Source organism: Cydia fagiglandana, chromosome 25 (assembly GCF_963556715.1).
Source record: "Cydia fagiglandana chromosome 25, ilCydFagi1.1, whole genome shotgun sequence".
Taxonomy (NCBI): Eukaryota; Metazoa; Arthropoda; class Insecta; order Lepidoptera; family Tortricidae; genus Cydia; species Cydia fagiglandana.
In genome coordinates, this window is record NC_085956.1 from 1,323,753 (window position 1) to 1,394,630 (window position 70,878).

General features: G+C 39.9%; 7 protein-coding genes across 10 annotated transcripts in view; 3 read left to right on the forward strand and 4 right to left on the reverse strand.

Annotated features, from left to right (window-relative positions):
* Window positions 1-597: 597 nt before the first annotated feature.
* LOC134676885 (protein CDV3 homolog) lies at window positions 598-9,130 on the reverse strand. The gene is made up of 4 exons (XM_063535268.1): window positions 8,797-9,130; window positions 5,880-6,035; window positions 1,053-1,207; window positions 598-757 (listed from the first exon to the last, which is right to left on the reverse strand). Exons 1-4 carry the CDS (start codon window positions 8,971-8,973, stop codon window positions 598-600), a joined length of 648 nt encoding a protein of 215 aa, XP_063391338.1. The 5' UTR covers window positions 8,974-9,130.
* Window positions 9,131-17,121: 7,991 nt separating this feature from the next.
* Window positions 17,122-21,370, forward strand: LOC134676917 (actin-related protein 6). The gene is made up of 3 exons (XM_063535298.1): window positions 17,122-17,989; window positions 18,731-18,895; window positions 20,010-21,370. The coding sequence occupies exons 1-3, from the start codon at window positions 17,305-17,307 to the stop codon at window positions 20,342-20,344; spliced, it is 1,185 nt and encodes a 394-aa protein (XP_063391368.1). The 5' UTR covers window positions 17,122-17,304; the 3' UTR covers window positions 20,345-21,370.
* Window positions 21,371-21,726: 356 nt separating this feature from the next.
* On the forward strand, window positions 21,727-32,890 carry LOC134677141 (T-complex protein 1 subunit epsilon). Its single transcript, XM_063535600.1, has 11 exons — window positions 21,727-21,947; window positions 23,324-23,558; window positions 24,079-24,311; window positions 25,397-25,555; window positions 26,254-26,400; window positions 27,117-27,324; window positions 27,826-27,980; window positions 28,686-28,840; window positions 30,009-30,100; window positions 31,679-31,831; window positions 31,930-32,890. The coding sequence occupies exons 1-10, from the start codon at window positions 21,840-21,842 to the stop codon at window positions 31,813-31,815; spliced, it is 1,629 nt and encodes a 542-aa protein (XP_063391670.1). The 5' UTR covers window positions 21,727-21,839; the 3' UTR covers window positions 31,816-31,831; window positions 31,930-32,890.
* Window positions 32,891-34,293: 1,403 nt separating this feature from the next.
* Window positions 34,294-38,620, reverse strand: LOC134676998 (uncharacterized). Its single transcript, XM_063535376.1, has 2 exons — window positions 38,449-38,620; window positions 34,294-37,512 (listed from the first exon to the last, which is right to left on the reverse strand). Exons 1-2 carry the CDS (start codon window positions 38,524-38,526, stop codon window positions 34,936-34,938), a joined length of 2,655 nt encoding a protein of 884 aa, XP_063391446.1. The 5' UTR covers window positions 38,527-38,620; the 3' UTR covers window positions 34,294-34,935.
* Window positions 38,621-40,275: 1,655 nt separating this feature from the next.
* LOC134676993 (serine/arginine repetitive matrix protein 2-like) lies at window positions 40,276-45,053 on the reverse strand. Its single transcript, XM_063535367.1, has 2 exons — window positions 40,800-45,053; window positions 40,276-40,720 (listed from the first exon to the last, which is right to left on the reverse strand). The coding sequence occupies exon 1, from the start codon at window positions 44,997-44,999 to the stop codon at window positions 40,830-40,832; it is 4,170 nt and encodes a 1,389-aa protein (XP_063391437.1). The 5' UTR covers window positions 45,000-45,053; the 3' UTR covers window positions 40,276-40,720; window positions 40,800-40,829.
* A 2,804-nt stretch (window positions 45,054-47,857) lies between these two features.
* Window positions 47,858-52,846, reverse strand: LOC134677092 (nascent polypeptide-associated complex subunit alpha). The gene is made up of 6 exons (XM_063535544.1): window positions 52,702-52,846; window positions 51,305-51,460; window positions 50,167-50,288; window positions 49,098-49,316; window positions 48,461-48,787; window positions 47,858-48,011 (listed from the first exon to the last, which is right to left on the reverse strand). Exons 2-5 carry the CDS (start codon window positions 51,420-51,422, stop codon window positions 48,608-48,610), a joined length of 639 nt encoding a protein of 212 aa, XP_063391614.1. The 5' UTR covers window positions 51,423-51,460; window positions 52,702-52,846; the 3' UTR covers window positions 47,858-48,011; window positions 48,461-48,607.
* A 594-nt stretch (window positions 52,847-53,440) lies between these two features.
* The window catches only part of LOC134677070 (acyl-CoA-binding domain-containing protein 5), a 35,370-nt gene continuing 17,932 nt past the window's right edge, over window positions 53,441-70,878 (forward strand). For all 4 annotated transcript variants that reach the window (XM_063535512.1, XM_063535513.1, XM_063535514.1 and 1 more), the window contains exon 1: window positions 53,441-53,761. In XM_063535512.1, coding sequence (XP_063391582.1) covers window positions 53,701-53,761 — 61 coding nt within the window. In that variant the 5' untranslated portion in view covers window positions 53,441-53,700. The remainder of the gene's footprint in view (window positions 53,762-70,878) is intronic.

Below are 70,878 nucleotides of genomic sequence, written 5' to 3' on the forward strand. Positions count from 1 at the left end.
AGCGGCTGCCGCAGGTTAGTGCTGCGCTGCGCCGCGCCGCCGCCCGCCGCCGTGCTCCAGCCGATGTTAGCAGGGGTGTACCTGGCTAGCTGTCGTCCTGCAGCTCGTGGAAGCGGTTCCCCAGCGCGAGCGGCTGCCGCAGGTTAGTGCTGCGCTGCGCCGCGCCGCCGCCCGCCGCCGTGCTCCAGCCGATGTTAGCAGGGGTGTACCTGGCTAGCTGTCGTCCTGCAGCTCGTGGAAGCGGTTCCCCAGCGCGAGCGGCTGCCGCAGGTTAGTGCTGCGCTGCGCCGCGCCGCCGCCCGCCGCCGTGCTCCAGCCGATGTTAGCAGGGGTGTACCTGGCTAGCTGTCGTCCTGCAGCTCGTGGAAGCGGTTCCCCAGCGCGAGCGGCTGCCGCAGGTTAGTGCTGCGCTGCGCCGCGCCGCCGCCCGCCGCCGTGCTCCAGCCGATGTTAGCAGGGGTGTACCTGGCTAGCTGTCGTCCTGCAGCTCGTGGAAGCGGTTCCCCAGCGCGAGCGGCTGCCGCAGGTTAGTGCTGCGCTGCGCCGCGCCGCCGCCCGCCGCCGTGCTCCAGCCGATGTTAGCAGGGGTGTACCTGGCTAGCTGTCGTCCTGCAGCTCGTGGAAGCGGTTCCCCAGCGCGAGCGGCTGCCGCAGGTTAGTGCTGCGCTGCGCCGCGCCGCCGCCCGCCGCCGTGCTCCAGCCGCCCTCGCGTCGGAGCCCTGCGGCCGCGGCTCCGAGTACCGGAAACGAGTCGTCACTGGAAACACGTACAATTTATTAATAAGTGATTTCTCAAAAATGCTTCTTGGTAATAGAGCCCAAGTGGGCGTTTTTGTAATTACTTACAATTAGAGTCATATCTTATAATTAGTGATATCTTTCTTTTGAGATTATACTGAGCACTTTTACTATAGGACCAACCCCGAAATCGCGAAAAAAAAATTTGCCCTCCCATAGAAAATTAACTTCACCTCCTTGGGCTTCTGTCTCTATGGTGGCTCGGTGTGGTAGCTACAGACACAGCGTGCCGGTGTGCTGGTGAGACGAGGTACCTGTGTATGTCGGGCGCGTGTTTGCTGGCGTGCCGCCGCAGCGGCTCGGCGCGCTGCACCTGGCGCGCGACGGGCGGCACGTAGGCCGTCGACGCGGGCTTCACCTCCTTGGGCTTCTCGGGCTCTGGAGGCGGCGCTGCCGGCTCTTGCTGTTGCTGGAAATTTAAAAAAAAGTTTACGACTTGTGCCAAATCTAGCCATTTAATTCACATCATTTCACAAAGAGGAATATCTAGATACCCAAAAGTATTCATTTAATAAGACCTAACATTAGGTAAATATGTTCACGGTGACGTGGCAAAGATAGTTCCTTTCAGTCAAATATTAAAAATATTTGTCCTGTCCGTCTGCCACCAGGCTGTATCTCACGAACCGTGATAGCTAGACAGTTGAAATTTTCACAGATGATGTATTTCTGTTGCCTCTATAACAACAAATACTAAAAACAGAATAAAATAAAGATTTAAATGGGGCTCCCATACAACAAACGTGATTTTTGACCAAAGTTAAGCAACGTCGGGAGGGGTCAGTACTTGGATGGGTGACCGTTTTTTTTTGCTTTTTTTTTGTTTTTTTTTGCATTATGGTACGGAACCCTTCGTGCGCGAGTCCGACTCGCACTTGCCCGGTTTTTTATATAATAACTAATCAAGAAGACTTTTTATCTTGTAACAATACGTTTCTTACGTAATCAATGTTTAATAGTGAGGATGTTAAGTGCAACAACCTTTTTTTGTTTGATTAAAGCATGAAACTTGGCACAGCAGTTCCTTATATCAAAATAAGCCGATTTAGATCGGTAGCCCGAAGGACCCCCCCCCCCTCTGGGGCCAGGGAGGGGGGGTCAAAGAACCGCTCCGCCCGGCTTCATTCTAAAAAATCTAACAGGCCCCGTTTAGCTAATAGGTCATATTTGGTATCAATTTCGGATAAATCAATAACGTAGAATTAATTTCTGTTATTAAAAAATTGCAATTTGTCGAACAAAATTAAAAAAAAATTAAAATAATCTAATTTTTCAAGTGTAATTTTTATGTTTTATTTGGTGTCAAAATTAAACTGCCTGGTTTTTCTACATACAAAAAATATGACAATAAAGCCTATTTAATGCAGATTTTAAAAACATAACTTTTATTTACCTTTATTAAAAGAAAATTGCATAAAAAAACTTATACCGTCTCGCGCCGGTGAATATCATCTTTTTACCGACATCGGCATCGTTATAGACAACATCCGAAGTACACACTCTGGAGACCGATTAAATGTATTGTTTATTGTTGTAGATCCTATTATAAAGATAGAAAAGCGTACATATATTATTATTTATGTATCGTTCAGTGAAAAAAGGGACCTTGGAAAAAATTATCACAGAGCCTCGCGTTTGTATAGAAGCATACTCGTATTTAATTAGTGCCAACCACTCCAAGGACTCCATGGTCGCTGTTCTCAATGAATAAGAAGTAAACTGTAAGTATATATGTCAGTTTCAATCATATTCTGGCCACAGTAGGGTTGTCTGAACAGTTTGGAAACAGTCATTTGCTTTTTGCTTCCATTCCCAAGAAGACAGACTGAGCGTTGAGGGGGCTTTTGACACAGCAACCTTCGAGGCCGTGGAGGAAAGTCTGAAGAGTGAGGGCATCTGACCGGCAATAGCGCAATGGATAGGGAAAATGCTAAAAGGTAGATCCATTACGGCGGAGCTGGGAGGAGTAACAAAGACGATTAGTCCAAGAAGAGGGTTCCCACAAGGGGGATGCCTGTCCCCCCTGATGTGGTGCCCACTTCTAAACTCAATGGTAAAAGAGCTCAACAGAGGAGGCATGTACATGCAGGCTTACTCTGATGATGGAGTGCTGTTAGAGAGAGGAATGGTTCTCACTGCGATAAGAGATATAATGATAAGAAGTCTCAGACAGGTACTGAGATGGTGTAGAGAGAGAGGGTTGGATCTCAATCCATCGAAAAAAAAGCTGGTGCTATTCACTAATAGAAGAATAAAGGAGATGAAACCCATAAAGATACAAGGTATAGAACTAGACATGGTGGAGGAGTTGAAATATCTGGGCGTTACTTTAGACAGTAAACTCAGGTACAAAACTTACATCAAGAAGCAGACGGCTAAAGCTATAAGAACACTGTTTCAATGCAAAAGGGCAATAGGAAAGAACTGGGGACTGAAGCCAGGAATGATCCACTGGATCTACAAGGCGATAATACTACCCAGGGTGCTATATGGAGCCGTGACATGGTGGTATAGAGCACATATTAAAGAAAACCAAAGAGACCACCTAACCAAAGTCCAGAGATTAGCGTGCCTCATGATGACGGGGGCTATGAGAATGACCCCGACACACGCAATGGAGGTAATGCTAGGCTTGAAGCCACTCTGGATTGAGGTAGAGAAAAGAGCCACCGAACAGTAGTACAGAATGAAAGCATGCAACGAATGGAGAGGAAGCTGCGTAGACAAGAGACACGCGCTGATACAAAGAGAGGCACTATCAAAACTTGAAATGTTGATGGCCAATAATGACCTTATAAAGAGGCAGGAGATATTTGACAAGAAATATAGAATACACATAGGAGACAGAGATAACTGGAAGGTGGAAGTCGGACACCCGACGACCATCTGCTTCACGGATGGCTCAAGAAGAAGCTCGATGAAACTAGCAGGAGCGGGCATAGTGATCCTCAAACTGGGAGAGAATCAGTACCACTGGGTAGATATGCTAGCGTGTTCCAAGCCGAGGTATGTGCTATAACGCGCTACGCAAGCATAATCAAGAAGAGCGTAAAACAAGAGGGCGCTGTCGTAATATACACCGACAGCCAGGCAGCACTAAAGGCACTAAAGAAAATATCAGTTACCTCCTCTCTCGTGAGAGAATGTCGAGAGGAGCTCAACTTGATAGGCAAGCAAAGAAGTGTCACGGTGGCATGGGTTCCAGGACACCAGGGAGTAACGGGAAACGAGAAAGCTGACGAGCTGGCGAGGATAAGGGCGGAGACGGAATACATAGGTCCGGAACCGGCTCTGCCTATGTCAGCGGATGTCACGAAGGGAGTCATAGAGAAGGTAAAAGAGATGGAAGCACAGAGAGAATGGGAAGAAGAGACTGGATGCAGACAGTCGAAGATGATGATCAAAGGTATAGACCACAGGAGAACCAGGTATCTTCTGAAACTAGGTAAGAGCAGTCTGAGACTATTGACAGGTATCATTACAGGTCACAATACTCTCAACAGACACCTCAAGATAATGGAAATTAGTAGAGACGCCTCCTATCCACATTGTGGTAAGGAGGAGACTAGCTTACACTTACTAGCAGAATGTACTATGTACGCGGCACCGCGATATAATACATTCGGTAGAGACACACTAAAAGAAAACGAACTAAAGGACGTCGAACTCAAAGATGTTCTTTTATTCTGCAGGAAAACAAAAAGATTTGAGGAGAATAGTGTGGGAATGCCGCCGGGACAGTAACCTGAAGCTCCAACTCCAGGGAACTGGGCTGAATGAACGCGACAAGCGATCGACAGCCCGCCTGCTTCTGACCGGGCGTCCCTACACTACATCTACATCTACATGTATAAGTTAGTCTATGAATTTACTAGAGTCGGTAGTGCTGCACTCTGGCGGCAGAACATTGCAGTAATATCCCATATTGAGAACAGCGACCATGGAGTCCATGGAGTGGTTGGCACTAACTAAATACGAGTATGCTTCTATACAAACGCGAGGCTCTGTGATAATTTGTTCCAAGGTCCCTTTTTTCACTGAACGACACATAAAAAAATATTTGTACACTTTTCTATCTTTATAATAGGATCTACAACAATAAACAATACTTTTAATCGGTCTCCAGAGTGTGTACTTCGGATGTTGTCTATATCGATGCCGATGTCAGTAAAAAGATATTCACCGGCGCGAGACGATAAAAGTTTTTTTTATGCGATTTCCTCTAAATAAAGGTATGTAAAAGTTATGTTTTTAAAATCTGCATTAAATAGGCTTTATCATCATATTTTTTTAATGTAGAAAAACCAGGCAGTTTAATTTTGACAATAAATAAGAAACAAAAATTACACTTGAAAAATTAGACACTATGAGTTTTTTTTTTAATTTTTTCTACAAATTGCTAAATTTTTATACCAGAAATGAATTCTACGTTATTGATTTATCCGAAATTGATACCAAATATGACCTATTAGCTAAACGGGGCCTGTTAGAATTTTAAGAATGAAGCCGGGCGGAGCGGTACTTTGACCCCCCCCCTCTCGGGCCCCAGAGGGGAGGCTCCTTCGGGCTACCGATCGAAATCGGCTTGTTTTGATATAAGGAACAATTGTGCCAAGTTTCATGCTTTAATCAAGAAAAAAAAGGTTCGACCTTTTTTTGTCACTTAGAACCCTAGCTATAATGGCAAATACAAATTATATAATGTTTTTGAACTACCAAACTCTTTGGTTTATACCAAAGAGTTTGGAAGAGTTTGGCCGCTGGTTGCCGACCGCTGGTTTATACCAGCGGCCCACGGGCCACATGCGGCCCGCCAACCTCTCGCTTGCGACCCGCGAGCCTCCTTGGCTATTTTGTATGTAATACTGACGAACAACAATGTCTGCTAAAGTCAAAAATATTATTAAAGTGCGGCCCGCGGCATCTTCGTTAACTACTATGTGGCCCTTGGCTGCTAAAAGGTTGCCGACCGCTGGTGTAAACGTATCGATTACGAAAACTGCTAATTTACGTATTACCTTTTACCTATACAGCTACGTAAATTAGCAGTTTTTGAGCAACTGTATTAAAAATAATCTTACTGGTTTATTCCACGGTCCCTTGGTCTTGCCACCTTCTGGAGCGGACTCCTCCGAGGCAGTCTGGGCCTCCGGAGCCGGCCCGCCCTGCAGCACCTGAATTTTCAGCCCGGTGTAGTCCTTAACTGGCTCCTCGTACTCCTTCCATTCTTCCTCCTCCTGAAAAAGAAACAATTCATCAGTTGCTGGTTTATGGTCTAATGATGTATTGTAGAACAATGATGTAGTAGTAACTCTATCTAGAATAATAGGGTGAATCAACTTTTTCTTGTCACTAGTTGCCATGGTTACGGTCTCCTGGGTCACTCTTAAAATACTAGTTATTTCGTATTTAAATGAACCAAACTTGAATTTTTTGGTAGTTATAAGGCCTTTCCACAATGGGACATCTACTAAGCATGTTTGTAGAACATGGTACATCAGCCCTTCTATGAAACTATGCTACTAATGTCCCCTTGCTGATAGGACAGAATAACGACAAAAATAGTTGATCAACCCAATAAATAAAGTTCCAATGTGATTGATCAGTACTTAATACCCTTAACCTAGCATAATTTAGTTTTAAGAATATTGCTGTGCCCTACCAGGGTCTATGTGAAACTCACTACGTCGGCCTAAATCGCAAACCTCGTAACTCCATTCCAATGAAACTAGTAATTGCTACCTTAGCCAACAATACTTATGGTCGCAAACCTTGTAACTCCTCCCTCGTAACACCCCCGGAGGAGTTACGAGGTTTGCGACTTAGGCAGATGACTATTACTATGTAACACCAATGTAACAACCAAGAATGCTATAAATAAATTATCAAAGTAATGGTTTTCCCTTAGTTTTCATTTTCTCATTGACTGTGGTTATAATACACACAGCTGTAAGTAAAGCCTGACCAGTAATATATGATCACTGTCAAGAGGGCGCTGTTATTCTCACGTATAGGGTGACAGTTCATATAGTATGAAAAAATTAGTTCCAGTGAAATTCCGCAACATGGCGCGTGATAATTCCTGGTCTGGGTTTACATTGTATTAATAACCATAATGAATACATAAGTCTTAACTGTATATTGTATTATTAGGTATAAATAATGTTAAAAATGCTTTATGTTGTTAATGTATTCCAATTTGTGCCGCTTTGGCATTAGGTGTTAGGTGCAATTTGTTATTTGAAATAATAAATAAAATGTAACGTAATGTAAATGTGTGGTGACACAGCAGACATCTGACAGATAAGATAAAGTATACACAAAAGATTTTATTTTCAATATCTCTATTAATACTTACTTCAACTGGCTGAAAAATCAATGAATTGTAATGTAACAGATAACAACATTATTTACCAACTTTACTAAGGGGTCATCCATTAATTACGTCACACGAATTTCTAGGTTTTTTGACCCCTCCCCCCCTCCTTGTCACACTTGGTCACATTTGGCAAACCCCTCCCCCTAGTGTGACGTCACATTTTTTCTACGAAATCGCCAAATCGAATTAAGTAAGTACCTAAGTATTATTAATATTTTATCAAAATATTTTTGACAATATAAATATTAGTAATTTTATAACCCAAAACTGCTTAGGAAAGAAAATAAAATGTTTTAAAAACTTGTTATTTAAATGTACAGCGAATAAAATAATTTAAATAAATTTTCGGTTACGTCACAAAGTTTGTGTGTCCCCCCTCCCCCATGTCACAATATGTCACATTTTCTTGACCCCCTCCCTCCCCTTAAACGTGTGATGTAATTAATGGATGACCCCTAATAAGGAAAAACAATATTCATTTCAATCCACAATTAGTATGAATAAGAATATCATAGTTTAGAATAACATAGTATAATTAATGTAATATAGGTAAACTTTATTGTCCATGTCTCTTGTAATATAGAGATGTAAATTATCAAAATTGTTTGGTTCAAAAAAGTAAGTAGGGGCAGTATGAAATAAATTATTTACCTAAAATGCTTTATTATTTTTCATAGTATTTTTGTGTCACAAGTAATTCAATATAGATATATGACAGTAGGTAGCGGGAGTCCACTGGATGCGGGTGGCGCAAGACCGGTCATTGTGGCACTCTTTGGGGGAGGCCTATGTCCAGCAGTGGACATCCTCTGACTGTTATGATGATATGACAGTAATAAACAACACACTTAACACCACAGGTGTCATTCATAATCAGTGACAAATAAAAAGATTAAGTAATGGCCCCTATTAACTCCATAACATATTGAGGTTACACAAAAAGTAACCTAATCTGCTAACCTCAAAGTTCATTATGCCAAACAACATTTAATATTGACTAAGAGCATTTATTTACAGTGATAAGAGACTCAACAGACCTCAAGTCACTAGATTTATAAGAACTTTTACATGTAGTAAGACATTAAATAAGTAAATACCTTTTCTTCACCAATGTCCGCCAAGCTAATCTGTACAATTGAATGAGTAAAAAAGAAAGTATACGTTAATTGAGCTCAATGAATGAATGATTGTCAAGTTTAACCTCTTGACCTAGAAATTTTGAATGAATGAATGGTTTATTTATTTAAAAAAGGGATCTATTGAGATAGGTAACCCCTCTAAGTAGCAGTTTCAATGCAATATAAAAACAAATAAGCGACGCGAATAACATTAATTACTAAATATGTACGTCGAAAGCATTAGCGCTAGTTATACTAATGACGAAGCAGTATTTTTGCCACATTAACAAAATAATGACAGTTTCACGCCTCGAATTAGCAGAAAATCGGAGATAGTAACAGGTTATTTCCAGTTTGACGTGACTGGAGGATATTGAGTGAGGAAATTAAGGCAGGGCTCCATAAATAATGAGCTGTGTAATCGTAAATTTTGACAACTGACAAAGAGGTCCCAAACTTGACATAGTACACTTGAATTTAGGTGGTTATTCAGACACTCACCCCAGCTCGGCCTCCCTCCTCGCCCTCCTGCGCTGGCCGCTCCTTCTTAGGCCTCACTTCAGATGCTTTCTGTTTGCCATCGTCCAATTTCTTCGCCATCTCTTCGGCGGTTGCAAATTTTTTGACAGACTTTTTTTTGCGGTCTTTTTTCGCAAAGAAATCGTCTAAATCGGCCATGACTTACTATTATTAACACTTGTATGGTAAGAACAGTGAACGTTTAATTACAGTAATATTAGAGTGAAACAATAGGGGGAATTCTGCCCCCAAACGTGAAAATGATTTTTGTGGCAAGCGTGGCCGACTGTTCTTTTTTTTTTAATGGCAGTTTCAAAAGTTGCCAGTGCTTGACAATACTTTTCTACTATGTGGTAGTTTTTTACCTTGTAGATAGTAACACACTGAATAGTGGTAATGCATTAAAAAAATCGATGGCGTAATTTAAAAATATTATGAAGTTATGGATAGTTTTTATTAGAATGTAAGTCTATTCGACAACAAAAATAAATGTATTCGGGCATTAGACGAAACCAATCCATTTTCTTCAGGTGTCTTAATGCAACAAGATCGATATTCATTTAACTTTTAACGAACCATTCGTTAGTTAACTAGTGCCCTTAACGTGACCTTAGTCTTATTGACCGAGCGTTAGCGAAGGTCTACGTTTCAGCTTGGGCGAAAAAGTTTCGTATGTCCGGGTGTTCTCCAAAGAGAATATAATCACTACGTTGTGTTCTCCTCTATCTACACGTGCATTTCTTAACCGATTCTCTTAAAATTTTGTACGCAGGTTCAATACTTAAGTAGTAAACTTAGTTTTAGTTTCCGAACTTATTTTTTAAGCTTATTGCGAGTCTACAAATCACAGAGCCGTTAGTTATAGTAGTAATACCTTTATGTCAATATGATACCAAATTATAATACGGCGAATGAACTAATGAACATGTTATGCTAACAAAGTTAAGATCATGTTACCGTATGCAAGAATTTACGAACGTTTTCCTTCGTTTATTTGTTATTTTTACAAAATTATTCACAGGCTATACAGCCTATAGGCTACACACAGGCTACAGGCTATAGGCTAGTCTATTATATTGTAAGCTTTAAGAAGATGAAATTTGGACGTATACTCATACTCCTTTTAATAATCTTTAATTAAGTATGACTCTAGTCGTTTATTCCCAAAAACGTACATAACTCAAAGATGAAAACAATAGAACCTAATTATGTTGTGTAAAACTTTACATTAAATATTACGACGAAGCCTAAAAATGGTAACTTTATTACCCATTAAATCTTAGGCATCCAAAGAATTGCCTATAAAACCCAGACTTAATAACAAGGCTAACTGACCATTTTTAAAAGCCACCCAGACTTCAACTATAGTACTATAGCACTAACTTTCAGACACCGACGTATTACTATATTCCACGCCGCTACAGCGGACGTGGGCAAAGAAGGCTTATCATCGCTACAAAGTAGTCGTATCGAATCGAACCAATACCCGATTATCTTTTTATCTTATCGCATTTACCTGGACGGTGTAAAAGTTGGCAGTGTACTAAAGGGATTGAAAGTCAAAATGTTGGGACCCCTGGCCAGAATTTCAAACCAGTTGGGGAGGAATGTGATGCTGAAGTCAGTGAGGAATGGATCCCATGGAGGTGTTCCTGGAGAGGTAAGTAGATATATTACGTAACTATCTAAAAGTCACTTAACAGTTTGGTACTTGAAAGTTGTAAGATCTTTATGGCGTCTCACGCACTTAGGAGTTGCGCGACCTCTTGAGTGACCTTTAGGTTTAGGCTCTGCACCTTAGATTGAAATTGTGTAAGTTATACAAAAAAAATAACATGCACAAATGTGTAAGTATATAAGAGTAAAAATGCACAATGTGCTTTTTCAATTGGTTATACATTATCATTCATTTGTTTTACTGCATCGCAGCAATGAGGAAAAGTTGCATAAATAATTAGTTCCACAACTACAAACTTGCCATTATTGAAGTTAATATTCAGTCTTCAGTCTTTTTCCTGTGGGAACGTGACGTCATACAACTGATTTGAATATCTACTTCGTTTTCAGTCGTACATATAAATATGTAAAGTGAATGTAATTGAAGTCTGTATATATATGTATCATATACAATTTGTAACTTATTTATCGTCAGTTATATTTTCATGAGTGACCTTGATTTATAGGACACTACGATCAGACCACCACCGCCAGACCAAACCAACAGACTTTTGACCAGATAAAGTTCAATTCGAGTGGTTCTAATCCAAAAGATAATTTTAATCATGAGTAGGTAGAGAAGTCCATAAACTAAGATCTTAAGTCAGAATTTACTTGGACAAAATTCTAAGGACAAAAATTGCGAGTACTTTCAAGTATATTAATAGACCTTCCATGTTTACGATTTCGTCGAACCTGTTTTCGGTCCACATACATATGTATTTATACGTAATATACATAATGGCGACTGCAGCCTGTGCAAACAAGAACTCCGATATTACCAACAAGGAAAATACGATCATGCCATCTCCTTTTATTAGCATTTTCACGAACAAAGAGTGAAAGGGATAGAGAAAAGGTGTCGATTATTGAGTTAGTAAGTTGATCCCTGGTGCATATATTCATGGCGTCGCCGGTTCGGTGAACAATGTAATCGCTCAGGATCTCTATAAAAACAATTTTTTATTACGGTGTAGCATGCAAGTGCAACGGTTTCATCGTCAGCAACGGGTGAAGTGTGTACTCGTAGTGTTTCTTATAATATGGTTAATATTACTGATATAATGATATTGTCCACATTGTAATAATCATATTTCATTGCATTTTAATACTATAGTTCGTTTTTTTTAGCATTAGAAAGAACTCCACAGAAGCAAGCGTGCAGTTTCTGCCAGGCTCTTTAATTGTTAATAATTATTGAATTATCTAATGTAGCATGGTCAATACAAATAATTTACTTCAAATTATTACTGCTATAAGCGCCGGATTTGGAACCACAAGCTTACTTCTGCGAAGTTCTTTCTAATGCTAAAAAAACGAGCTATAATAGAGCGCCCAACTATGCCACTTTTTGAAGGGCCCCACCATGGGCCCACAGATTACCAGTTAGCCGGACGATATCAGCCTGTCAGTTGATATTGTCCTGACAGGCTGATATCGTCCTACGAACTGGTAATCTGTGGGCCCCTTGAAACATATAGGTAATTTTATGCAAAAACCATACATACTAGCAGATCAAAATAACGTCGATTGAATTTTCTGCAAAGATGTATGACGGATGGATGTCGTAAAATGTGTTAAAATTAGCACTGAGCTGCGCTTCAAAACTAGCTTGTAATCTGTACAAACATTATAATTAAACTATTGTACAGTAACAGTACAATACATATAATGAGCTCATGCACATATTTATTTAGCCAGAACGCTGCATCGTAAAGATAAAATGAATCACTCACATAAATGTGTGAAAAGCAACCGACAACCTCATCGAAATATGCTTCTCGATGCTTTTTCATAGTACATACTCATATTTCCATTTCATAGTCCTTTGCATCGATCGTATACATATAGTGCGTTGAATATGACACGTATTTTTCATAATAAACGAGCAGATGGTTCGCCTGATGGTGGATAAATATCGTCGTACATACATGAACTCCAGTCAGAGGGGTTGCTTTTGATTACCTTGCCGGTCTTTAAAATGGGAGTACGCTCTTCTCTTGAAGGTTGTACGTAAAAAAAGATAGGCGGAATGATTCTTTCATTTCAAGCTAAAGATAGTGAAATAGATTCATACGAATTGACTACTTAAAGATTTTATTCTTTTTACTAGCCTATTTTGGTATCTCACTGCTGGGCAAAGGCTTCTCTCCCGTTCTCTACGACTCCCGATATAGTGCCTCTTCCGACCAGTTGTTGAGGAAGGTGTGCAGGTCATCCCGCCATCTCTATCTGGGCCTACCGCAACCATCCGCACACTTCTTTCTTCAGAGGGGAAACTAGGCTTTATTGGAAGAAGTCCTCACGATGTTTTCCTCCACCGAAAAGGGACTGGTAAATATCAAATGATATTTCGTATATAAGTTCTGAAAAACTCATTGGTACGAGCCGGGGTTTGAACCCGCGACCTACGGACTGCAAGTCTCACGCTCTTATCGCTAGGGCACCTGCGCTTTTTTTAAGTGTTAAAGATTATTCTAATGAAATGTTTCAGAATCTTCCATTCGACATCAACAACAGGGCCCGCCTCACGTTCAACTTCTTCTGGTTCGTGGGCACCGGCATCGGCGCGCCCTTCCTCATCGTGCTGCATCAGCTCAGGAAGAAGTAAATGGTAAGTCATATAACATACATACTAGCGACCCGCCACGTTACACCACGCCACCATAACTAGTGCTTACGTCAAATCATGGGATTAGTTGTCAAGCGGACCCCAGGCTCCCATGAGTCGTGACAAAATGCCGGGATAACGCGAGGAAGAAGAAGACTAGCGACCCGCCCCGGCTTCGCACGCGTAAACCTAAACAAAGTATACACCTAAACCTTCCTCAAGAATTACTCTATTGATAGATGAAAACCGCATGAAAATCCATTCGGTAGTTTTGAATTTATCGCGAACATACATACACTTAGGCAGACGTGGAGGCGGGACTTTGTAAGATGTAGTGATTTATACAAGGTGTAACCAAATAATCGGGATTTTTCTTTCTATGGGACAGGTCATCTAAGTAGGCCAAATTTTCGCGAATTCTTTCTCATACAACTAGAGTAGACACACAGTGAGTGGTAAGGTAATAATTAACGCACATGTAGAAACAAACCCAAGCGTGTACAGCACATATACAGAGACAGCACTTAGCTAATTAAAAGGCGAACGCAGGGTGTGTGCGAACAACAACACTTTTTCCTGACCATTGGTGAACCTTATCTCTTTGAATTAAGGTTATCAATTTAATGTACAATTCTATAACCGCGAAAATCGAAGTTCGCAAATTGCGAGCATCTTTCTCTATCACTCTAACTACGCCTTCATTGGAGTAAAAGAAAAAGATCACCGTTATTCACGAATTTCGGTTTTGTACTACGCCCTTCTACGCCCTTGTTCGTCCTTCAGACATTGTAACCTTCTGGCTTAGCTATTTTATTTGGGATGAGCTTATGTCACATTACGAATAGTAAATCAATATTCTAGCCGTTCCAGTGTTTTAGGGTCCGGCAATAAACGCGCAATGGCTGATTGTTACAAAGTAATGGCGCCAATAACGCGTGGAAACCGTTATTTTTGAGAGTTATACTTAATTTCTATACCTTTAAAAGCATATATATATGTAATAGAAAAATAGGTAAACAGCCTAAATTAAGGTAAGCGTAAATTAAGCGCAGAGGTGCTACCGCGAAAATCGAAATTCGTAAATTGCGGGGATCTTTCTCTTTTACTCCAATGAAGGCGTAATAAGACTAATATGAGTGCAGAGAAAGATGCCCGCAATTCGCGAAATTTGTTTTTCGTGGTTATAGCCCAGTCCTTAACAAATTTCAAATTAGGACCGGCAGCACCGCTACGAGAATGCGGAAATCGAAAGTTCATTGTAGGGATACCATGTTCACATTATAAATACCGTAACAAATAATTATGAAGGTTTTATTCGTGGAATAACTTATAAGTGTTAAAAGTCAATGTATTAAACATATTCATAATAATTTTAATTCAAAGTCAATACATATTACTTTTTTTCTCTTTCAGGTAATTAAACGAAACACCATGTATTAATTAACACAATGTAGATTATTATTTAAGTAATTCTCAATAAATTAATAGAAACATTTTAAAATTAAATGGTTTTATTTAAAAAAAATACTTTGTAATCTAAAAATCTACCAAATTTTGTGAACGCAATGGTAGTTTTCTAATTAAAAAAAAGTTACACTCCATTGAGTTCCTTGTTTTTCGTGAAGGGGAAATCAAAGAAAAATCATCAAAATGCTGGGACCTTTGGCTCGCGCGTCCAACAAGTTGGGAAGGAATGTGATGACCAACATCGTGAGGAACCACTCCCACGGCGGAGTTCCTGGCGAGGTGAGTTCGAATTTCAAAAATTTTGACATTACATAATCACGTATTTACCTTTAAAAATCGATTCATTTGTTTTGTTTTAATTAAATTACTAGTTAATATAATATTCATTTTCAACACTTAATTTGTGCATATTTAGTTTCGGTTAGCCGAAATATTTGTATAGTATTTTTTATAGGTTAAGCCTGTCATATTGAATTGAAAGATTCATTACCACATCTATTTTTCGTGATAAGTTTTAAATTATGATATTGAAGTTTTATGATTTATATACATTCAATTGTTAAATATGTGAGAATATGCCAGCAGTATGCATGTTAATGTACATGCAGCTACAATAATATGTTACACTTCGAAGGCCGCAAAAATATGTGACACTCTTATGGCTCTACCAATAAGATTGTGTCATATATTTTTGTGGCATTTAATGTGTAACGTATTATTGCAGGTGACTGTACCATCGCCCACACTGTTAACTATACACCGGTGGACCTTATGCCTTTTGTAATAAGGTCCACTGTTGTACAGTTAGGAGTGTTGCTATTTGTACTTCATCATCATCATCATCATCATCTCAGCCATAAGACGTCCACTGCTGAACATAGGCCTCCCCCTTGGACCTCCATACGTGCCGGTTGGAAGCGACCCGCATCCAGCGTCTTCCGGCGACCTTAACAAGATCGTCTGTCCATCTTGTGGGTGGACGTCCTACTTAAAATATGAATAATGTTCGTTCATTTGTACTTAAAATATGAGTAATGTTCATATTCATATTATTTATTCACAATATTTATAATATTCCATGTCATTTTTATATAATAGATCATGTAATTATTTGAAGCAAGTACTATATAAGTGTACATTTGTAAAAATCAATAACAATTAAAATATAATTCATATATTACGGGGGTGACATTGTCACTGCGTGACAAAACCCTTTAAAAAAAATAAAGATTTAAAAAAAAAAAAAAAAAATTCATATTTGGGTAACTTAACTAAAGGTCAACACTCAAATATTTGTCATAGGTGTAGAATGTGTGTTCGAGAAGCCAAGCCTTCAGTCTAGCTTTAAAACATTGCAGCGACAGTAATAAAAACTAAAATAAACAATTCCAGAACCTGCCATTCGACATCAGCAACCGCTACAAGCTGACGGCATTCTTCATCGTCTACGCTGGATCCGGCCTCTCCGCACCCTACCTGATCTGCCGCCACCAGCTGCTTAAGAAGTAAACAGGTAAAAAATCTATTGAACATTGTGTGAACTCTTCTTCCTCGTTCCCTCGTTGCTGAGGATCGCAACCACATGTGATTTGTCTCCATTTTGTGCGGGTCATAACTCTCGGGAGCACTCGGGTCCGTGTTATTATTATTATTATTTGTGAAGCAGGCAGGCAGTTGAAATAACTGATAATGCCTGTATCTAGAGCCATCAACCGAGTTTTCAGTGTTGAGTAGAGTTTGCATTGTGCTTGTCTAGTATTATTGGAAAAAAAATCAAAAAGATGTCTAACTTAGTCAGGACTCAGGATCCTTATATATGCAGAGAAATAGACAGCAGGTGCAAGCTATGCTGGCGCCATCTGCTAAATACTTCGACCGGCCACCCCATTAAGGTAAGCACAGGACTATAACCGCGAAAATCGAAGTTCGCAAATTGCGGGCATTTTTCTCTGTCACTCTAATTACGCCTTCATTGGAGTAAAAGAGAAAGATCCCCGCAATTTGCGAATTTCGGTTTTCGCGGTAGCCCTCCGGCCTCAGAAATTGTTAGGTTCCAGTTAGCAAAATGTTGGATGGAGATTATCATTTCTTTTTCTGTTGCAGGTAGAGCAATGAGCATCATGTGATTCCGGAGGGCGAACATCCTAGGTTAAGTTAGCAAGCTGTAATTAAATCAATAAAGAACTTAATGAGTTACTGAGCAATTTTATTATACCCACAAAATGATTGCCGCCATGTTTATTTATTTATTCTACATATAGGGCTCAGTGTTATACTAAGCACAAGGACATGAATTAGTTATAGTTTTATGTATTAACTAATAATAACATAAGACGAACCATGTGATGGTTCTTTACAATAAACAACGCAAACGCATCAGAAAAAAATAAAAATAAAAAAAGTAGACGCGACTTTTTGGGTTTGTTTAAGTTAAATTTTAAAACGTTCAGATTTTAATATTTTTCACGTATGGCAACACAGTTACTAGCTGTCATTGTCATAGTTTTCTCGTTCTCGGCTTCATCCGCTTGGCTGCGAGCTTTATTTTTAAGCAAAATTAATTAAAAAATAGCAGTAAAACAACGTCTAATCAAGTGAAACTTACTATTGGACCACCTTCATTTTTGTGCAATGATATTGTCGTTATAAATACCAGTTTTCCGTGATAATTTACGTTTTCCCTGCACTTCTGCATCATGTCGGACTCTTCGTGTTATATATTGGATAATGGAGCTTATACAGCCAAAGTGGGCTTCTCCACGCTCGAGCCAAAGATCGTTCCTAACTGCATCATGAAAGCGAAGTCCGAAAGGCGTCGCCCGTTCATAGGATCTCAGATAGACGATTGCCGGGACGCGTCAGGACTCTTTTACATTTTACCATTCCAAAAAGGGTTTCTAATTAACTGGGACACGCAGAAAACTGTCTGGGACTACATTTTCAGTAAAGAATGCTGTCCAGTAAACTTCAACGAAGTCCCATTAATAATAACTGAGCCTTTATTCAATTTCTCCTCAATACAAGAGGCGATGACCGAAATTTTCTTTGAAGAATACGAATGTCAGACGCTTTTAAGGATAAACGGGACAGATTTAGCTGAATATAAGTATAGAAAGACACATAACAATGACTGTACAGTTATTGTAGACTCGGGTTACAGTTTTACATATATAGTTCCTTATATAAAAGGGAAGAAGTATAAAGAAGGGATAATTAGAATAGATATTGGTGGTAAAGTGTTGACGAATCATTTGAAGGAGATTGTGTCGTATCGGCAGTTGAATGTGCTGGACGAGACGTATGTTATCAATCAGGTGAAGGAGGACTCGTGTTTTGTGTCGGAGGATTTTATGAGGGACATGGCTATTGCTAAAGACAAAGGTATAGTTCTAGCTAACATAGTTATTCACATATTAACTCATCATCATCAGTTGTTCCCTCAATGCTGAGGATCGTGACATCATGTCCTAATGTTGCTGACAAGTCTCTTCCATAGGCTTCTGTCACCCGCCATATGTACGGCTTCCTGCAGATGTAGATGCAATGGTGTAGTAACTTGTGCGCTCCATCTAGCGGGTGGTCTGCCACGAGTCCACACATTAACTACAATTAATAATATTTACAAGCATTTTTTGTTATTTTCCAATATTTCCAAGCATATCCCATCACTCAATTGATTTTGTGCATTACATATGGGCATCTTCACTTAAAAGTGTACCATTTACTTTTTTTCGTAAATCCATCAACTTTTGACTTATTTCTACTCAGCATCACGAGATTCACGAGGACTATTGATTTAAAAAGATAAAAATAGGTCCCCAAAAAAAATGATTGTCTTGTAACGCATTTTCAAATACATTTTGTATGGACTGGTACGAAACTGACACCAAAATCTTGTATGAAAAAATGGGGACACTTTTTTTCTTTATCTCTTTCAATAGTTCTCGTGATTCTGAGTCTATGTCTGCTTATTATTGTCTTCATCTACAGTAATAGTTTTGATGATGATGATGATGATATCCTGTTATCCCTCATCAGGAACATAGGGCTCTCAGAAGGGTTCTCCACTGTTATCGAGATAATAGTTTTACATGAAATAAAATAATTCGCAATTAATTACAGGCTCAAAGAACACAATAATAAAAGACTATGTGCTCCCGGACTACACGAGCATCCGGCGCGGCTACCTGCGCGACGTGGTGAAGCCGGACGAGGAGCTGGAGCAGCAGACCCTGAGGCTCAACAACGAGAGGTTCACCATCCCTGAGCTACTGTTCCACCCGTCAGGTAAAACTTGTTTATACTAGAGATGCACCGGATATCCGGTTGGTATCCGGCCTATCCGGCCATTATTTTACTATCCGGCCGGATACCGGATGGTAACATTGCTTGATTTCGAAGTAAACAAATTAGAATTAAGAAACAGACACTGTCAATTCGTACCTGTTTATTATTTTAAAACAATTTAATCATTCCACTGACTTGCACGCGCACTCATTTCGTAACTAGAAATGAGTCCGCGCGAACGTTAGGAAACAGGTCAGACCTGCAGAATGCGCACCTGAAAAACCGAAATGTAGGTATAGTTCCGCTGGCCGAATATTCGGCGGCCGGTTACCGGATATCCGGCCGATGTTTAGGCCGAATATCCGGTATCCGGCCAAACAACTATCCGTTGCATCTCTAGTTTATACTCTGTACCTTTAGGACTTTAGGTACTTAAATAAAAGTAAACTAATAATTTGTACATTTTCGGGTAGTTATAACATTTATTGATTAACCAACCAAATACAAAACCACCTGGATCTGTCACTGAACGACCTAACTTTAACCTACATTATATTTGATTATGTAATGTTTTCATCTACCCTCAACTGGCTTAAGAAGTCATTTGAGGGTAGATTTTGTATACTCTTTTTTAAATTTTCCGACTAAAGAAACTAGAGCGAGAAACGACCAATGGGTCACGAGAGAATATTGAAAGTCCTGAAACCAGCCCTGAAACTACTACCTTTTGAAGACTGCCAAGAGGTGGGTCCCGAATTTGGCAGTTGTTAGGTGGGTCGGGGTTCAGTCAACTTTGGGAACCACTGAACTAGAGATGGTTTTGGTAAAAAACCCAGTTTCGGCATTTCATCCGCAACCTGAGTTATGCGAAAACCGACATTACGGAAAAGTCAATATCGGCGTGGCCAATGGTTCGATATATTTTTGGCCGACACCGATATGTACCAAATGTATGCATGCGAAATCTGCGTGTATAATCACAGTTTCAAGTTAATAATAAATATCCATTTATTTTAAGATTAGTAAGTAGTTAAGTTTGTATAAACAGATTAAATTAGAAATTTATTTTTTAAATGTCGATTCCGATTCATGTGTCCATGTTTAATCTTTCCAGATGTCGGCATCCCCCAAATGGGCATACCTGAAGCAATCATGCACTCAATCGACTTGTGCCCCGAAGAACACAAGGAAAGTCTCCTTGCCAACATTCTGCTCTACGGAGGCAACACTCTTTTCCCCGGCTTTAGAGACAGAGTCTACAACGACGTCCGCTCATTCGCTTTAGATCACTTCGATGTCAATGTAACACTAGCTCCTAACCCGTTGACTTACGCGTGGGAAGGAGGCAAGGAGATATTCAGAGATACGGAGTTTTATTCCTTCTGTGTTACGAAAGAGGAGTATGACGAGGAGGGGAAAGCGCTCGCGTTTGAGCGGTTCGATATATAGCGGTCGAAGCGAGCGCGGCGGGAGACCGCTGCCTCGTGAAAAACAAGAAGTTATAGAAAACTAGGACCCTGAGGCCGCGAAAACCATAAATATTTGGCGTTTGCGTCCGTACCAACTGATTTGATCGGACAATTTAATCAGATTGGCGAAAAACTTTTCTCGTTTGGACAGGCCTTGTCTTTCTATCATTCGAATATACAAGGGCGAGGCGATAGGCAGATAACTAAATTTCGATATTCCTTATTCACGGTTTTATTGGCGTAAATTGGCAACATCGTTGCAATTGACATTTGCTTGACCAATGAGGGGCCGCCTTAGGACCAGTGTTTCCAGTTTAGAATTTTAAGATCCCATAACAAAATTGGGCAAAGGCAGTAGCTAAAAATAGTAGCATGTTGAAAAAAAAATCCTTAACTTATGAAAGAATTGGACTATGAGTAAGTTGGACAAACGCATCTAGAGCTCCGTACTGTAGCGTAATTCTTTTTACATCTTACAAAGCCAAATTTCAATGAAATATGAGATTTGTAAAATGTATTATTCTAGAACAAGCGTTGTTAAAATTAAATGCCTTTCCAGACCAAAAAAAAATGTCTGCAGCGGATTTGGTAGCCCACGCAGTGCAAGTGTCATTCATACGTCATTATTTCATAGAAGTTTGACGTTTAAAATAACACTTTCGCTGCGTGGGTTATCAAATCCGCTGCAGACTATTCTTAGTCTGACTCTAAAAGGCCACTACTCTCTCTGTTCTCTTGTGGCCAAAATGTAGTATAAATATAGTTAAAAGTTTAGATATAACAGGAAAACCAACTTAGTAGAAAAAGGTGCAAAAATATTTATTTAATGGAGTTCGAATTTTTACGTTCACGTTTTCAAATTTGCCGCTTTTTTCTACTGATAAAGATTTATCACTGAATTCCTAGTGTTGTAAGACTGATGTGTAATGGTAATGGCAAAATGATATTAGTATTACAAGTTGTAAATCATGTTTCGGTATTAAATATCCATTGCAAATATATTTAATAAAAGTACTTCCTGAGTAAGTGTTTCATTCGTATATAAAAAAAAATATTCCATGAAATTTTATTAAAACTACCTACAGAAATACATAAACGGGTATCCTCAAAAAAGGATTGGTATTCTAGTAGTGATTATTATATTCTTTGATTGGTAGCTCGTATGATACCTCTAGTTGCAGGCGTCCGTTGGCTACGGCTACAAACGGACCGTATGCTTTTTGCCAACGACGTGAAAAAAAAACAAATGGATTTTTTTTTACTGACAACCATCACCATAAATAATGCAACGAAAGACGCTTTATTCAATACCTTGAACATACTTATTTTACACCTTGCAACACATCTGCTAAATGTCAAACTGTAGCTGTCAAACGTCATTTGTTTTCTTTCAGAATTATTTTGGATGAAAAACATTCGTTTCCGATCTAAATCTGTTTTCATCTTGAATTTGTGAAGTGATATTTACGTGAAAAATGGCTCTGTTCCCCGGAGCCGTCGCGTTCGACGAATATGGACGCCCATTTATCATATTGCGGGACCAGGATAAACAAAAACGGCTTACCGGTCTTGATGCTTTGAGGGTAAGTTTTATCTAAATTTTCCGTATATACTACTAGGTAACCTATGAAAAGCCTAATATAGACCACCTTTTATTTGTCTCGGACCTGTATACCACTAAAAAAAACAATATACTTTTCATAACCTAGCTATAAAAAACCGAACTCGAATTTACGTTAAAATTATGATAAAACCTAATTTGATCGCTAATTATTCACTTACTGTACTTAGTTGGTCTACATTAGGGTCTAATTAAGTTAAAAACTAGGTCTAACAACTCAAAATACACGATTTATGAACTATAATGTGACCAGGTGTTTTTGACAATGAGTCACATGATATAGGTAGATGTTCTTATATAGACGAGAAAGTATATTGCTTCCCAATGAAAATACTATGGACAAACAACCTTTTATCTGAGAACATACAAAAAACTAATAGACTTGAATGATAAGTGGTTCCTTGACAAAATCATAGTAAAGTTTTGTGGAAGTCATAAATATGTATTCATATATTAATTTATCATACAATCCCACTCAAGTGTAGAAAACTAGCTACTTTTAAGCCAGAGTACAGTATATTATACTCCTCCCTATTTAAGGAAAAATAAAGGCTTAAATAAATAAATAAATAAAAACAGTATATTATACACCCTAGAATAGTAGTAGCATATCAGACAGGGTCATACTCCTTTGTGAGCAACTGTACAAAATAGGTTATTATGTTATGTACTTAAAAATGTATTTAATTTTAATTTATTTTAATGGTTGATATAATAACCAAATGGGAGCCAGACAACTTTGAAAAGTGCATTATGGTTGGCATGGAGGACAGGGTAGTGGACATCCACCACCTATTATTAGGAAGGCGGAAAAACGTGCAGAATCGAGAGCTTTGGTGCACAAAATAACAACCTCATGTGGCCGCAACCCTCAATCATGAGGAATCGAGGAAGAAGAAGTAATAACTAAAATTCACTAATTACTATTACAACTTGTGTTATGCATTTACTTTTGTGATTCCCGCTCTTGACCTGTCTCCCACTAGTTCCTATCAAAGGCAGTTCCTAGTCAAGGTCATCTTGCCAATGCCGTCGATATTTGCTGTGACTCCAGGTCAGGCCAGGTTATGTGGGACCCACCAATAGTTTGCTGCTTTATCCCAGAACCAGTGGCGGATTTGCAGTCTTTGCTGCCCTAGGCCCCAGGCCCTGTAGCTGCCCCTTTTCAGGACCCATCATATTGACTACATTTTGAGTTATTTCTTGTTATCATTAGCAAATCATTTGCTGCCCCCAAAAAACTTGCCGCCCTAGGTCCAGACCTACTTGGCCTTAGGGCAAATGCCACTGCCCACAAGTCAGAAATTGATCAGATTACATACCCTTTACCACTTCCAGTCACACATCTCAGCGGCGCGGCAGATCGCTGGCATCCTCCGCACATCCCTCGGCCCCCGCGGCCTGGACAAGATGATGGTGTCCCCCGACGGCGAGGTCACCGTCACCAACGACGGCGCCACCATCTTGAAGCTGATGGATGTGGAGCACCAGATCGGCAAGCTCATGGTGCAACTGGCTCAGAGTCAGGATGATGAGATTGGAGACGGGACTACTGGTGTTGTGGTTCTTGCTGGTAAATATTTTCTCTAAACATCTTCCTTTAGTTATAGTTGTTGTGCGAGAACATTTCCCATACAAAAAGGAGAACATTCTAGAGAATGGCACAACTCTACTCTCAGTAGGATTAGTGCTTGTAAATGGAAACCTAGGCTGTCTGATATCATGCGCGGGTGACGTATATTAAGTTTAATATTAGCTCAAATAAGCAAAGAACACAGAAATTTCCCAATTGCAAATTGCAATTTATCAATTACTTTTAATAATGTAGGTGAGACGATGAATCATTTTGATTCTCTATATGTATTTATAAAAAAAGTGATTGATGTAGGACATGCATAAAAGCCCTTTGAAAAAAAGTGATAGTGTGCTATTTATGTATAAAATACTGGCAGAATCCCATTCGGACGTCCAACATTTACATTTGTTTAAGCCTTTATATTTTCTATTCTATTCTGCCTAAAGGGCGCGTTAGAGCATCCTCTTAGTTTGCAGACCAACAGTCAGACACTAACAAAATTTTCAATTTCTCCTAGGCGCCCTCCTCGAGCAGGCCTCCAACCTCCTCGACAAGGGCATCCACCCGATCCGCATCGCCGACGGCTTCGAAATGGCGGCCGCCGCAGCCCTGGCCCACCTGGACTCCATCAGCGAGGCCTTCCCAGTCAATAAGGACACCAGGGATCACCTCATCAAAGTGGCCATGACTACACTCGGCAGCAAAGTTGTTGTTAAGTGTCATAAGTTGATGGCGGAGATCGCTGTGGATGTAAGTACAGTTTTTAGGGTTCCGTACCTCAAAAGGAAAAAACGGTACCCTTATAGGATCACTCGTGTTTCTGTCTGTCTGTCCGTCTGTCACAGCCTATTTTCTCGGAAACTACTGAATCAATTAGGTTGAAATTTGGAACACATGTAAATTAGTGACCCCAAGACGGACATGTAACGTAAATAAATGAATTTTAAACACGGAGGCCACTTTTGGGGGGCTGAGAAAATAAAAAACCGGGCAAGTGCGAGTCAGACTCGCGCACGAAGGGTTCCGTACCATAATGAAAAAAAACAAAAACAAAAAAAAACGGTCACCCATCCAAGTACTGACCCCTCCCGACGTTGCTTAACTTTGGTCAAAAATCACGTTTGTTGTATGGGAGCCCCATTTAAATCTTTATTTTATTCTGTTTTTAGTATTTGTTGTTATAGTGGCAACAGAAATACATCATCTGTGAAAATTTCAACTGTCTAGCTATCACGGTTCGTGAGATACAGCCTGGTGACAGACGGACGGACGGACGGACGGACGGACAGCGAAGTCTTAGTAATAGGGTCCCGTTTTACCCTTTGGGTATGGAACCCTAAAAATGAAGTTTTTCAAACTATATCGTGTTACATATCAAATGAAAGAGCTCATTGTGAAAATGTCGAATATATTTTTTTTATAATTTTATGATAAACAGTTTAGGAGTAATTTAAGCAAATAGGCAAAAAATTACCATTCTCCCCCTTTATCTCCTAAAATTTTGAAAAAATAAACAAAATAGTTCTTTACCTATAGATGACAGGAAAACCTATTAGAAATGTGCAGTCAAGCGTGAGTCGGACTTAATAAACGGAACTCTTGGAACGCGAGTCCGACTCGCACTTGCCCGGTTTTTTTAATGGCTTTCCCCTTTTGTGTGTTTTGGCAGGAGGAATTTTGCCAATGACGATGTTTTAAGACGTACCACGCACAATAAGAATGTTCGGTGAATAATTTTGATTTGGTAATAGGAAAAATAGATGACGTAATTTATGAATAGCCCCTTAGACGCATTTATCAATTTTAAAATTTACCATTTCCAACATTTTTACCAGGCCGTGCTATCAGTGGCGGACCTGGAGAAGCGCGACGTGAATTTCGAGCTGATCAAAGTGGAAGGCAAGGTTGGGGGTCGCATGGAGGATTCCCTGCTGGTCAAGGGAGTGGTCATAGACAAGACCATGAGCCACCCGCAGATGCCTAAAGTTCTTAAGGTCAGTAACACCTTGTACATACATATTATCACGCCTATTTCCCGGAGGGGTAGGCAGAGACCACGGATTTCCACTTGCTACGATTCTGACATACCTCTTTCGCTTTCTTCACATTCATAACATTCCTCATACACGCTCGCCGGTTAAGGGTGCTCTTGACCTGGCTTTTCTTCAGGATTTCCCCGATCTGATCAGAGAAAGTCCGCCGAGGTCTACCCCTTCCAACTTCCACTTCTCCCTCATACACTCTCTTTGTCAGCCTTCTTTCACTCATTCTTTCCACATGTCCAAACCATCTCAACACCTTGTACCTGGTGTTAAATAATATAATTTAACATAAGATAATTTTATCAATACATAGTTTATATAGGGAAAAAGTATGTCTCAAACTGGCCACATTTTTTATTTAGTTTTAATGTGACAACCCTAAAACAACTGTATTTCCATAACAATGATGAAATGACCACCATGTAAATTTTACTTGAAGCTAATATAAGTTCCGCATCCTTAAAAGCTGTGTTTTATTATACGTACCTACGTAGGTCGCTGCTTCATATCCGGCTCGAAGGACCACAAATATTTACATGGTGGTTACTGGTTAGTTAATCGCCTGCGTTTAATGCAAATTAATTATCTTTATCTTTTCCCCTAGCGACATCTATCGCAGAACTATCTTACTAACCTTACTTGTTTGACAGGACGCGAAACTCGCCATCCTCACCTGCCCGTTCGAGCCCCCGAAGCCCAAGACCAAGCATAAGCTGCAAGTCGGCTCAGCGGACCAGTACCGCGAGCTCCGCGCCTACGAACACGACAAGTTCCTCGAGATGGTCCGACGTGTCAAGGTAACATATCACTTTAAACCAATTGTGTCTAAGATTAATTTCGTTTAGACTAGATCTCAAGACCAGTCATTGGTAAAATTGTGAATAAAACAAATTTTGAAGGGGGGTATATTACATTTTGGTGCCGTGACCAGGATCTAGACCTGTCCGTTCTAGAGTCTTATCTAGACAAGACTAAGCTGGCTGCAAGTCAGCTCAGCGGACCAGTACCGTGAGCTCCGTGCTACGAACAGTTCCTCGAGAGAACAGAATAAGTTCCTCGAGATGGACAGACTTGCAAGGTAACATAACCTCACTCATACCAGGTGTAATTCTCTGATTATAAGGTTCATTTCCAGATTCCTACCTTTAGAATTATAATTTAGATTTTAGATGGTCAAGTTCGGAGTGAATGACTTCTTAAGGGGGGTATATTACATTTTGGTGCCGTGACCAGGATCCAGACTTGTCTTGTCCGTTCTAAGACAAGACAATGCGGTTCAGTGGAACAGTACTTCGAGCAGTTAATTACAATACAATACTAGATCATCATAAGGTCAATCATCAAAAAAGTTCAAAATACGGATTGAGTTTAGTTCTGTTACATTTTGGTGCCGTAAGTGGGAAAAGAGAGAAACGCGTGAACAAGCTTAAAGTATCTATAATCCGAATTTCGACGCTATGTTTTAAAATTTTGGTTTTCATTGTATTGAACTAAAACCAACACATTTCCCCAGGATACCGGAGCGACATTGGCCATCTGCCAATGGGGCTTCGACGACGAGGCCAACCACCTTCTCCTTGCCGAGGGTCTGCCCGCCGTCCGCTGGGTCGGAGGACCAGAGATGGAGCTGATAGCCATCGCTACTGGAGGCAGGATTGTGCCTCGCTTCGAAGAACTTACTCCGGAGAAGCTTGGAAAGTGTGGCCTGGTTCGCGAACTAGGTAAGTTAAATTTAATGTTTTAATTAGCTTTATTGGCTGTACCAGGGAGGCGAAACTGATCCTTTCGGACACTCTCGGCTCCGTTCTGCTCAGCATTGCCATAGAATAAGTAATAGTATTATCATACAGAACGGCCACGCACCGCCCCGCCCCGACTCGCATTACCTCGCCCCGCGACTGGCCGCGACATGAATCTGGCGGACTTCTGGCGTCCTCTCAGTAAAGCGACTTACCCACACATAGACAATGACACGTGTACAGACGTGCCGCGCACACATAAAAACGCAAATGATTTTTGATGTATGGCGTGTCCGCCCAATGCCACATAATTCCGAGCAATTATTAGGGTTGACGCAACTTGACGTCCCTCTGCGTGTACGACCACAATAAGATAACGACTTGAATTTTGACAACCCTAAATGCTAAGCTGAAAGGGCTATCCATAAAGATAGTTTATTATTCGCGCTTGTATCGTAAATAACTATTTCATGTTGATTCCAGCCTTCGGCACATCCAAAGAGGAGATGTTAGTGATCGAGGAATGCAGCAACTCCCGCGCAGTCACCGTGCTCATGCGCGGGGGCAACCGAATGATCGTTGAAGAAGCAAAACGTTCAGTACATGATGCGCTCTGCATTGTGCGCAGCTTAGTGCAGGTGAGTGACAAGGACAGATGCTAGTGATGGAGGAGTGCAGCGTCTCCCGCGCAGTCACCGTGCTCATGCGCGGGGGCAACCGAATGATCGTTGAAGAAGCGAAACGTTCAGTACATGATGCGCTCTGCATTGTGCGCAGCTTAGTGCAGGTGAGTGATAAAATAACACTCTTTACAGTACATATGGTGCTACTTTACCGCACTAGTGCGAGAATTAGCACAATTCGTAACTATGTCGAAAAGTTAAAGGGCCATATGTACTGTAAAACGACGACATACGCGTGAATAGGTAATTCTCAACTCTTGTCGATTTGACATACTCTTCGGTCGTGTTTTATTTTATCACCACTTGTTGCGAATTTCCATTTTTCGCACTTGTATCGTAAGGTACTATTATAAGATACCTTGATAAAAATTGTACATAAAAAGGACATATAAGGTCGTGTGTAGATATTTGTGGCATTTTAACCGTGTCACAAAAAATGATCATAAAATTGTCTGTGATAATAAAATTGTGCAAATGTGTCGGGTTCGTAAAGGCGAGTTTCCACTAGTGTGCAGCACAATCATTTATATGTTCCACACATTGGAGGAATGCCGCCTTTAGAATTTTTTCGATGAGTATTTAGTTGCCTGTTGAAAGGAAAGTACAGTCGGCGATAAAAGCTTGTATCAAAAATTTGACAAGAAATGTATTATGTTTCAGGACTCTCGCGTTGTATACGGTGGAGGTGCGGCCGAGATCTCATGCTCTCTGGCCGTCGCACGCGCAGCTGAGAGCATCTCGTCTTTAGATCAGTACTCGTACCGCGGCTTCGCTGATGCACTTGAAGCCATCCCGCTCGCTCTCGCAGAGAACAGGTGAGACAATTATATCAGTATCGTGTATAGATCTCATGCTCTCTGGCCGTCGCACGCGCAGCTGAGAGCATCTCGTCTTTAGATCAGTACCGTAAAACGGGGTGAGTAGGTTTCGCGGGGAGAGTTGGGTTATGAATCGGGAGAGAAGGTTTGAGAGAGGGGTGAGAAGGGATTTTAAGGCTACTGCTACAAAAATAATGTATTCCAATTTAAAATGGGGCTATAGTAATACGCATAATAAAAAAAAATCGATCCAACAATCTTCCAAAATCACCTTTGTATGAAAAACCCTCTCACCCCAAATACGAGGCACTACGGGTGGAGGTGGGTTTTCCTCTTTATCGTCAAAGTTATGAAATGGAGCTACCCAAAATAAAATACAAACGTCCAAACCACTTATTATATACACCATTCAGTTTTCACATGTAAAAATAAAATTTTATCGAGGTTTGAAAGTCAAATTTCAGCCAACTCACCCCATTTTACGGTACTCGTACCGCGGCTTCGCTGATGCACTTGAAGCTATCTCTCTCGCTCTCGCAGAGAACAGGTGAGACATATCGAATTCATATTTATAATCATCTAAAAGAGTGAAATATTTCAGTGTATGTCAACAACACAGGGCAGATGCGTACCTGCTTATCTCCAATACAGACAATCATGACCAAAGCACAGAATAAATAATAGTATTACCGTACAGAAAGGAAATTTCCTACAAAACCGAAGTTTGACAGCGGTTCAGGGTTGAATCATGCTGTCCATTTCTAATATGCGGCACTATACCTTTCGGCTATTTAGGGTTGTCAAAATTCAAGCCATTATCTGTGGTGCACGCAAAGGGACGTCAAGTTGTGTCAACCATAATGAATGCTCGGACCAATGCCGAGCCGAACGGAGCCGAGTTTGCCCGAAGGCGGAAGTTTCGCACCCCTGGCCAAAGCCAAAAGTTTTAACGAGTTATTAAGCAATAAGATGTACCTAAGTTAATAATTAAGTAATTACTGTAATTAGGCAATTAGCTAAGTCTACCCATCTATGTTTAAGGGAGTTCCCTCTGCCAACAAACTGCCCTGCAGTTTGGCAGAAGAAAAAGTCTTGTAAAATAGGGTTTATTTCACCTGAATAAATGATTTATTTATTTATTTTTGATTGATATTTGTTTCCACAGCGGGCTGTCGCCCATCGACGCGTTGTCGGAGGTGAAGGCGCGGCAGGTGGCCGACAAGAACGCCAACCTCGGCATCGACTGCATGGGCAAGGGTATGTAGTATTTATTTATCGTGTGCCCAGTGGCGTAGCTAGCATGGGTGGCACAAGAGTATGGTGTCACCCCAAAATTCAATCAAAATTGTAAAATATATTTAAAAAGAGTAATTGTAATTTAATAAGCAGTGGTGGCCGAGTGGATATGACGTCTGACTTTCAATCCGGAGGTCGCGGTTTCAAATCCTGGCTCGTACCAATGAGTTTTTCGGAACTTATGTACGAAATATCATTTGATATTTACCACTAGCTTTTCGGTGAAGGAAAACATCGTGAGGAAACCTGCATACATCTGCGAAGAAATTCAAAGGTGTATGTGAAGTCCCCAATCCGCATTGGGCTAGCGTAGGGACTATAGCCCAAGCCCTCTCGCGCATGAGAGGAGGCCTGTGCTCAGCAGTGGGACATATATAGGCTGAAATGATGAAAAATGATGAATTGTAATTTATGTTAAATAGCTCAGGATTTACTCCATCGCATTCATTTTACGAATTTTTATAGGTGGCACTACTGATATTCACGGTCGGGTGTCACCCCTAAATGGCCACCCCCCCCTAGCTACGCCACTGCGTGTGCCATATGTACATGTCACTGGATTACCACAGAATAAATAATAGTACTAGGTACAGAAGACTCACTCTCTAACAAAGCGCGTCTGTTACGATCACGACAGATATGTCCGCTAGGTGGCGATAGCGCCACGCGCGGCTAATGGCTATCCACCAAAATTGGTGTGGAACCGATGTACTTTTAACTACCTGTAGCAAAGCGACGAAATCGCAGGGTGAGCCACGCCTGGGATTACACATAAAAACTATATAAAGAGAAACTTGTATTATATTATAAATTAAACTGCAAAACGTAATTCAAGACCAAAAAAATAAAAGAAATGTTGCCACTTTTTTACTAGCGAGTCTTGTATTTATGTACAAATAAGTAAATAAAAGTACTTTTTTAAATAGTAGGAGTAAAATTACTAATGTATAAATTATCTTAGCGTGTTTATTTATCAAAAGGAATTTACTATTTTACATACAAATTATTACAGTGGCAACATCGTCTTACTTTTTTTGGTCTTGAATTACGTTTTGCAGTATATAACATCAGAGCATAGTGACTTCTTGAGCTATTTAGGGTCCTAGCCAAATTGGATGTTTAATAATTACGCCATCTTCTTCTTCCTCGGTCCCTCATTGCTGAGGATCGCGACCATGTATGCTACGTCTCCACAGTGTACGACCATAGGCCATATGGGTCACGCACTGCATGTTGCCGCCAACCACCCTCTTCTCAACATCAGACCATCTCGTGGGGGCTTTTCCTCGCGCTCGCTTGCCCTCTATTTGGCCCAAGATAATCTGCCGTCATACTTTTTAGACCGCATGATATGACTAAAGAAGCTGAACATATGTTTTAAATAGACTTACGGTATAGAATTTCCAATTTAGCAAGAACCCTAAATGGCATAACAACCCCTTGCGGTGACTGTTACTTACAATCCTTGTTCACTTGTTCTTTGGTATAACATCTATTTCAGTTCTTAACTTCCTAGTACTAACATTATCCTTCTTTCAGGTACAAACGACATGAAGGCAACGAACGTGATCGAATCCCTTCACTCTAAGAAGCAGCAGATAGCGCTCGCCACCCAGCTTGTCAAGATGATCCTCAAGATTGACGACGTTAGGTCACCGGCTGACTCCATCCAGTAATCCCACTTCTGAACCACTAGGATTACAAGTCAATCCCACTTCAGAACTACTAGGATTGCAAGCAGATGCCACACGGAACAACTAGGATTACAAGCCAATCCCACTCTGAACCACTAGGATTACAAGCCAATCCCACTTCTGAACCATGAGCATAACAAGCCAATTCCACTCACAACTAGAATTACAAGCCAACAATCGCACTTCTACAAGCCTTAGATTTCCTAGAAGGCTAATTCCATTCTTCCCGTATTCTAGCCCTTTTTGTGCAAACAACAACACTCCTAACTGTCCATCGGTGGACCTTATGCCTTTTGTGATAAGGTTTACGACCTGTCAGTTAACAGTGTGGGCGATGGTATATTCTACAATTAAAATTGTATCCATAAATACGTCCAGCTCAACGCAATATAAGGTCAGTTCAGAAGTAAAACTATGAGTGGGGCATTTAATTATTGTTACTAACTAGTTGCAGTGGTTCTATGTGATGAGATGTTGAGTAAATATCGGTATATTTTGGACAGTCAGCAGCAGAAGTTGCTAAGCGGGCGGGGTGTTCAAAATTACCTTGACACGCTCTTATTTCAAGGTCATTTTGAACACCTAGCCCGCTTGGCAAGTTCTGCTGCCGAATGTACGATCAAGAGATACCTTCTGTTTTATACAATTTTAAACCATTCAGAACGCTAGAATCATCTTGTAATGTTGCCTTTCTGTATTAATATTTTTATATTGGTAATACATATATTTATGCTGGTCAATTATTTTAAATTTTCATGAGTTTTAGAGTTGTAAAAATATATGTTCATAATAATACCTTCTACAGTTGTCTAATGATGTGAGGACTTCAAGGTTTTCTCGAGACATATAATAGCGGTGTTAAAATGGCTCATTATACAACTCTAGGTTTTAATGAATGTATTTGTTGTGTCATCACACTATTACCACACATGTCTCAATTCACTAATTCGTATTTTAGGTTATTCGAGTTCAGTATGCTAGTTTAAGTTATGCATTTTATTGAACGAGGTACGTGCGTATCTCAAGCCTTATTGCACTAATAAAAGTAATAAAATTATTTCAATTGTTTTTATTACAGTCGGCGCCACCTATGGTCACAATTTGACAGTTATGAATCCACCCCAGTAGATCTTAGCTTCATATAAACAAGGGTCAGTTCATAACTGTCAAATGTGTAGTCTCCTTTTTACAGGTACAGTTGTAAAGGTGACTAAAATCAGATACACTGTATCAGAAAGTCCAGAATTAAATCCTTACAAAATAATTAACAACAAAATAAGAACACTCATTTCTTAATATTCTACCTAATCAGCTTAGCTTGCTTAGAATCAGTAGCGTATAGCGAACATGTATAGTCTCTAGGGAAAAGGGATTCTTATAGCGTATTACAAAGGAATATGAGTGACTATTTAACCCTTTACCAGGCCAAGGGAAATATTCCACCCACATCTTATATCGGTTACCGTAGTCAGGTTTTAACTCCAAACCACCTACAAAATATTTTGTCAATCCCTGAAAATATTATTTTATGATCTTCATTCACAACACGCTTCTAAATTGCGTAATATATCTTTGGCAGCCATTTCAATTCACTTGAACGCTAATTTCAGCAAACTACGGAGAAATTCGAACACTTTCCATAATTTCTATGAAACAGAAGTACATAGATCGAACAATTTTTTGATATTTTGTAGATTTTGAGTGTTGAAAGCAAATGTAATCGTAAACATTGCTAAATATTCATGCATTATTGTGTATGACCAGAATTAGGATGTGGGTTGACATTATCCCATGGCCTTATTAGAGTTTAACTGTGTGGGAGCTATTTTTCCCATGGCCCGGTAAATTGTCTTGTCATGTCATAAAAACTCACGTAAGTAATAAAACAGTTTTTGTGTTCAACCTAGAGCGAATTCATGTACCTAGCTATAAAATCTCCTTTTAAAGGCTTTCCCTGAAGAATTTCTTCTTGTAGATAGTATCATAAAATTGAATAATTGTGTTGCTTGTTACAAAAAATAAATACGTACCGAGAATGCCCTTAAACGAATTAGGTACCTACTCGTATTTTTGATACAGCCTGTATACTTAAAAATAAATAACAAAAACCAAAGAGCCCCAAAATCTAATCGGGTCATGGGAAGAATAGTTCCCACACAGGCAAATTCTAGCCAGGCAATGGGATAGAGTCATCCCACATCCTAATTCTGGTCATATCACAAGGACGCAGGAGTATTTAGCAAAATATATGATTATATTACCTTACAATCATTAAAATCATGAAAATAACAAAAAATGGTTCTATATATCTGCTTGTGTTTTTCTTAAATTCAGTAAAGTGTTCGAATTTGTAAACAAACCACTAACATCACTGGTCAAGTGGATTTAAATGGCTGCTAAAGATATATTATTGGATTTTGAAGCGTGCCATGAATGAAGATCATAAAATAATGTTTTCAGTGATTGATATAATGGTTCGTAGGAGATTTGGAGTTAAACCTTGACTATTATAACCGATATAAGATGTGGGTGGAATATATCCCTTGGCCTGATCAAGAATATAATAAGACAAAATCTAGTATGACAGTTCATTACTTAGACAGGCGATGGGATAACCGTAACCCACATTTTTATTTCTGGTTTAGAGGAAGATCTCCGACTTTCATAAATACATTTTTTACAAGGCGTTCAATACGGTTGCAACAGCATATAAAATACGTATTAAGACACGCTGGTTCTTCGGGGCCTGGTAAAGGGTTAATGATTTTTCGGGATTATCCGATTTCCGAAATTACCCAAATACACCTTACATTAAATTTGGAGATGTAAAAGGTCCCCACAGACCACAGTCAAGAGAAAATACTCAAAATACTACAAAAACTGCCGCAATCAAAAATCTGACCCGTCGGTCACTGCTGAGTGCTGACGTTTGAACTTGTTTCCACAACCATAGCCCATTAACGTGCACACTAGTGCTACTGCTAAATAATCGTGGTTAGCGTTAGACCAAGAAAAGTCTGCAGTGATTTTGATAGCCCACGCATTGCAAGTGTTATTTATGCGTCATAATTGTGTGCACGTTGATGGGTTCTAAAGTCTTTCCTAATAATAGTAATATTCATCTATACATCTTGGATGTCCCATAGTTGAGTATTCCCAATAATCCCAACTGTTTGCTATATCTCTCCTGCCACTATCCTGACTGTACACAGGTCTATCATATCTTTCCGAATCTTGACTAACTCTTCGAGGTGATACTATATTTGGTGAAAGTCTATCTCGAGCTGTTCTTTTTTTCTTCCTACTATTCTTGCCAGGCAATCTATAACTTTTAGGTAATCGGTCATCTAAATCCTCTGAAGGCGATAATCTCTTATCTGATCTTAGAGCGCTACCAGAATCTCCATCAGCCCCAGTTGCATCTTGAATCCCAGGTTCATCGCCTGAAACTTGAGGAGGTCCTCCCGAGTTCAAAAAGCTTAGTCCAGGTACTATTCCTGCTGAAAAGCTGTTGGGTTCCTGAATTATCCAGGAGCTATACCCGCCCTCTTCAGGGCTTGGAGTTCTATCCAGGTTTACAGTCAAATGTGCTCCGTTCTTGTCCTGGGAAGATTGGGAGCCCCTGACTGTTTGATTTACTTCCTTACTGCTTTGTCCAAGCCTCACATCACCTGGTCTTAAGTTCTGAATAGTTGGCCTACTTCCAAATTTTTGTTGAGCTCTTGATCTGATCTTACCAGATCCTTCATTATTATTATCTTCTGTCAAGTCTATTACTTTAGCTCCTAATCTGTTCTTACCAGATACTACATTTTTATCATTTTCTGTCAAGTCTATAACTCCTTTATTCTGGCTAAACCTTGTTCCAAACCTATTCTTAGCTTGAGGTCTATCCATCAATCCAGCTAGATCCGGGGCAGTTAAGTCTACTATACCACTTCTCTCGTTCCCTTTAGCTTGTACCGAAGATTGTTGATCCCGATCGGTTTCAACATTATTCTTGGCATAAGTCAGGCCCAGATCTGAGTTTTCAAGTATAGTACTGCTATCGGGACTAACAGGATCGTGATTAGAAGCAGGTTGACGGATAAGTTGCGATCCACCGTCCTTGATTCTAAAAGTTACGATCTTAAAGCCAAGGGCCGCTTGAAGCTTCTGGGCTTTCAGGGTCTCAAATGATTTTTCATCAATTATGAAGGTTACTGTCCTGCTTTTATCCTTTTCCACTCTCTCATGGAGCAAGTGCCAGTGCCCAGTATTGAGATCTTTGTTTTGTGCTTTAAGTAGATCTAAGGCTTCTTTCACCGACCCTGCCTCTGATTCTGGGATCATAGTGACAACCTTGGGTGGATTTGGTAATTGCTCTTCTGGTATGACAGAAAGTAGGGCCCCGGGCCAAGGCTCTAGATATTGTACTTCTTCCACAAGCCAATCCTTACTACGCTGGTCAACACATGTAACTTGGATCCAGCCTTGCTTTCGTGTGAAACTCAGGAACTCAGGTCCACCGCCGCCTGTGAACTGCTTAGTTATAGCTATGAGTAGATGACGGTGGACCATTTTCATTTGATCAAAGTTCATGGGTTCTTTGTTTCGAATTCCAACGCGTAAAGGACCTGTATTCTGGTTAAGAGACTGCTGTCCACTGATTGCAGAGACCGGTACCAAATATATCTCAGCGGATCCCTGACCATCCTTCTTACTAAGGGAATCTTGTGCGTTTTCAGTTACCCTAGTCCGTTTAGGAATTTTCATAGTTATGTGAAGATTGTCAGGTGCTAACTGTTTTCTTCGTTTTTCAGGTACTAATTCAAATATTGATGGATACTTTTTGAGTATATCTGGCCAGGACATTAAGCACAGATTGCTGGCTTCCTCTTGAGGAACACCATGAGCTATAAGCTTTCGGTATTTCCTTTTTGGGTTCCTTTGTGTTATGTTAACAGTTCCAGAAACACTAGACTGAGCCTTAGACTTTCTGGGTTTCGAAGGGAACTGTGAGAATATTACTCTATTACTACCAGTAAAAGTGTATTTATTAGTCTCAGTACTGTTGGATCCATTTTTTTCTCCAAAACCTTTGGCTTGTTTGATTGAATTGGTTGCCCTTGCAGAACTCGGTACTGGAGTTCCAGAAGCGTTTCCCTGTTTGGAACAAGAAATTGTGGGGGTTGAAAGTGTAGATGTAGAATTTTGCTCTGAACTCTCTACTTGGCCAGTGTTATTATGTCTCAAAGCCTCAATGTTAGATCCATTTTTCTCACCAAAACCTTTTACTTGTGCGAATGGATTGGTTACCCTTGTAGAGCTTGGTACAGAAGTTCCAGAAACATTTCCATATTCGGAACAAGAAATTGGATTCTCTACTCTGTCAGAGTTATTATATCTCCATGCCTCAGTGCTATTAGATCCATTTTTCACCCCAAAACCTAGATTTGATTGGTCCGTTGCCCGTGTAGAAGTTGTTGTGGTTTCTGAGACATTTTTTTGTGTCAAACAAGAAATTGTAAAAGTTGAATGTGCAGTATGTACTGTATGTGTAGACCAATTTCGCTGTGGAGTAGAGAATACTCGGCCAGTGTCTTCAAGCAGTTTGTCGTTGGGGTTGATTACATTATTCATTCCTTGTACTTGTCCCATTATTGTTTGTGACTGGTTGCTTGATGTACTTGAAGTGACCTGGGAATAAATACTTATTTTTATAAAAGACTAATAAACAAAATTTAAAACATAGTTCATACAAATCCCAAAGAGTATTGAAAAAACCGGAAAAGTGCAAGTCAAACTCGCCCACCGAGGGTTCCGTACTTTATAGTATTTGTTGTTATAGTGGCAACAGAGACACATAATATGTGAAATTTTCAACTCTCTAGCTATAACGGTTCATGAGATACAGCAGGCAGAAGGAGAGTGATCTTCGTAATAGGGTCCCGTTTTTACCCTTTGGGTATGGAACCCTAAAAAAAGATAGTAGAAAGTTATGTATATACAAATATACAGCTTGTATTTTCAATACATCTGTAAAATTAAACAAGATGTTGGTGCTAGAAAATGTTTTCAAGTTTTTTCTATATATAAAATATATTTCATACTTGTAGCCCATTATAAAAATTACACTTTAATATGTCTCCCTGATTTTTTATGTCGCGTTTAAATACTTTGAAACAACCTCATTCAAACACTATTGTTATACATTAAATAACATATAAAAAGCTATGCAGTCATACAAATCATACCTACAAGACACTTTGAACATGAAATAGTCTGTGCGGAAAGAAAAGAGTTGTAGAATGTATTGGATCCCATACCACAGAATAAATAATAGTACTAAGTACAGAAGACTCACTCTCTAACAAAACGCGTCTGTTACGATCTGCACAGATATGGCCGCTAGGTGGCGACAGCGCCACGCGCGGCTTATGGCAAATCCCAAAATTGGGGCCGAACGGATGTACTTTTAACTACCTGTAGCAAAGCGACGAAATCGCGGAGTGAGACACGCGTGCCCATACTACTATTGGACTACATAGACCACTAAATTATTTGGGCATAGGTTTAATGATCAAAGAGTGTAGGTAGTTATAAATATTTATAAAATAAACAAGACTAACATACCTCAAAATTATCAACGCGTTTGTCGTGATTCTTTAACTCCGGAGTGCAGCGGCTGTATGGGAGAGGTACCCGAGCCATGTTACCGTAGCGTTGCTATTATAAATTTCAAGCATTTAGCTGATTCAGCTAATTTATTAATAAAAATTAATTATTGCTCTCTCCTCGCAAAACAAACTTGACTCATTGTATTCATGACATTGACAGGTGAAAACTGTTTGAGATAGATATAGAACAAAACGATGCGATTGAATGAACAATGATAATCATCATTCAACAGTAAAATGTATGCATGCAGTAAATAAATCAGAATTCCATGAATTCAGTTTGTACGGCTTTAGCTAAAGAGAATAACAATTTTTTTTCTAGAAACTTCTCTTTTATAGTTTTATTGACTTTCCTCTAGTTTATTGTACTCAGTACTCAGTGCTATATTTGTCTACCGTTCTTCATCAATTCTCATCTACTTGATCTACTCAAAGGTTAACTGGAAGAAATCCCTTAAAGGGATAAGTTCGTCTTTATACTGCCTATCCTGTCCCATAAATTTGTTTTGTACAATAAAGAGTTTATACATACATAATAATAAGTAAGGCAGGGAGACGTTATCTCTCCGAAACTGTTTACTGCCGTAATGGAAGACGCCTTCAAGCTCCTGGAATGGGAAGGACTTGGCATCAACATCAACGGCGAATACATCACTCACCTTCGGTTTGCCGACGATATCGTAGTCATGGCAAAGTCGATGGAGGAACTCAGCATGATGCTCGATGACCTCAACCGAGTTTCACAACGGGTGGGCTTGAAAATGAACATGGACAAGACGAAACTTATGTCAAATGCCAATGTTGTGCCCATCCCAGTCTCTGTTGGGAACTCGGTACTCGAAGTTGTTGACTCGTACATCTACCTAGGACAAGTAGTCCAATTAGGTAGGTCCAACTTCGAGAAAGAGGTCAACCGCCGAATCCAACTCGGTTGGGCAGCGTTCGGGAAACTACGTAATGTCTTTTCGTCCGACATACCTCAGTGCCTCAAGACGAAAGTCTTTAATCAATGTGTGTTACCAGTGATGACTTACGGCTCCGAAACGTGGTCTTTCACTATCGGCCTCATCTCAAAACTCAAAGTCGCTCAACGAGCTATGGAGAGGGCTATGCTCGGAGTTTCTCTACGTGATCGAATCAGAAATGAGGAGATCCGTAGACGAACTAAAGTCACCGACATAGCCCACCGGATTAGCAAGCTGAAGTGGCAATGGGCAGGCCACATTGCACGCAGAGAAGATGGCCGATGGGGTCGAAAAGTGCTCGAGTGGAGACCACGGACTAGCAAGCGAAGCGTAGGACGTCCACCCACAAGATGGACAGACGATCTTGTTAAGGTCGCCGGAAGACGCTGGATGCGGGTCGCTTCCAACCGCCACGTATGGAGCTCCAAGGGGGAGGCCTATGTTCAGCAGTGGACGTCTTATGGCTGAGATGATGATGAATATATACTTACATATACCACTACTTTCCACTTGGAAAATGCTTCCGCCTGCCAAGCCTGCGTGTGCGTGGAATACAACAAAAGCGAATGCTACAAACTCCACATTCAAGATCAGATCACGTTATTTATTATGATTTTGAGCTATAAAGTCACTTTTCTACGTTTCATTGCAAAGCTGAGTCTATTCGACTTAGACTTAAAACATGTTGGACTGACCGCGAGAGCCACAGGGCTTGGGCTCAGGTTATAATAAGCCCGCGGCGCTCGGTCCTGTGATACAAGTACCCGAGTAGAGAAAAAGGTGGGAGAGGAGAATTTATCACATATAAAATAATAAAATTAAAGTTTTAGATATATTTTAATCTTCGCGTCGCGTATTATAATAAAAAGCTTTAGTAATCGCTGTTTGCCTCTCTTTCTAACGAATATAATTATAAACAAAGGAATACATACAGTGATTAACTAGGCATCTGAGGGCGCTATCGCTACCGCTGGAAAGTCTGCTCGGCGGTCAAGCACTATACTTTCAGCATCCTGTTCTCACCTTTCCAAGGCAACAGATGAGCTGAGCTAGTGTATATGCCACGTGACAGACTAAGATTCAGTCAATTTCAGTCGGACGGCTTTTAACAAACCTCTACTTCCTCTGACTTAAAAAAAATACACGAAGAAGAATACTGGAAGCTGGAAGGCCATCTCGGAGATCTGTCCCTGGAGGTTGAATGTGCACGACTAGCAACTCAGTCGTGCTCTCCAAACTCCAATACAACTTTTCAGGTTAACACTGAAACAAAGGTGTCTGCTAAAATTGAATTAGCAAAAAATGTAATGAAAGGTAACTACATATAAACTTATTAACTTACATGAGCACGCTGCCGATGCTGAGTGTGTGTCTACCGCCGCGGCCGCATATCGGGCCTCCGGATTTCTCGCGGTCTTGCTGTTGATCTTGACGTGACTGGAGACCTGTCTCGAACATGTCCATCCCTCTCTCTCGGCCTCGGAATTCCTTTGTTCCAAGTTCCTGGGCCTTCTCGCCGCCTATCTTGGAACCTAGCGCGAGAGTCCTGAATATTCTCGCGTCTAAAACCGCTTCTTACTGGAGGTGGTATATTTAACCTTGGTCTGTTCCGATCGATTAACCTTTCCCTTCTAATTCGAGTTGTTTCATAGCTTTCGATAATCCGGGGTCTGTTATCTCTCCTTGGTTGAGGCGATCTTCTATGTCGTCTTGGGGATCTGTCCCGAACATCCTCTTCCTTGCGAGGCCTAAAGCCTCTCCTTGGTTGTGGTGATTTTCTATCGGGTCTCAGGAATTTGTCCAAAACATCTCTTTCCTCTCTATTTCTCTGGCTTATTTGATTGATTTCAGACCCCTCGATATTTCGGGGCCTATTATCTATCCTTGGATGCGGGGATTTTCTGTCAGGTCTGTCCAGATCTCTTTCCTCCCTACTCCTCTGTTCATTGATTTCAGATTCCTCGATATTCCGGGGTCTATCTTCTAACCTCAGTTGCGGTGATTGTCTATTGGGTCTCACGGATTTGTCCAAAACATCACTTTCCTCCCTATTAATCTGGCTCGTTTGATTGGTTTCAGAGGCCTCGATGTTACGGGGTAAATAATCTCTCCTTGGTTGTGGTGATTTTCTATCGGGTCTCAGGGATTTATCCAAAACATCTCTTTCCTCCCTATTAATCTGGCTCATTTGATTGGTTTTAGAACTCTCGATATTGCGGGGTGTATAATCTCTCCTTGGTTGTGGTGATTGTCTATTGGGTCTCAGGGATTTGTCCAAAACATCTCTTTCCTCCCTATTAGTCTGGCTCATTTGATTGATTTCAGAGCCTTCGATATTTTGGGGTCTATAATCTTTCATTGGTTGCGGGGATTTCCTACCTGGTATTAAGGATCTTTCCTCCCTACTACTCCGGTTCCTTTCATTAGTTTCCGAGTTTTCAATATGCCGGAGTCTATAATCTTTCATTGGTTGTGGTGATCTTCTTGAGGATTTTAAGGATCTGTTCAAATCATCTGTTTCTTCTCTATTACACCGGCTCCTTTCATTGTTTTCAGAACCCTCGATATTCCGGGGTGTATAATCTTTCATTGGTTGTGGTGATCTTCTTTCGGGTCTTAAAGATCCGTCCAAATCATCTCTTTTCTCTCTACTACTCCGGGTCCTTTCATCGGATTCAGATTCAGAGTCCTCGATATTCCGGGGTCTATAATCTATCCTTGGTTGCGGCGATCTTCTGTCTGATCTTTCACTCCTTTCCATTAGACTCCATATAGCCTCCATAATTTCTCTGTCTTCATAATCTCTCCTTGATTGCGGCGATGCCCTATTTGGTCTTGAAGGTACGTCCCGATCGCTCTTCTCCGTACTACGCCAGCTACTTTCATAGCTTTCCGAGTCCTCGGTATTTTGGGGTCTACAACCACTTCGTCTCTCCGGCGACCTTAACTCATGTGGGGGACTGACCTGTTCCTCTTTTATTTCTCTAATTGTCTGGCTTCTTTTGTAACTTTCATAATCCTCGATATCCGAGTCTCTATCGCTCTTAGCTTGAGGCGACTGTCGGGTATCGAATCTTGAAATGCTATCTCGATCATACGAGCGCCTTCTATAATTAGGAGAGTGTCTATCACTAGCTTGAGGAGATAGCCGTTCCATATATGATCTTGAATGCATGTCTTGGTATGATCCCCTACTATCCTGATCAAATGGAGACCCGCGATCAGGATCTTGGTCCATTGGGCTACCATAATTGCCTATAATTGGTGGCGGTGGTGGTGATGGCGTTGGCGGCAGTGGTCGTGATGGTGTTGGTGACAATGCTCTTTTAGACGCCAAAGAACTGTGATCTTCCAAATTTGATGCAAATCTTTTGGTTTCCTCTATGATCCAGGATCTATATCCCTCTTCAGAAAGTTCTTCAGTTGGACTAGAGTCCTTGCTCCTTTCAGATCCATTATTGTTCCTCGATAATTGAGCGACTGGGCCTTGCTGACCACTATCCTGATTAAGCATTGACATCGCAGCTTGGGAATCTTGGTAACAATTCATATAGTACTGTGGATTTGAGTATGGGTACATCGTTGCAAGGGCCATGTTCTGTGGATAAGCTGCATCGCCACTCATGTTTTGGCCTAATGGCACGCCACCATAGTCGACAGGGTTTTGACTCATCATTTGATTCTGAACAAACTGAGAGCCTCCACCAGGGCCGAGAAAGTAGTCCATATCTTGCGTTTGGCTAGCTGGAGCGGAAAAGACATTTTGTTGTGTTATGCCGCCTATCCCGCTTCCTCCCATAGTAGCTGCATTGGGGACACCAAAGCCTGGAATTACCGTATTAGGAGGCATCATAGTTAGACTTCTTCCAGTTACCTGGGTAGATAATGCATTTAGATTAGTTCCTATTTCGCTTCCTGCAGTAAAGCCATTTTGCTGTGGTATTCTGACACTTCCTGTCCCAGTTCCACTCAGGGTAGTCACATTGGGCACACCAAAGCCTGGAATTTCCATACTATGAGGTACCATATTTGGATTTCTTCCAGTTACCTGGGCAGAAAATGCGCCGAGATTAGTTTCTACTTCGCTTCCTGCAGTAAAGCTATTTTGCTGTGGTACTGTAACTGTGACACCTGTCCCAATTCGACCGAGAGGAGTCGCATTGGGGACACCAAAGCCAGGAATTTCCATACTATGAGACACCATATGTGGATTAGTTCCAGTTGTGTGAGCAGAAAATCCACCGAGATTAGCTGGAGTTGGTAAAACAGGAAAGTTTTGTTGTATTACTGTGATGCCTCCTGTTGCATTTCTGTCCAGGGCAACCGCAGTAGGGGCACTAAAGGCTTGAGCTGTAGCTGACGTCGAAGTCTCTTCCCTCCGGCGTAAGTCCTCGGTGATCGGCTGAGCAGTATTCCTGTTCTTAGCTTCTAACATCTTCTGTCGTGCGGTTGGCGGCTCATCCCATCTGCCCCATCTAGATCTTCTATCGGAAATTCTCTTTTGTTTAATTTCTTCAATCCTGTCTTTGGCATCTTGAAGCATATGTTTTATATAACCTATCGGGGGCATGCCCGTATCAGCTCCTTGGCTATTATTCTGGGTAATTAGAGTGGTTATAGAATTTGAATTCTGGACAACCGATCGGGAACCGCAATTAGCGCGAAGTATTGGGGTAACTGTTGCTGTCAGGGTTGAAGGTTCTTTGGATATTTGTTTATTGCCCTGGCGTGGAGGTACTGATGAAACTGATTCTGCTACATTAGCCGTAGTTGCTGAGGACGAGGGTGCTTCCTGACTGGTTTCAGATCTCTCGGATTTAATAAGGATGTCAGCTACGGGAATGATTTGAAAATTCATTGTCGTGAAGCCTATAGCAGCTCGACACTCCTGGGCTTCCAGTGACTTAAGCGATGCCTCGTCAATAATGAATGTTACAGTCCAACTCTTCCCACTTTCTAACTTCTCATCAACTAGCGTCCATTGCTCAGTGTTGAGACCCTTATTCTGTGCTTTGAGAAGTTCTAGAGCTTCTTGGACAGAAGTTGCCTCTGACTCGGGGATGAAAGCCACAATTTTTCCTATATTTAGTTTTGGCAATTTTCGCTCTGGCATAAGCGAGAGTTGCGATTCCGGCCAGGGCTCTAGATACTGTAATTCGTCTAAAAGCCAAGCCTTACTACGACGATCTACGCAAGTTACCATGATCCAGCCTTCCATGTGCTTAAATTCCAAAAATTCCGGCCCACCGCCGTCTTTCCACTGCTCAGCGATAGCTAAAATCAGATGACGATGGACCTTTGTCATTTCTTCTTTATTCATGGGTTCACAGTTCTGAATTCCTACGCGCAAAGATGCAGTATCGATGGGATTAGGTTTGCCTGTGCTGATTTGCGTCTTCGGAGTATTTACTGCAGTGGTCTGCAATACCTGTCCAGGTATAATTGGGTACTCCGCTTTTAATGAAGGTACCCTCTCAAGAAGATCATCCAAGGCCAATACACATAGGTCAGTAGCTATCTGTTCAGGCAGCCCATGAGCCATTAGCTTGGCTTTCTTCTTCCTTGATGCTACAGTTAACCTGGGTGTGCTGGGGAAATAAGCTTGTTTCCATATTTCATGAGATTGTTTGGGAGTTAGAACATTCTTCTTTGCCGGTGTATATTGCTTAGAATTATTTAATGAACTAACAGCCTTTGAAATCCCAGAGGCTTTTTTCTTCTTCTTCTTCTTTGTTTTTTTGTTTGCGGAGGAGGAAGAGACTGTACTCTGTGCTACTGTCGCTTTTTGTGATGTTACTTCATTGGTTTCATTTGTGAAAGATCCAGAGGGAATCTCTATTCCGGAGCTACAGTGGTCGCTTTTCTTTATCAAGTAGGCTGAAATATTTTCCTGTTTGCACAAAACTATTTTAGAAGTTGAAGGGACTGTGGACCAATCTTGATCTGCAAACTCTACTTTAATACCGAGTGTGTCAATGACATTATTTGGGAGAGAATTCATGGTGGCTAAGAGGAATTTAAAGCACTCTTCTCCAGAAAACTCTTTTCTAATACCAGATGAGCCAAGGCCTTCAAGCTTATGAGGAAGAGAAGTTATAAGTGAATGAACTGTAGAGTAATCTTGTTCAGAAAACTCCACTATAACATCAAGTGTGCTAGTGTTTTCTACTTGTTTCCATGTTTTAACGCAGTTTATTTTGTTGTTTTACAGACATTGTAATTGCGTTGTGCTTGTTGGTTTCCAAATCATTTCAGAAAAAAACCCTCCCCAAGAAGTTTTTTGTGATTTAAATGGACTGTAGATTATGTTGCTGCGCGCGGCAGCAAATTATCTAGAATTTGACTTCAGTAAAGTTCATGAATCCAAACCTGATGCTTATAAGCAATATTAATGGGCTTTATGACCTACCCATGGCTTGGCTTTGGTATGGTTTCCACTACCTGAAAAGACAACACTTATTATTAAACACACCTAGCAGTAAATAATGTTAAAAAGTAAACAAATAATTTGTGTATTAAATACTATTCTGACCATTTATGGCAATTATAAAATATTAAATTTTTGGATTATCTTACTGGTATCATAAAATCCAATACAAAGTTAAACTCTTAAGAAAAAAAATCATAACAAAACAATGTGATATTTGATATGAACATCAACTAAAACAACTAAACTTACTTCCCATACAAGACATACTTATGTATGTAAAACCTCTATTTTCACTGTATTACAATTTATAGCAACAAAAACTAAAACCATACAGAGTTGTAAACATGGTACCTAAATGTTAATATTTATTATATTTAATTACACAAACGGGTCTACCGTGATATAATTTCATAGTTTTTACCTTAAATTCCAATATTTCCGCTGAGTTGCACCAGCTGTGGTCACGGAAAAGCTGTGGTTAAGGTAAAAACAATGAAATTATATTGCGGTAGACCCGTTTATGTAATTAAATATGTGTACAAAATGCGAGTGTTTTAAGTGCTAAATGATAATGCCAAGTTTCATGTATTAAAATTAAGCATGTCATTTTAAAATAAGATTGTTGTTATATTTATTATTTTTCTTTACACTAAATATCACCGGTATAACACAAAACTAATTGATTTGATTGAATTTCTTAGGTTTGTTTTCGCCAGAACCAGTATTAAAGAAATTCCTATTTATTTTGCTTACTTAAGACTACTTTACAACTGGCCGGAGGTCACTTAAAATCAAAGTACCACTTTCAAAATATGCCGCTCTGGGAAGCAGCTACACATTTGCGGCGTTTGGTGTCGAAACTTTGGGGCCGTGGGGGCCAAGTGCGCGTCGACTGTACAAAGACTTGTCGGCGCGCCTAATAGAGGCTTCTGGTGACCAGAGGGCTGGCCACTATTTCGCCCGGCATATTAGCATCGCTATACAGCGGGGAAATACGGCCAGCCTTCTGGGACCTTGCCCGTTGACGGCGATGTGGGGCAAATTTTTTATCTATAGATTTTTAAGTTTTATTATGTTTGGTAATTTCTTTATTTGTTTTTATCAATAAAGTATAATCACATTGTTTTTAGTAATTTGTACTACTACTATAAACGGTGAAGGTAAAGAACCACTACAAAACTTATGACTTATGTATAAGAATGAAAATAAGCACAATATTAAAACAATAACAAAATATGTATACCATAACTTGTAGCAAGTTAATCCTAATTTGCCGTCCTGTGACACTGTGACTGTGGCGCAGTGTTCGTGCAATATGTACGTAAGTTTCTTGCGACTATCTCTTTAAAAGCACGTAGTAAACAGATTCAGTGTGCAAACTTGCAAAGGCATTGTTTATTTCTAAAAATTTGCTACGAGCTCAAATTTTATAATCGAGGTTTTGACATTGACAAGCTTTACGTCAGTGTTGCCAGAAAACTAAAACACTGTTTGAGATATAGTACAAAACGCAGTGAATAGGAAGATGCCTTGTTGAAACAGTGCAAATTGAATCCTAAACGAAGAGGATTCTAAAATAGAGCCCTGAGAGTAGTGAGGGATTTAAGTGTTACGACCAAGATGGAAATTATTTTGCTACTATGTGACACATACTGCTTTTTACCTATGAGGAAATTATGTTCAAAAATATTTAAGCCCAAAAAAATATAAAAATAGTGTCACTTTGATCTCTATTAGCAGGGGAGAAGTGCCACTTTGCATCCTATGCAGGGAAAAATCCCTTTTCCGAATTGGTGACGTGAAAAGTAATTTTGTTCGTTACCTCTTCACACTTGAACCGATACACATACGAGTAGATGAAATTTGGTATGGAGATAATAATATGAAGCTTGAAGAATGATAATAGTTTTTATCAATCATCATCATCATTTGCGGGTAAACGCTAGTAATAATGTAATAAATAAACAGCATTAGATGTAATGTTAGTTTATTTCAGTAAATAGCCTATATACAATCCCGTGTATCAATACCGTCGCTTTGGATTTCATAACAATGCGGCTGGACCGCCGCCGACCGGACTTACAGCTAGAGTTTAATTATATTGTGACTCTACATTGTCAGCTCCTGTAACACAAAAAAAATAATATATTAGTATTATGTATAAAATGTAAAAATTCGAACAATCTTAATTAGAAGCATGAAACTTTATCTAGACCTCCAAGTTGTCGGTTGCACCAAATTGTCTGTCACCGTTAAAGCGTTCGCTAAATCTTTTTGTATGGGAAATGTCATACTTCACTGTTGTTTGACGTTAATCAGTCGGTTAAATGTGGTGGATATGTGGTGGTGCAACTGGGCCTAAGTGTGACCACATTAACCTTTTCGACGCAGTGTCAAATACAAAAGCTGTCACTCGTACGCAACGTCACCGAAGTGTCAAAACTGAAATTGGACTTTATGCATATGCACGTACCTACCGTCTATGTTGCTCTGTGGTCTGTGACCGATTAATCGGTCTTTGGCGTTGAACCTGCGGTCCGGATATATCGGTCATTGGCGTCCAAAAGCTAAACCATGATGGCGTTCACGATGTCAGATTGGTTGTTCCGCAGCGCCCGCACCGCTCTGGCCCGACTGACGTTGGCCTGAGACATCACTATCTCTCCGTCCTCGTCTCCCTCGGCGACTGATACTACGTTTAATCAGTCTGCTAAATGTGGTTATATTATTAAACTCACCATGATGGCGTTCACGATGTCAGATTGGTTGTTCCGCAGCGCCCGCACCGCTCTGGCCCGACTGACGTTGGCCTGAGACATCACTATCTCTACGTCCTTCTCGTCCACTCCGGACTCGTCAATGCCTTCCTCGTCTTCTTCCTCGGCTATCGGTGCTACTGTCTGCAATGGCATAGAAGAAACAATATTATAAATAGAAATCATTGGAGTAGGCATAGAGAAATAAGTAAGCATAGCCTCGTAAGACCCAGCATATAGTTTTCCTATTTTTAATTTGAACCTTGTTGTATATGTCCCACAATGGGCCTTATGAGGTTATAGAGTCTGAGGGGAAAGAGGTCTTATGAGGTTATAGAGTCTGAGGGGAATGAGGCCTTATGAGGTTATAGTCTGGTCTGAGCGGAAAAAGAAGTTTTGTAGAATTACGTGAATTAGTGGGTACGGAACCCTAAAAAAGGGAACTGCAACTCACCGTGCCCGCGCTAGCGCTGTCATTGCCAGCAGCAGCGCTCTCTGGTGCCTTGAATCTCTCCGCGGCAGCCATGGTGGCCTGCTGGCTCAGATCCTCAATCTTGGCCTCTCCGAACACGATGTAAGTGTCCGAGTGGGGGTTCTTGTACACGTCCGGGGAGTTGATCACGAAGAGGATGTTCTTGGATTTGCGGATGGTCACCCTGTTTACTCCGGATACCTGTGGATATGGAATGGATCATACAGACATAGAAAAAAAGTTGTCTTAAAGGAATTAGATCATTTAAAATTAATAAGGCAAAGACGCGCTAGATACCAAAGGTACAGTCAGCAGCAGAAGTTGCTAAGCGGGCGAGGTGTTCAAAATTAACTCGGACACGCTCTTATTCTCTTAAGAATAAAGTCGCGTCAAAACCATTTTGAACACCTGGTTTCTAAGATAATTCTCATATCTTAGAAACCTTTACAGTGAATAATCCTTCCCTATCGTGTTTTGTCGGAAATGTACGAACGTGTCATGTTACAGATGTAGTGCATGATAGTTTTCCATCGTATTTTCTCGGAAACGTTCGTATTTGTCATGCTAGTTCAGCCAACCTTAGTACTTTTTGTACTTAGACTTGACTGAAATAGCAAAACACGTTCGTAAGTTTCCGTGAAAATACGATGGAAAATAATTATGCACTGTCTGTATTTTAGTACATTTTGTACTATGTAGCATTACAAGTACGAACGTTTCCGAGAAAATGCGATGGGTAAGGACTATTGACTACATGGCACAAAGACGAGACTTTGTGCCATCAATTTTGGTATGGTTAAATTAACTCACATTATAGACGGGTCTAACGCGAATTTTACTGTGTGTCGGTGTCTGTGTGTGTGTGTGTGTGTGTCTGTGTCGAAACGTCGGTAAATAATTGAATAAAATTCGCGTTAGACCCGTTATTAATGTGAGTTAATATGTGTTCAAAACGCGAAAGTTTAAAATATTATATGGTTAAATTAGTTACGGCAAGTTATGTTGCCCCAGAAATCATGAAAAATAGCCAATATTAAACAAACCAACTTACAGGCTTAAGACCAAGTTTGCTCATGATTTTGCGGGCCTTCTTCTCTCCGCGGGACTGCTTGGCCTTGGAGATGATGTCGATGCCAGCGATCGGGTTTGAGATACCACCGGTGCCGGGCGCTCCTGAAAAATTAACGTTTTTCTTAAAAGGCTTGCTACACGGTCGCCGACAAGCCTTCTAACCGTCTGACCTTGGTCTGTCCTTGGTCAGTTTTGGTCAAATTTTGTTGGTAACAACTGTCTACACGGTCCGGGACCGACCAAGGCCACGCGGTCTGGGGGCTTGTCGGCGACCGTGTAGCAAGCCTTTAAGAGGCAAACGAGCCAGACGGATCATCTGATGATAAGCTATAACGCCGCCCATGGACACCCGCAACACCAGAAGGGTTGTAAGTGCGTTGACGGCCTTTAAGATGGGAGTACGCTCTTTTTTGACGGTAATGTATTTTTTTTGTAATTTTGGCCGGGTTTGTGTCCCTTCTCTCCTCTCTTTGTGTATGCTTTTTATCCAATGCAATGTCAACCTTAATGTCAAATTTATACGGAAATAAGATGTTTATAATGCGACCCCTAGATGCAAATTTAGCTTAGGGTGATACTCCACCTGTCCAATCTTGGTCCGTCTCTCATTAACCAAAACGCCCGCGGGCCGCATGCGGCTCGTGAACCTGTCACTTGCGGCCCGAGTGCCGCCTTGGCTATTTTGTATGTAATAGTGACAAACGACAATGTCTCATAAAGTCATAAGTATTAACAAAGTACGGCCCGCGTCACCTCTGTTAACTACTATGTGGCCTTTGGCTGCTAAAAGGTTGCCGACCGCTGCCTTAAAGCATTTAATAACTGGAGTCGCATTTAAGAGCTTACCCTTCTGCTGAAAACCTTACACTATTGTGCAAACTTTTTTATAGGCTGACATGGCTATTTGTATGTTACATAGAAATCATTTAGAAATAGCAATACAATTGATATCCCCCGCAAAAATCGGCAGACTGTTTTGTACAGAAAATGACAGCCATGAGGTCTCCAGTCAAAACAAGATCAAGAAATTGGACAGTTTTTTTTTCTGCGTGGACTTGAGAATATGATAGTTGGAATACGATCCTTAGATGAACTACCGCACATCATCAGTTTCTTACCAGCATCCTCCAGCTCTGGGATGGTGTCATCAGAATCGGAGTCTGATGAAGCGGTCTCCTCCTTCCTCTTCTCAGTCATGGAGGCGGTGGCCTTGTCCAACTCGGTGAGTTCCGGCATTGTGTTCTGTTTGGCGGTTATCTTTGCCTCGGTAATTCCTGAAAAAATAATGGCAATTTTTGGTTATGGTCATAGTGCAAAATTAAAAAAAAGTAACCCATGCTTTTTAAAATTTATGGAGATGTGCTTAGCAGATATATTATCCTGTGGGCCAGAAATCACAAGAGCATAAAATTTACAACTTCAATTCTCAATTCTTTATTTCATGAACAATACAGTATTGTGTTTATTTTTTACTTTTAATATCCTCCTAAGAACCAGAGTCCTTTTTGCATATAAGAAATTGGAACCTTCTTTTATTCCACTGTAGTTCAAAATTCAAAAAATAAATTGTACTCAAAACAGGGAAAGTTGTGAGCTCAACCTCCTTGGTGCTCAGGTTTTGTAATGATTCCAGTTTCTTTGAGGAAGGTTATGTCCAGTATTTTGGATGTATTCCAATTATCCAAGGGTTAAGTGTTATGTTAGTTAGGGTTAGCTACTTCTTTTAAGTCTCGCCGTCATGTACATTTTATCTTAGTTTGACTACCATTTCATATGTATCTCTCAGTTACTTAAAGGTTAGCTGGAAGAGATCCCTTAACGGGATAAGTTCGCCTTTGTACACATTTATTGTATTCTCTCTGTGTTATGTACTTGTGCAATAAAGTGTTTACTACTACTACTACTACTTAAGTGATTTGGCTAGCCTGAGAGTTATTAAATTTTAAAAAAAAGACATGTTTTTTTTTTATCCACTTAAATTACGTTCGAAAGATCACGTCCGTGGTTATTTTTAACCTTTGATACTTGATATATGAGATGTATGATATTCATCCATCAAAATACTTTTGACCGGAATGATTTAAATGTTCAACAATAAGAATGCATATCAACAGATACTAAACAATGATGCAAAATGACGTAAATACATGGAAAAAATCTTAATTTTCATGCAAATTTAGCCGAAATTCCATGCCAGTTTAAAACTGCTGTAATTTTACAAGTTTTTTGGTGGAGAGTAAGATGGAAACACGCAGTTACTTTGATTGTCGGATATAAAGCGATTTAAAATATAGTGATTGCGCAGCAGCTGAAAGTATATTTATCACAAACAATGAAAAGTATCGATTTTGTTGAGGTCCCAATGCCGCCTTTGTAAAAGCCCTGGGTGGTGCACCGAAAACACTTATCACTAAAATAACACAGTTTCTCGAGCCTTTATAACACTTTCATACACTCAGCATTATCATTTCACATCTTCCATGAAGGATTTCTTCAGAAATTTTGGATTATTTACCTTTCTACAAGGAAATTTTCGTTTCACAGGCGATATCTACCCGTCGTGACAAATGACAAGAGGCACAAGAGTGTGTGACAGAACGAGATAGCGTTTAAAATAGAAGCAAATAGAAAGGTCGTTGTCTTGTTCTAACCTGAATTAAATGTAGCAACACCAATTTAAAAAAAATCAGCTAATCAAAAAATACAACTGAAAATCTCTTCTGAACATTGTAACAATGTCCATTGGTATAAAAATAATTGAATTGATTGCTTTTTACATTGAGTCTTAAAGATATCTCAATAAAAATTAATAATATTATAAATTAATTTCTACTGGCATCACTAAAATCCCGTTACAAGCATGTAGCGTTTGCATAATACTATAAGATAAATAACTTCATGATAAAACTTTTGTGTAACACCATCAACTAAAGAATACAATACAACCAAACAAGACCATTTAAATTATGCGAAATCTTGAAATGTATATAAATTATAATATTTTAAGTTTTTCTGCTTATATCATTATCGGAAAGGAACTTGTATTTTGGTCTTTGTGGTCGTTGTCCATTGAAGTATATTTTCTCTTTCTAACAACACTGTCCACCGATTGCAAGAGTGAGACAAAAGAGGTTAACTTTTGAGTTTTTTTTTAACAATTATGGCCTGGATGCGAACTTTTGGGCATGGTTTGGACATGGTTTGGAAATTTCCCTGTCACTGTCAGTCACGTCATTCACGTCAAATATCTTGTCAATCGAATCTTCCTCTCTACGGAGGAGAGACGTACGGTCACTTTTACTCGCGTTAATTTTCGCCCTATTGTTTTCATTGTCCAACTTTATTACACAATCACCAGCACGATAGAGCGGCGTGTTGTTGTGAATAATAATTGTCTGCGATCTTATTGAAAACATGATCAGTGGTTTGTGATTCGTTCGATAATTTAGTACCCAGTGATTTGAGGTCCAAAGTGCGTGTAATTTTATAGTTTGTGGCTTGTTTTGTGCTAATAATGTCGCTCGAGGAGAAGTTTAATGCTGCCGTCAATGTTATAAGGAGTCTGCCGAAAAGTGGTGAGTGGAAAATTTTCGGTGAAACCTGTTTTGCGAAAACAAACATAGTAATGCAGCGACAAGGACGTCGAGACGTTTTGTCGTGTTTATACGTCATAATGGTTATTTTTTATTATTTTTTTTATTTTTTTTTCTAATGGCTCTAGTGTGTATTGTTTTGCCAATGACCACGTTATAAGACGTACCACGCACGATGAATGTTCGGTGAATATAATGGTTTTTTAAATTGTTTAAATAAGTTGCATGTCATATGCAGGAGTCATTAGGTCATTACCGTTACTATAAAACTAGATTAGGACATGGAAAAACAATGTTTTAATGGTTTGTGTATGTATATGTTTACAACCACAACATACTTTATTAACTGTTATGTTGTTAACACATATACTACACATATACTTTATTAACTGTTATTTTAAAGGAATGGTAATAAAATCTTAATAATTACTTTTTTATTTATCCTATTGCAATGAGTTTTAGTTTGTATTAATTACTTCAAAAGACTGCATATGCACGCAAAAATATGCACGCAGGTTTGATGATTACTGTTTTTATATATTTTTTTATACCACATCGGTGGCAAACAAGCATACGGCCCGCCTGATGGTAAGTAGTCACCGTGGCCTATGGACGCCTGCAACTCCAGAGGTGATACATGCACTTTGCTGACCTTTTAAAAACCTGTACACTCCTCCCCACACCCCATGGAAGGGAGCTCATTCCACAGCCGGAGCGTCCGCATGAGGAAAATCCTCTTAAATCGCACAGTACGCGGCCATTTAGGTTCTAGGGTGTGAGGATGAACACCCTGCCGTTGGCGAGCGGTGCGGTGATAGAAAGCGGCCGTTGGCATGATGTCAAATAATTCCTCAGAGCACAGCCCATTGTACAAGCGGTAGAACACACACAAGGAGGCAAAGTCTCTCCTTAGACTTAAAGGTTCTCCGATTGTGTGACTCCATATAACGTCACTCAATATAATTTTTGCTCTAGTCACTACTTTTATATTAATTTCTCTTTATTTAACGAAAACTCTCTATAACATCAAAATGTAGTCGGCCCCTTGAGTGTTGCTATTATTTATTACACGGTGTAACATGAGGAAACCGAATAATTTTAACCACATATTTCTGAGGTCAAAACAAAAGATGGAAAAAATGTATATGAGTTTAGGTCAATTTCGCCAAAAAAAAAATTATTTTTTGGTTTTGAGTTTTCAATTTTTTGAATGTATTTGTACATAGAAAAATAAACGTTGGTAAACTTGTCACTTAAAATTAATTTTTACATTTATTTTCGTAAAACCTACTTTTTGCAAAGTGTTACTTGTCACTTTTTGACATCTATCAATAAGGATATTTAGACTACGTCCCATAGCAGCAACATCGCCATCAAAAAGGGCCTTTTACACTATATAACAATAAAAACTTGTTTTTATTTAAATTAATATTATCTCTGAAGCTAGGCGAATTTCAAAAAAGTTTATAGGACATTTTTGTCTCTAAATATGATCAGGAATATGCTTTTAAAATTATTCGGTTTCCTCATGTTACACCGTGTATAGACTTTACAGTGTAAATAGATTAGATAGATTTTTCTCAATTCAGTACTTGGATTTTTTTTAAAATGGTGATGTCATATCTCATATATTAATTGAGTTTTAAGGTATGCTCGTGAGGTTTACAGTTCACAGAGCCACTAGTGATTGTATTTCCAGTATAGATATGTAGTTAGTAGTAATTTAAAAATAGTAAGTCACTTATATAGTACCATATCCACTGTTAACTGAAAATCAACCTTACTGCAAATATATAAGATCCACCTATGTTAAGAGTGGTGTTAATACATTATGGAAATGGGTAGTTTTGAGGTGAAGGTTAATGTTCTAATGGCGATACATACAAATACATTCATCAATATACATGACACTGTCTGCTTATTTAAAATTTTACGTTTAGGTTGGCTACATCATGAAAAACCGGCCTGTCTGTCACCAGGTTGTATCTCATGAACCGTGATAGCTAGACAGTTGAAATTGTCACAGATGATGTATTTTTGTTTCCGTTAGAACAACAAATACTAAAAACAGAATATAATAAATATTTTAGTAGGGCTCCCATACAACAAACGTGATTTCTTGTGCCGTTTTTCGCGTAATGGTACGCAACCCCTCGTGCGCGAGTCCGACTCGCACTTGGCCGGTTTTTATAGAAATACTTCTTCTTCCGCGCGTTATCCCGGCATTTTTTGCCACGGCTCGCATAGGAGCCTGGGCTCCGCTTGACAACTAATCCCATGACTTGACGTAGGCACTAGTTTTTACGAAAGCGACTGCCATCTGACCTTCCAACCCAGAGGGGAAACTAGGCTTTATTGGGATTAGTCCGGTTTCCTCACGATGTTTTCCCTTCACCGAAAAGCGACTAGTAAATATCAAATGATATTTCGTACATAAGTTCCGAGAAACTAATTTGTACGAGCCGGGGTTTGAACCCGCGACCTCCGGATTGCAAGTCGCGCGCTCTTACCGCTAGGCCACCAGCGCTTACTTTTTATAGAAATACTAACGTTTTTAAAACAGATGACAGTTGTTTTTGATCGTTAACCACCGGTTCACCTTGGCAGTCCATGCAATATTGCAGTCAGAGTAATTTGGATATGAATATTGCAAGGTTAACCGCTAAAGTTGCCTTTTACTGCAGCTTATCTAGGCTTTTAAGGCCTGTGCACACCGAGTCACAGAATAAGGGTCTCCCCTGATATATCGACGCGCATTCGGCAAAAGCCGATAGGAAAAAGCTTTATGTCCACGCAATAAGAGCGAAAAAGCCGTCGACGCGTCGGCAGGCGCCGGCCGATGCGAGCCGAGCCGAACGACGACTGACGAATCATGGTGTTAGCATAATGTTTTTAGGGTACTGTACCTCAAAAGGAAAATACGGAACCCTTATAGTAAAAAATTACCATTCCCACTCCTCTCCGAAACTACTGGGTCTAAAATTTTGAAAAAAATACACAAAATAGTTCTTTACCTATACCAGTAGATGACAGGAAAACCTATTAGAAATGTGCAGTCAAGCGTGAGTCGGACTTATGTACGGAACCTTAGAAACGCGAGTCCGCCTCGCACTTGGCCGGTTTTTTTTTACTATACAAATTTAAAAATAAATATTAGGTAATTAGGGTCAAGTGGGGTTAAAATCACACGTGGCTAAAAATAAGACAAGATATACAGGGTGTTTGGTACATCGTTTGCCAAATTAAAACGGAAGATAGGTTGAGTCATTTGCTATCTTCTCAGGCCTAGAAATTTATAATTTGGCGCACATTTTTTTTTTTCAATTCTATGCCAGTTTTTCGTAAATTTCAAATTTTTACTTGCGTAGTAGAAAAAAACCATGGCCAATTTTGTTTTTCCTGAGCATTAAAAAAAACAAACTTTAAAAAAACTTAATGTACTGTCTGTACGTATAGGCCCTCTGTATCACGTGGCGTAACTATTGCATAGCACCATAACGCGGTATAATGCTCCCGTCACGCTCTTGATTCATAACCGCGTACGTAACAGCGTAATCTTGCGGATTGTATCATTCTGTGGTCGGCTCGTCTGTTCTGAATGGACGAATGAACCCTACGGAGTTTCTAATAGCTAACTATTGAAATTGAAAACTGATAAAAGGTCATTTAGGTTAAAAAAAAAACATTTTTCACAATTCATAATGGTCGATACATGTTAGGTAAGTGCCTACTTTATTTTGAGGTGATTTTAAGCAACTAACTTAATGGATTTCAGGAAATATGTACAGTCAACAGTAACAAAATGCAACTGCAAATGCAAATGCTACATGCGTCCCTGTCCCTTTAACTTTTTTACTACTCTTTCGAAAAACCGAACAAGTGCGAGTCGGATTCGCGCACCGAGAGTTCTTACTTTTTTAGTAGGTACGAGTACCTACCTATGTGCCGCGACCGACTGACTGACCCCTAGCTATATTTTGAAAAACCGGACAAGTCGGACTCGACCACCGAGGGTTACGTATTTGTTGTTATAGCAGCAACAGAAATACATCGTTTGTGAAAACTTCAACTGTCTAGCTATCACGGTTCATGAGATACAGCCTGGTGACAGACGGGCAGTGGAGTCTTAGTAATAGGGTACCCGTTTTACCCTTTGGGTACGGAACCCTAAAAATGGTAAACATTATAAGCGTCCGTAACGCCACAAAAGTGAAACTCCGAACTTACTTTCGTTACTTGCAAGCATTAGAAAGGCTCACACGGATTTATTCCGTTTTGCTTTAAACTGCTCGCTCAAATTTCGTCGTACCTAATTATTAAGACGAAAGCAGGCGTGGCTCACTCCGCGGCGATTCCGTCGCTTTGCAACAGGTAGCTACAAGTACATCCGTCCCACACCAATTTTGGTGGCTAGCCATATGTCGCGCGTAGCGCTGTCGCCACCTAGCGGTCATATCTGTCCAAATCATAACATGCAGACGCGTTTTGTTATAGAGTGAATCTTCAGTACCTAGACTACCTAGTACTATTATTTATTCTGTGACAAAAGCGGAGGACCCGCGTGAAATCGCCTTTTCATTTCATTAGATGAAATAGTTTTGATTAAATCATAAACATAGTATGCTTTTTACATTCCATTAAAACTCTCTTATTCAACTCTCTTCTACAAGACGGACGGACAGCGGAGTCTTAGTAGGTAATTAGTGCCCCGTTTTTAGGGTTCCGTACCCAAAGGGTAAAACGGGACCCTATTACTAAGACTCCGCTGTCCGTCCGCCTGTCACCAGGCTGTATCTCACGAACCGTGATAGCAAGACAGTTGCAATTTTCACAGATGATGTATTTCTGTTGCCGCTATAACAACAAATACTAAAAAGTACGGAACCCTCGGTGGGCGAGTCCGATTCGCACTTGTCTGGTTTTTACCCTTTATGTACAGAACCCTAAAACTGGCTCATGACGTAACCATGGCAACGAGCAAAGTTCATTGCCCGAACTAGAAACTAGATTTCATCATCGTAGGGAAGCCGGCATTTTGCTTGATTGATGTGAACCATACTTCCGAAGTTTCCGAACGCACCCGTCCTGTCAGCGACTCCTGCAAAGTATAAGAAGGCCTACCGGGAACCACGTTCGACGTGTTGTCTCTCTATCGCACTATTCGCACTTGTGGATTTGTACGTAAGTGTGACAGGGAAGCAATACTTCGAATTTGGACGTGGTTCGCGGTAAGCCCTAAGGACGCTAAGGACTAAGAATTTCGTACATTAACTCGCTTTTTAGGGTTCCGTAACCAAAGGGTAAAAACCTGCCAAGTGCTAGTCGGACTCGCCCACCGAGGGTTCCGTACTTTTTAGTATTTGTTATAGCGGCAACAGAAATACGTCATTCTGTGAAAATTTCAACTGTCTAGCTATGACGGTTCGTGAGATACAGCCTGGTGACAGACAGACAGACACGAAATGGACCCAACTCAGCATAATGTTAGCCATAAAGCCTGCGCTGGTCTTCCGTACGTACGTATTTGCATGTATGGTCAGGCGTGGCTCACTCCGCGATTTCGTCGCTTTGCTACAGGTAGCTAAAAGTACATCCGTTCGACCCCAATTTTGGGGAAAGCCATAAGCCGCGCGTGGCGCTGTCGCCACCTAGCGGCCATATCTGTGCTGATCGTAACAGACGCGTTTTGTTAGAGAGTGAGTCTTCTGCACCTATACCTACTTCGTTTTTAGGGTTCCGTAGCCAAATGGCAAAAAACGGAACCCTTATAGATTCGTCATGTCTGTCTGTCTGTCTGTCTGTCTGTCTGTCTGTCTGTCTGTCCGTCCGTATGTCACAGCCACTTTGTTCCGAAACTATAAGCACTATACTGTTGAAACTTGGTAAGTAGATGTATTCTGTGAACCGCATTAAGATTTTCATACAAAAATAGAAAAAACACAATAATTTTTTAGGGTTCCCCATACATAGAACTGAAACTCAAAAATTTTTTTTTCGTCAAACCCATACGTGTGGGGTATCTATGGACAGGTCTTCAAAAATGATATTGAGGTTTCTAATATCATTTTCTTCTAAACTGAATAGTTTACGCGAGAGACACTTCCAAAGTGGTAAAATGTGTGTCCCCCCCCCTGTAACTTCTAAAATAAGAGTATGATAAAACTAAAAAAAATATATGATGTACATTACCATGCAAACTTCCACCGAAAATTGGTTTGAACAAGATTTGGTAAGTAGTTTTTTTTTAATACGTCATAAACCGTAAACCGCAATTTTATTATGTTATTTGCTGTTACGGAACCCTTCATGGGCGAGTCCGACTCGCACTTGGCCGCTTTTTCTTTTTTTAGCATTAGAAATAAGGTAAACAATCTTGATGTGTCTTTTAATTGAAAAACACATTTTAAAAATAAGTTACGGCAAATATGTAACAATTATGAATCTAATAAGATCATTTATATTCTTCTGCTTTCATAAGTAATAGTTTTTGATTTTTAAAAAGCGTTTTTCAATTAAAAGACATGTCAAGATCGCTTACCTTCTTGCAAGTTCTTTCTAATGCTAAAAAAACGAACTTATAGTACTATTATTAATTCTGTGGCATAGTCATCTGGCTAGGCCCCCCGTGCATCATACAAATAGAGTAAACATTCTCTCGGACTTTTTCCCCGCGCTTGCATAATGGTAATGGCTGTGTGTTGCGTCGACGTTTTGCAACCGAGTCGCGACTGGCAAGGTTAACAATTATGGCGTTATCGTTACAAGAACACTTCTTATTTATTATGTTTTATAGCAGCGGTCGGCAACCTTTTAGCAGCCAAGGGCCACATAGCAGTTAACGAAGTGGACGCGGGCCGCACTTTGTTAATATTTATGACTTTATCAGACATTGTAATTTGTTAATATTACATACAAAATAGCTAAGGAGGCTCGCGGGCCGCGTGTGAGCGGTTCGCGGGCCGCATGTGGCAGATACGTCAATAAACATAAATAACTCCTTGGTCATATGAAACTGAGACAATCGATGTGAAAAGGCATTTTTCCTTAAGGTTATGTCAAAGTGACCTCCCCGGTAATCGAACCTGGCCTCGCCGCCAGCCGGCGGTTCCCATGGCTCGGTCAATTAGCCTACACTTACTATCAATTCATACCTAATACACAATACTTAGGAGCATTCCACGGGCTGTCCCGTACAAACGCATTTTATTTCCTATGTTGCGACTTTTTTTTGGGCATTCAAAGCAGGCGATTATTTTTCTGTGCTTATTTTTGACCATTTGTCATAGAAAAGGAAACTCTTATACCTGCAAATCTTCAGAAAATTCGCGTTTGTACGGGACAAAGGGTAGACCATTTCATGGAATGCTCCTTAGAGCATTCAGTAACTGGAGACGACACACGAGTTACACGAGTGCGGCCTAAATAAGCACATGCACACTATGGGGAAACGTGACATAGGGCGGTGCAGACTCTGCATGGAGGCAGAGGAGACCAGTGTTGCCAACTTGGCATAAATGATGCCAGATCTGGCATATTTTCACTCGCTTTGGCACCAAAATTTTCCATTTAGCATCTGGCATATTTTTTAGCATAATTTAGTCTTAAGCCAAATTTGCACCAACTTGGCAGCAACAATCGCTTGCAAATGCGCCATCGCCTTATGTAGTTCATATTTTCATATGAAATTTGACTTTTGTGGACGGATGGACGTCAATGGACTATATCAAGTTGGTCAAGGAGATCTTGTCAGTAGAAAAAGGCGGTAATTTTGAAAAATGTATGGGTTTTAAGTGTCTAATTTCAAGTGATATTTTAGCATTTTTTTAGCATAGGTGTTTCAAGAATCTTTGGCATATTTTTGGCATAATCTAGACATTAGTCTAGCATTTTTTCACAAACCTAGTTGGCAACACTGGAGGAGACGCCCTTGCGCATCCTCACAGAGTGCCCTTGCCTAATGCGTACTCGTGACCTAATCTTGGGCGGACACATATTGCGCCCGGAGGAGTTAAAGTCTCTCGAGACCAAAAGGATCCTGCAGCTGTTTGAAGTTGCAGGTCTGGAGCGAGAGTTGTAGGTGGCGATCACAATAGATCAGGAATGGTCGCAGTGATACATAGGCTTTGGAGTCTTATAGAGCCTCTAATAAAGAAGAAGAAGAAGAACTGGAGACGACATGGTTGTCATTTTCTGTTCGAAACAGGGGACGGGACGTCAATAGTTATTTGTACAACAAGAGATCAAAGTTTGATATTTCTTCGAGTGCTTATTTTGAGTCCCGTGCAAGCGAAAGATTCTATAATTTATAATTTAGATCTATATAATTTAGAATCTTGAGCGTAGTAAGGGATTCAAAAGCGCACGAGATGTAAATAACTTTGATCTTGTGTAGTACACAAAATTTTTCACCCTACGCAGTGAGAACATACCTAGAGGGACAGAGATAATAGAACCCAAGTATATCGAACTTGTATTAGACCCCGCATGTTAAAAATGACATTTGACTATAAAGGTCACTTGAATGACATTTTGTCTCACTCAGTGAGCAAAATGCGATTTTGCTCACTGAGTGAGACAAAATGACTCAGTGAGCAAAATCGCATTCGCATTTTTAAGAAGCAAAGTACCCTTGTTCGAGCTGCTGAGGTGAAAATGTATGTATTGCTATTTCTACAGGATTTGTACGTATTTAACATACAATTAATAGCCATGTCAGTCCATACAAAAGCTTGCACAATTGTGCAAGTTTTTCGGGAGAAGGGTAAGCTCTTAAAGGCGACTTTAGTTATTAAATGCTCTAAGACACAATCATAGTCTAATAAAACATGGTCTTCTCTTCCCAGAGTGACACAAGCCTACGTCACAATAACATGGCCGCTATATATAGCGCTATCGCATATTATCATATAGCGCTGTCGCATGATGACGAAGGCTTGTGTCAGTCAGGTGACCTAGAAAAGACGGGAAGAGAGTACCAGGCGGAGTATATTATTATACCATGGACACAATACTATTAGAAGTATTAGTTACAACAAATTAAATTGTTTTCAGAAAATATTTTAATTTGTTTTTATATCAAGTAGAAACACTACTATAAACTAAAATAAATGTCATATACTAAGAAACAGTGACCAAGGCCTCCAGTGCCCCAGGCTGGAATCGAACCAGCGTCCTCTGTTATCGCGGCAGGTGCCTGTGCCATTCGGCCACCGGGCGTATACCACTTTCACGTCTGTGCTATAAAATCGCTGCAGAGTTATCTTGGTCTTACTCTACCTACTTATGAAATGGCAAGAAATCTTACTGTTATTCGCATATTTGCTAATTACAGCTAATTACAGTAAATACTCTCACCTGGAGTCGACTGCATTGAACACACAGCTTGCGAAAGTCTAGTCTTACACATAAAAGCAATTAAACGTAGTTACTTTGTATGGAAATTGCCATTTTCACAACCTACAACTTCTAGAAGTTTAAACAATGCGGCTCACCGTAGTTTTTTTTTTGTTTAACCGACTTAGCTATTAGAGTTACATATTTTTACGTTCTTGGAAGAGTAACATATTATTGCAGGTGACTGTACCTATTGTATACAATGGTGGTGATATAATCAAGCTTTTCAATATAAGTATTTGAGGTTTGAATGCCTCTCATTGTTACAATAGTGTTTCATAAAGTTTCATATCTGCTGTGTCTAATCACTTTTATATCCCATTTTCCGCGATTGTAACTTGTAAAGAAAACAATATAACATTTAATCATTAATTGTGTTTATACTGTACATAATTTTATTGTTATTTTAAGTGTGGTCATTACACAACATACACTTTACAGACACTAATGGAGGCCGATTCTCTGTCTTTCACGAGTTTGTCCAGTCACCTGTCAAAAAAAAGCGTTCAAGTGCGAGTCGGTCTCGCCCACCGAGGGTTCCGTACTTTTTAGTATTTGTTGTTATAGCGGCAACAGAAATACATCATCTGTGGAAATTTCAACTGTCTAGCTATCACGGTTCGTGAGATACAGCCTGGTGACAGACGGACGGACGGACAGCGGAGTCTTAGTAATAAGGTCCCGTTTTACCCTTTGGGTATGCAACCCTAAAAATAGCTGTTTCATACATTTTGGCTGGTCCATTTTCTATGGGAGGGTAATTTTTTTTTCGCGATTTTGCGGTTGGTCCCATAGTTAAAGTTGCTCAGTAAAATAAATATATTTCTTTCAATCATTTATCTTTCTTTCAAATCAAATTGTTAAAACAGAGTTGGTCTCATGTAAATCTTGGCGCTGTCATAAAGTTTCTAACACACTGCCATTCAACATTACGACAGGCTCGAGAACTAACACTATTGTGTTATCGCATTTAGTATACCTAGTATACAAGTTCAAGCAAAGGAACTGGCTAGCCAGCGCCGAGTGTAATATTACACGAACCACTTGGTGCCACTTTTGACCCTTCTATAACTCAAAACATCTTTGACGTAAACACATAAAACTACGTGTGTTTAATTATATCCATAAGGATATCTAGAAGCCCAAATTTCATGAAGCTAGCTCAAACGGTTATAAAGGTATGAAGGTCAAAAAGTCGTAAATTTTAAGACTGACTTATGACTTATAGTACCTAAACCTAACCTACTTTCAGATGACCTAGAAGGATGAAATTTGGAATCCAGCTTGGTTATTGTGTATAACCATAGGAAAAAATCTAAAAATAAAATAAAGTTAAAAAATAGGGGGGGTCCCCATACAAAAAAAACACTTTTTATTGGGACTGACATATAAGTACCTAAACCTAACCTACTTCCAGATGACCTAGAAGGATGAAATTTGGAATCCAGCGCGGTTATTGTGTGTAACCGTAGGAAAAAATCTAAAAATAAAATAAAGTTTAAAAATAGGGGGGGTCCCCATACAAAAAACCATTTTTTATTGGGACTGACATATAAGTACCTAAACCTAACCTACTTCCAGATGACCTAGAAGGATGAAATTTGGAATCCAGCTCAGTTATTGTGTGAAAGCGTAGGAAAAAATCTAAAAATAAAAAAAAAGTTATAAAATAGGGGGGGTCCCCATACAAAAAAACCATTTTTTATTGTGACTGACATATAAGTACCTAAACCTAACCTACTTCCAGATGACCTAGAAGGATGAAATTTGGAATCCAGCTCGGTTATTGTGTGTAAGCGTAGGAAAAAATCTAAAAACACAAAAAGTAAAAAAATTGGGGGGGTTAGATTTGGCTTGGCCAGGTTTTATCAGAATTACAATATATATAAAATGATTGATATAATGAAAACTGGCCAAGTCAAATCTAACCTACTTTAAGATCTCACATTTTTTAAAATAACAGCAATTGTTATAGGTATCCAATAAAGCAAAGAAATAGAGTTTAATACTTGTTTATAATGTTATTTTGTTCCTATAAATACATATTTGGATTTTGCATAGAACTTGGCAGTGGCACTCATTTAGATCTCCATTCTTTTTGCGGCGAGCCCCACAGCCAAGCATAATTTTTGTATTGAACTTGGCTCTCCTTTTTTACATTTATGTTTTTGGTGGGTATACCTACACCTGACCTACCTCTCGCGTATGATGGTCCCTATGACAGTATCTATTAATTATTCCGTAGAAGATTGTCGTTCAAAATAACACTGAAAGTGTCTAGGTAAATAGTTATCATCCGGATTAAGAATTATCAGTGTTGGTTATCTATTTAATTGCTAGAGAGATAGCAGGACGTTGGCTCGATAACACGAGGACACTTTAACCCGTATCTATAAATACATGGAGCTAATTATCAAATATTTTGATTAACTGTAACGAGGCTGAATGCTAATAGGTGGTGGGGGGGCAAGGGCAGTGACCGGACACCGACTAACGGGAGTCAACTCTCAAACTTCACTTGGATTTTAACAAAACTAGTTAATGAAAGGTAAATCTTTAATTCATCAATCATCTTCCTCGCGTTATCCCGGCATTTTGCCAAGGCTCATGGTAGCCTGGTGTCCGCTTGGCGCTAATCCCAAGAGTTGGCGTAGGCACTAGCTTTTCCGAAAGCTACTGCCTTCTGACCTTCCAACCCAGAAGGTAAACTAGGACTTATTGAGATTAATCTGGTTTCCTCAAAATGTTTTGCTTCACCGAAAAGCGACTGGTAAATATCAAATGATATTTCGTACATTAAGTTCCGAGAAACTCATTGGTACGAGCCGGGGTTTGAACCCGCGACCTCCTGATTGAAAGTCGCACGCTCTTACCGCTAGGCCACCAGCGCTTCCAAATGTAAATCTTTCATTATAAATAAATATATCCTGGTCATGGCACCAAATCGTCAGGTGATGAGCAAAAGTCACTAATTACTAAAAACAAATTAACCAAAAATCGACCTTCTTTTAGTACTAATATGGTTCACTATGGCTATGAACTTGTGGTGGTACTTCACCCGACGAAATTCTAACTATTGTGATAATGATGGGCAACCTTAGGCTCACGTGCATCGCCCACACTGTTAACTGTACAGCGGTGGACCTTATGCCTTTTGTAATAAGGTCCACCGATGTAGAGTTAGGAGTGTCACTGTATGTACCTTAAGGTTTCTTATGATTTCGGTTACGGTTAGACCTTGGTTTCCATGGATTTTGGACTTCATAGACTTTAGTGTGACACTGACTAACGAGAACGTAAGTGTAACTTACTTTCTGTGCATCTCGCTCGTCCCGCATATTAGTGCGAGCGAGATGTATATAAAGTAAATTACGTAGACGTTAGCGTATATGTCAGTTTTGACACTGTCAGTGACGCACGGTACGGGCTTAGATATATGAACTTATGGGGTCCCGGACCATCATTTGATATAAAGCAGTGTTTTTCAAACTGTGGGTCGCGACCCCCAGGGGGGTCGCGGCACTTGTTCAGGGGGGTCGCGAAGCTCAGCTTGGCAGACTTATGGAAAGCAGACTTCATTTTATTTAACTTAGAAATAATCCAATTCTGTAAACTTTAATGGTCGTCAACGTACAAATCAATAAAACAAATCATTATTAGGTAGATAGGTAAACTGTATTTATTAAACATTTAAATAAGTTAAGAACTGTTAGGCCAGTCAAATTAGTTTTTTTCTAGGAATTAATTCCCAGCATGCCGGAAATCGTCTTAATACCTTCATTTGGTTCTAATAAATTAGTAATTAGCGTAATCCGAGTTTGCTCCATTCCAGGAGTACCTAGTAGAAAAATGTTTGCTCTTTTTCAGTTTTTTGCTTGTAGTTCAAAAATAGTACGTCCGACGGATCATTTGCACTAATCGTGATAAAAATTGATATTTGAGGATCCGAAAAGTAACGGTACTTAATATATGAATCAGTAGTCAAACATTGTAAAAAATGGCCGCCACTTGAATATGTTTTATTTGGTAAAATCGTGTTAAAATCCGATTTTTTCCCAGTGTCGGATCTACAACAACCTTGCTGGTAGTGACATTAAATTTGACGGTGGGTTCCTTCTACATCGAGTGGTTTTGTCAATCCAATGTAAAACGTATCTCTCAAGGCTTCCAAAATTTATCCACACCTCCTGGGATGGAGCAAACTCAGATTATTCGCATTTAGGATCAAATGAAGGTATTAAATGAAAATGATTTCCAGTTTGCTGGGAATTGATTCCTCAACGCTTTTTGGACCTCATGAACCGTGAAAGTTGAAATTTTCACAGATGATGAATTTTCAAAACATTTTTCATCACCAACCAGTGTTTCATTTGAGAAATAATTTAAAAGTTTTTTTTAAACTTTGCAAGCTCTCCACTATAGCAGGAATATGAATTTCCACGTTTACAAAGTTATCTGATGATATACCTTGAATTATTTTAACCATGCAAAGGAAAGAATCAAACTGCATAGGTACTGTGAAAATTTGATGTTGTCCATTACTAAATTTTTGCTAAGAATCCATTAATTTTATTTACTTAATAATGTTTTACTAAATATGTAACTGAGTGAATGCTATTATTCAAGGGTGCGTTCCAAACACTGGTCTGCGGTTCCAAATTTGTTAAGAGTCTGTGCGGAAAGAGAGGAGCCGTAGAATGTATGGGATGCCATACATTTCACGACTCTTCTCTTTCCGCACAGACTCTATATATATAGAAAAACGTAGAGACGGGGTAGGGGGGTCGCGAAAAAAATTTAGTGGTCATAAAGGGCCGTGACCCCATAAAGTTTGGAAAACACTGATATAAAGAAAGGCGTCAAGCAAGGTGACCCGCTATCGCCGAAGCTGTTCACTAGTACCCTTGAGCAAATATTCAGGAAGCTGGCGGCTGCATGGGAGAATAAAGGTATCGACGTCGGTGGACGGCGATTAACAAATCTCCGTTTCGCCGACGATATAGTTTTATTTTCCTCTTCAGCTACGGAGCTCGGTGCCATGCTACAAGACTTAAGTAGGGCAAGCCTTGAGGTGGGATTAATGATGAACATGTCAAAGACCAAGCTCATGACTAACAGCCGTAAAATAACAGTGGTAGTGGATGGAGAAGAAATGTCATATGTCCAAGAATACATTTACCTGGGCCAAATAGTCTCTTTCCAGGCACGACAGGACAAGGAGGTCGCAAGACGAACCGGAAGTGCCTGGAAGAGCTATTGGTCCATGAAGGAGCAGATGAAGGGAGATTTCCCTATATCTTTAAAAAGAAGGCTCATGGACATGTGCATTCTTCCCATCCTGACCTACGGAGCTCAGACTTGGTCTTTGACAAAAGCTCAGAAATCCAACCTTAAGGTTTGTCAGCGCGCCATGGAGCGTAGTATTCTCGGCGTGAAGTTGACCGATCGCATCAAAAATACTGTATTACGCTCCAAAACTCAAATAGCCGACGTAGCTGAAACAGCCGCCAAGCTGATAGTGGGACTGGGCGGGACGCGTTTGCCGTATGCCGGATGACTTGTGGGCAAAAACAGCAACCAATTGGGTCCCACATCAAACCCGGGGTCGCGGCAAACCTCGACGGCGTTGGCGAGATGACCTTGACGCCTTTGATAGGAACTGGTGGGAGACGGGTCAAAATCGGGATGCGTGGAAAGGGAGGAGGGAGGCCTTTGCCCAGCAGTGGGACACTCTAGGCTCATATAAATAAAAAATAAATAAAAAATGGGGTATATTGCAGGTGTGCTGAATATTGGGATGTTTAGATTGTGTAGCTTCGACCGTTACAAATGTCCACAAAACATGTCAAAATATACATAAATGTATGTGTAAGTAAGGTTTGTCTTACCCGCTCATAAATTTTACAATAAGAGAACCGCAAATTTGCATTGTACACGTTGCCTGAGAATTTTCATAGAAAATGACCCGTTCTAATACTTCCAAGCTCAAAGTGAAGGAGAGATTATCGTCGACTGTTCAAATACGAATCCTCAAATACTTCGGGCACGTTACACGAAACCAAAACTCCATGGAACGTCTCGTTGTCCAGGGACGAGTTGAAGGCAAGCGGTCACGAGGTCGGTCACCTACGCGCTGGACAGACCTGATAAAATCTGCGACACAAACCACCATAGTCCAATGTTCCCGTAACGCCGAAGACCGTGGCAAATGGAGGCACATTGCGAGGGCTGCGTTATCCACAATAGATACGTCTCATCATACAACCACGACCACTCTGTCAAGAGTGAACGACTGAGGAGGAGGAATACAATGTTCTTGAGTTTAGACTTTATGTTAGACAAATCACTTGTGGTTTGCCGACTTTCAGTGTAGTACTCGTAAAGTCAACAAAAAGTGTACACACATACTTATGCGTATAAGTACCACACAGAGACTAACTATAAGAAAAGACTATCAATTTCGATATTAAATCAATTTAAATATAATCTGAAATAAAATCGATTTATTTATTAAATCTCGTATTATTAGATCAGCGCTGATCTTCCGTAAGACCATCAAGTGAGAAGAATCACGGAAAGTAACAGACAAGAAGAAAAAGACATAAAATGAACATACAGTAAACAAATAGTTAAATAAGATTTATGAGTATTATGACGTATAAATAACACTTGCACTGCGTGTGCTATCAAAATCGATGCAAACTTATCTTTGTCTAACTCTACCTACTCGTTTGTTTGCAAAATATTAGATTAAACAGTTTCAATATTATTCTATTTAAGTTACACTTAGAACATTATGTGTTTACATAACATTATATATTTAATATTTATACCATTGTATGCAAACATTGTGCATGTGTTTGCCAATATTGAAGCTCGATAACCTATGTCCTCATTCTTTGCATACATGTTTACCAGTGAGTATTTAAGTTAATGATAATATTTATCTCTTTCAGCGTATATATAACATTTAAATAAGTGTATAACACTCGTTGTCGCCCTGCCTGACACTGTTTATGTATAACACTTTAAACTCTCGCGTTTTGTACACATATTTAATTACACAAATTTCTTTGTCTACCCCGAACATTTTTATAAACTAATTTCGGGTAGTTTAGTGGTGTTTTATTAATATCTCCGTTGACATTTGTTGGGACGTCAGTCTTTCCGTGACCACAGCTGGTGCAACTCAGCTGAAACGTCGGAATTAAAGGTAAAAACAATGAAATTATATCGCGGTAGACCCGTTTGTGTAATTAAATACTGTTTATGTAGTCTGTAGTTAATAGACTGAAAGGCCTGTGATGATAACACTCGTAAGCTTTTAGATAAGTAGAAAAGTCTTAACACAAAAACTTGAAGACCCCTTGGAGTTGCCATCCGAAAAAATGGAATATCCTGAAGTGAGCCTATGCAGGACCCAAAAAAATACTGACAGTTCCTGGACGGTCATTTCTTCAAAATACATTAATAAGATCCCTTATTCGAAAACCTTAAATTAACTCATTTCCAACTTCCAATTTCAATTTTCATGTAGTTAGTGCATGATAGTAAATATTGTACACCATAAATATGGTAGACTGCGGAAAAGGACTTGTATCACCATTAACATCTTTTATATTTGTACCACAGGGGTCTGACAATAAATAATTTCATTTCATTTCATTTCCAACATTAGGTATAATTCAACTTGGGGAACAAAACAA

Excerpts from the sequence above, each read along its gene's own strand:
- LOC134676885 (XM_063535268.1), bottom strand. The coding sequence starts at position 8,973 with ATGGCCGATTTAGACGATTTCTTTGCGAAAAAAGACCGCAAAAAAAAG. Across the intron at positions 6,036-8,796 it reads AGGAGGGAGGCCGAGCTGGG|GAGGAGGAAGAATGGAAGGA; the intron begins GTGAGTGTCTGA and ends TTTCTTTTTCAG. Across the intron at positions 1,208-5,879 it reads AGGGACCGTGGAATAAACCA|CAACAGCAAGAGCCGGCAGC; the intron begins GTAAGATTATTT and ends TTAAATTTCCAG.
- LOC134676917 (XM_063535298.1), top strand. The coding sequence starts at position 17,305 with ATGTCGGACTCTTCGTGTTATATATTGGATAATGGAGCTTATACAGCC. Across the intron at positions 17,990-18,730 it reads GGCTATTGCTAAAGACAAAG|GCTCAAAGAACACAATAATA; the intron begins GTATAGTTCTAG and ends AATTAATTACAG. Across the intron at positions 18,896-20,009 it reads GCTACTGTTCCACCCGTCAG|ATGTCGGCATCCCCCAAATG; the intron begins GTAAAACTTGTT and ends TAATCTTTCCAG.
- LOC134677141 (XM_063535600.1), top strand. The coding sequence starts at position 21,840 with ATGGCTCTGTTCCCCGGAGCCGTCGCGTTCGACGAATATGGACGCCCA. Across the intron at positions 24,312-25,396 it reads TGGCGGAGATCGCTGTGGAT|GCCGTGCTATCAGTGGCGGA; the intron begins GTAAGTACAGTT and ends CATTTTTACCAG. Across the intron at positions 27,981-28,685 it reads TTGTGCGCAGCTTAGTGCAG|GACTCTCGCGTTGTATACGG; the intron begins GTGAGTGACAAG and ends ATTATGTTTCAG.
- LOC134676998 (XM_063535376.1), bottom strand. The coding sequence starts at position 38,526 with ATGGCTCGGGTACCTCTCCCATACAGCCGCTGCACTCCGGAGTTAAAG. Across the intron at positions 37,513-38,448 it reads AACGCGTTGATAATTTTGAG|GTCACTTCAAGTACATCAAG; the intron begins GTATGTTAGTCT and ends ATTTATTCCCAG.
- LOC134676993 (XM_063535367.1), bottom strand. The coding sequence starts at position 44,999 with ATGGCTCATGGGCTGCCTGAACAGATAGCTACTGACCTATGTGTATTG.
- LOC134677092 (XM_063535544.1), bottom strand. The coding sequence starts at position 51,422 with ATGCCGGAACTCACCGAGTTGGACAAGGCCACCGCCTCCATGACTGAG. Across the intron at positions 50,289-51,304 it reads CCCAGAGCTGGAGGATGCTG|GAGCGCCCGGCACCGGTGGT; the intron begins GTAAGAAACTGA and ends TTAATTTTTCAG. Across the intron at positions 48,788-49,097 it reads ACAGCGCTAGCGCGGGCACG|ACAGTAGCACCGATAGCCGA; the intron begins GTGAGTTGCAGT and ends ATGCCATTGCAG.